Here is a 72,089-nt window from a genome sequence, read left to right as displayed (position 1 = left end):
AAATTTTACAGTGTCGTTAAAGATTCGGGTCACCGATACACAGCGACAATCGATCAAAATCTAGGTTACCTAAGTAACTGACGAATGAGCTTGGCTTTTTAGAGAGAGAAGCTCTGAAGGTAGAGAAAAGGGAAAGAAAAAATAATAAAAAAAAAAAAAACAAGCCTTCTATAGAACCACCATAATGATACCATTTTGGGCATCTAACTTGCGTCCGACCCGCACAAGATTTGTATATTATTTTTTATGATATTATTATTATTATTATTATTATTATTCTTGTTATTTTATATTATTACTAGTAATAATTCTTTTAGAAACAAATAATTAATTAATTAATTATTTTTATTTTTATTTTTGTTTTTGTTTTTGCTTTTGCTTTTTGAAATTTATTTATGGAATCTCCTAATAGTTTCGTGGATTCCACAAAATTTAAATCCATAAAAATGCTCCAATAAATTTATAGGATTCATGGATTTATTTGAAAAAAAAAATTATTTTTTATTTTTCTTAAAACTAATTTATGAAATTTCTCAATAGTTTGGTGGATTCCATAAATTTACTTGAAAAGATTTTTTTATTTTTTTGTCTTTTATTTTTTTATTCTTTGCTTCTTCTGTTTTCTAAAAAGAAAAGATTTTTTTATTATTTTTTTAAAATATTGAGTTACTAAATACGATTAAATAAATAAAAACTAGTAAAATTAAATAAAATAAAAACTCAAAATAAAATGAAATCGAAAAATAAAATGAAAATGAAAAAAGGAAAACTGCAATTCAAGTCGAGTCAGAGTGTGGGTTGGCGCGCGGGTTAGAGAGTTAGCACGCAGATCCTAATTGTCCAAAATGACACCGTTTTGGGCTGCTATAAAAAACACTCCTTAGCATTTTGCTTTAGAAGCCTCTACCATCTCTCTTTCTAGACCTCATTTTCTCTACCTTCTCTCTAGGATAACGAAGAATACCCACTGGAAACTTCAATTGAAAACTAAAAAACTCATTAGTTTATGGAAAAGTCACCAAAAAAATTAACCAAAAACTAAAAAACTCACCGGTTTCTAAAAAACTGGTTAGAATGTTACCAAAAAACTCAACCTTTCGCCAACAACTTTATTGAAAAATTCATGTTCTTCCCACAAAACCAAATTTTTCCAAACAAATCTTAGATTTTCTAGATTTGCCCAAATTTCCTCATAAACTCCCCAAAATTCTAATCCGAATCCCAGAAACCTAAATCTAACCTAGAAACTTCAAATTGAACCCAAAATTCTAAAATCAAAATCGTAAAAATTCTTTACTGCCAAACTTTTCCAAAACACCAACTCTCCTAAAAATTAACTATTTCCTCCAAAAATCAACTGTTTTTAAAACCCACTGTTCTTTCCAAAATCCACCCCCACTTTTTAAAATCAACTGTATCGTCTCTAAAATCCACCCTTGTCCATTCTTCTGTAATGTTAGTTCAATTTATAGGCATCTTTAGAGCAAATTTTTAAGAAACGGACAAAATCAATCCTAGGCTTGAATCTCGGGATTGGGTTCTACCTAAGCATAATCTTAGGATTCTGATTTGGTCTCAATTGAATTTGTCAGTTATTCAGACTTGATTCAGCATTAAAAACATTTGACTATGGGATTGGATTTAAATTTTCATTTCCTCAATTTTCACCAAAGATAAAAGAAAAAAAGAAGAAGAAAGAACGTAAAATAATAAAATAATAATAATATAATGATAATAATATAATAATAATAATATAATAAAAATAAAAATAATATAACACTATACCATAAACTATACTATAATAAAATAGTATACTATACTATAGTAGTAGTAGGAGGAAGAGGAAGAGGAGTAGTAGTAATAATAATAATAATAATAATAATGAAAATTGACCTTAGACACATATGGGTGTCTATAACTACCCTTTTTTGCATATCTTTGTCAAATAGGAATGATGCAAAAACCTAGACACCCACTCCATTCCAAGAGTCAAATCAATGAATAGAAATGATCGAGACTAAGCCGCAAGTCAAGAAATGATTGAAGTCAAAAGTCAAAAAGATGATCTAGACTAAGCTGAGATCGAATGAGCAATACAAAATGGTGAGTCTAAAGATGAAGCGACCAGGACCAAGTCAAGGTCAAAGATGAATGATCAAGATGAAACAATAAGTCAAGAAAGTGATCTGGACCAAGTCAAGATCGAATGGCTAGGACAAAATCATGAGTATAAAGATAAAGTGACCAAGGTTGAGTCAAGGTCAAAGATGATTGATCAAGATGAAATCATGAGTTAAAAAAATAATTTGGATCGAGTCGAGATCGAATGACTGGGATGATGCCACGAGTTTGAAAGTAACCAAGATCGAGTCAAGATTGTAGATGAATGACCGAGACGATGCAACAAGTCTAAAAAATGATTTGGACCAAACTGATATTGGATGATTAGGATGATGTCGTGAGTTTAAAAGTGACTAAGACCGAGTCAAGGTCATAAATAAATGACCAAGATGATGCTGCCAGTCTGAAAGTGACTAAGACTAAGTCAAAGTCGTAAATGAATAATCAAAATGATACCATGAGTTAGGAAAATGATCTGGATTGAGCTAAGATCGAATGATTGGGATGATGTCGTGAGTCTGAAAGTGACCAAGACTGAGTCGAGATCGCAGATGAATGATCGAGATGATTTCGTGAGTCTGAAAGTGACCAAGATCGAGTCAAGATCATAGATGAATGATCAAGATGATGTCGTGAGTCAAAAAAATAATCTGGATTGAGTCAAAATCGGATGACTAGGATGATGTCACGACTCTGAAAGCGATCAAGACCAAGTCAAGGTAATAGATGAATAACCGAGATAATGTCATAAGTTTGAAAATGACCAAAATCAAGTCAAGATTGTAAATGAATGACCAAGATGATGCCACGAGTCTGAAAACGACTAAGACCAAGTCGATGTCAAAGATAAATGACTAGGACGATGCTGCAAGTCTAAAGGTAACTAAGATAAAGTCAAGGTCGTAGAGGAATGACTAAGACAATATTACGAGTCTAAAAGCGACCAAGACTAAGTCAATGTCAATGATGAATGACCAAGATGATACCATAAGTTTGAAAGTAACCAAGACCAAGTTCAGGTCATAGATGAATGACTAGGATGATGCCATGAGTCTAAAAGAAACCCAGACTAAGTCGAAGTCATAAATGAATAACTAGGATGATGCCATGAGTTTGAAAGTGACCAAGATCAAGTCAAAGTTGAAGATTAATGACCGAAATGATGTCACGAGTTTGAAAGCAACTAAGACCGAGTTAAGGTCATAGATAAATGATCGAGCTAATGTCGTGAGTCTAAAAGTGACTAAAAATCAATCGAGGTCATAAATGAATGATTAAAACGATACTGCGAGTGTAAAAGTGACTAAGATCGAGTCAAGGTTGAAGATGTATGATCGAGATAATGCCATGGCTCTAAAAGTGACTATGACCAAGTTGGAGTCATAGATAAATGATCGAGATAATGTTGTAAGTCTGAAAACGACCAAGACTAAGTCGAAGTTGTAGATGAATGATCGAGACAATATTGCGAGTCTAAAAATGACTAAAACTAAGTCGAGGTCATAGATGAATAAGTGGAATGATGTTATGAGTCTAAAAATGATCTGAACTAAGCTGAAATCGGATGATTGGGATGATGCCATGAGTCTAAAAGTAACTAAGATCAAGTCAAGATCGAAGATGAATGACTAGGACGATGCCATAAGTTTAAAAGTGACTAAAATCGAGTCGAGGTCATAGATAAATGACTAGGATGATGCCATGAGTCTGAAAGCAACTAAGATCAAGTTAAGGTCAAAGATGAATGACTGAGACGATGCCACAAATCTGAAAATGACTAAAACTAAGTCGAGATCATAGATAAATAACTGGGATGATGCCATGAGTAAAGGAAATGATCTGGATTGAGTCGAGATATGATGACTAGGATGATGCCACAAGTTTGAAAGTAATCAAGATTGAGTCGAAGTCATAGATGAATGATCAAAATGATGTCGTGAGTCTAAAAATGACCAAGATAGAGTCAAAGACATAGATGAATGATCGGGACAATGCCGTGAGTTAGGGAAATGATCTAAACTGAGTTAAGATCGGATGATTGGAATGATGTCGCAAGTTTAAAAGTGACCAAGATTGAGTCAAGGTCATAGATGAATGACTGGGACAATGCCATAAGTTTGAATGTAACCAAGATCAAGTCGAGGTCATAGATGAATGACTGAGATGATGCCACGAGTCTAAAAGTGATCAAGATTGAGTCAAGGTCAAAGATGAGTAACTGAGACAATTTTGCAAGTCTAAAAATAACTAAGACCAAGTCAAAGTTATTGATGAATGACCGAAATAATGTCACGAGTCTGAAAGTGATCAAGATCGAGTTAAGGTTGAAGATGAATGACTAAAATGAAATCGTGAGTCGGGAAAATGATTTGTACTAAGTCAAGATAAAAAAAATGAGTGATAAATGATCATGCTATGATATAAATGCATGTTTTGTCCTAGATACAAGTGCAAACATAATGTATGTAGCGTTAATGTCATGAAATTTTAATTGTGGTGACAAGATTCTCAATATTCCACCAGTTCTTCTTAGCTTCTTGGTATTAATGATCTTAAAGCAAATTTTATCAATTGTTTTATGTCTTTCTTTTCATCTGATCATGATTCACTAGCTATATCAACTAATCTATTATTGAATTCATCACCAAGCCATCTTATTTGCCCCTTATAAAGCATTTTCTCATGCGTTTTTCATTTATCTCATCTTGGATTTCTTTCAAAAGAATGAAAAACTCTCTATGAAAAATGTCATTCACTTATTTACCACCATTTAAATCAACGACAAACATGATACATTTTTTTGGTTCATTCAGGGAATGCTCATTTGGTGAAGGACAAGAAAAATGGATTTTTATTATTGAAAGAACAAAAGGTATGATCAAGAACAACTCAAAGGGTGAATAAAGACAAAATGCTGTGATTCATTCAAATAGGACATTAACATCTAAAATAATGATTGTTCAAACAATTTTGAACTTAAACTTAGAATTTTTTTCAAAAACATGATTCCATAAATATCATCATCATTCCTATGACCCTCATATGGAGTTTTGTTCCTTAGTTTTCATCTTTACTTAAACTGTCCTTTCAGGTTTTTAGTTTAAGTATTTTTTTTCCTCTTTTGTCTCTTTTTTTATATTTTTTTTACCCTTTTTTTGTTTGCTTTTTTCTTTTTTTTCGCACACCTTTTTCTCATTTTTTTTCATTTCTTTTTTCCTTTTATTGATCAATGACACTTTGATCAAAGCTTCAAACAATCGAATGACGAACCTACCCCAATTCAATTCATGATTTTTTAAATCAAGTATCCATATTCGATCAAAATGAACTTTTAAGGGACGTAACATAGGCTAGGGTAAAGGTTGCCAAAGAAATGAATAAAACAGGCTTAAATTGTATTTGTGGGGTAATCAGACAAATGATCATTTCTTCATATGGAGCACATTAATGTTTTGCTCCCATAATTATTTTCTCTCTTTTTTTCTTTTTTTTTTTTTTTGGTGGAGCACATTGGCATTTTACCCTATCAATTTTATTTCTTTTTTCTTTTTTTTTAATTGAGCACAAAAGGGCTTCGCCCTAAAAGATGAACAAGTTTCTCAAACTTTGCCTCTTTGTGTATGGTGATCCTTGGTTAAAGTTTTTCAAAAGAATTTGTAAAGCTCTTAGTACAAAGCTATGTAGCTCATAGGAATAGGGTCAAATATAGGCTTTTTCTAGTTTCATGATTCCTATACACTACTTATTAGAGTATTTTGACGAACAAAGAGCCTAGTTGTGGATGGATAAGAAAGTCATGGAGTTGATTGGTAAACTGTAGTAAAAGCATAACTTGTAGGAGAATGATATATAGGGTGGATTGGCTGAGGGTAGTTTTTGGATTGCTGCTTGTCGAAACTCATAGCTTGAGTCTTACTTTCTTTTTTTCTTGGGTATCTTTTTAGCAACAGAAGACTCTCTTTCTTTTAGTTTACCATTCTTGATTGCATTTTTTATGATCTCCTTTAAAATCACCATATTGATAAAATTTTTTGTCATGTTCCTTATCATCTTCTCATAGTATGGGATTTTAGAATACTTACAAATAGCACTATCATTTTTATTTTTTATTTTTGGGCATACTCCTTGAAAGATTTAGATTTTTTTTCCATACTTTGTAACAAAAAATGATTATGAGCCATGTCTATAATGTGGCGGTATTGGTTTATGAAAGATCTAGTCAAATCTTTTATGATTTTATATGAGTCCTATCCAACTGGACATACCATCTTGCAGCAAACCTAGTCAAGTTGTCTTGAAACATATGTATGAGTAACTTTTCATTACTGGCATGAGCTGTCATCTTATGATAATACATTATGATATGTGTAATGGAGCACTTGGTATCGTCATATTTCTCAAATTCTAGTACTTTGAATTTTGGAGGAATCACAACATCTAAAACCAAACAAACTTTGGTAGCATCTATGGATCCATAGAAATCAATGCCTTTTATAGTCTACAATCTTTCCTTAATCATGCTTATAGCTTGATCAATCTTAGAGTTTTCTGAGAACACAACCATCAACAACTTCACTTCTTCTTTGGTTTCATTCATTTTGGGAATTTAGATGGGCTTATCTACCTTTTCAACGAAGATAGGATTGGTATAGCTTTGAACATTCCCTTGATTGTAATTTGAAAATGTGATTTGTTGTTGTTGAAAGCTTGGAATGGTTTAGGCCTGATGTAGAGCAAAACCTAGAGGATACAGTAGTTTAATATCTTTATGTACAATGTCTTTTTCTACTATTTTCCCTCTATTTATCTTTTCTAAAGCTTTGAGGATCTTGCTTAGCTTCTTCTCAATTACTTCTAGGCTTTTCTAATCTCTCAAGCCAGTCCACATTATCTTGCTCTATCTTTCTGGCTCTAGCTCAAGTGTAGTACTAGTGTGAGCCAATACTAGTGTGAGCCATCCTTGAACTTTGATTTCCTATAATGTATAAATTTAAAGATGTCCATGGAACTTTCAAATTATATATGAGAATGAGTATTAAAATAAAATACATGAATGTAATAAGGAAAATTTACCATATAGCAATTATTATCAAAGAAAATCTTTATTTAATTAAAAGTTATTTTCAACTAAATCTAATATTACATCCATGAAAGGTCTAGAACTACTGGGAAAAGAAACCCATGGCTCATCGATATTGGCTTTGCACTTTGTTAAAGAAATTTACCAATTTCTAACTATGTACTGCTACTGGTGGCACCCTTACTTTCCATTTTTCAATCATTTATACCATATCTTTGGCTTTGTAAATAACCATAATGATTCGGTCAAGTAGGGAGTTCAACTGGTTATGTTTTTACACATATGCTTCCTTTACTTGCTCACATTCTTTGGTCATGGCCTTTATTTGCACTTTAATTCCTATAACTACTCCATTTAGCATCTGGATATCCTTTTGTTTTTCAAAAAGCATTGCATCCTTTTCTTGTAGTTTGCTTGCAAATGTCTATTTTCTGGTAACAGTTGGGCCAATTCCTTATTAGTGGATGACTTTCTTGTATTAAGGTCAATGCATAAATTCCTCTATCCATCCTTCTTCTTGCTTTAGTGTTTGGACTTTCATTTTTAGCCTTTTGTTTGCAAGCTTCAACTCTTCAGAATCTCTTTTTAGGCCAGTAGAGGATTTGCCTAGGCTTTCCATGGATGTAATTAAGATTTTCTTTGTTAAAAATATTTCATGGCAAATAATCCTTATAATAATGTGAATACATGATAAAAGAAAAGGGTTAGTAAAAAAATACATAAATACAGAGATCAACATACAGGGTTAGTAAAAATATACAAAAAGATAATATATAGGCTTATAAATAGAATAAACATCTAATCATGGGCCCTATTTAAGATTTTCTAACACAAAAAAGAGGCATGGTTTTACCTATAGTTAGGTTCTTAAAGTTAACTACATGTGGTGTAGATAAATTCTAAAAGGTTTTCAAATTGTTCCTTACATCATCATCCATTACAAACTAGTAAGGCACCCCAATCTTCACCCATCATAGGCTACAAACAGAAAAGGTTCAATTTAAGTAGAAGTGTTTCGCAGGTACATATGGAGACATGAGATCTTATGAGGGCATAGGTACTTCACTCCCTCCTAAAGGTAGAGCTCGAGTGGAGAGCTTTATGTTATGTTTATGTAAATAAATGACAGATATATATATGATAAATAAATGAATAACTAACAAATATAAGCAATGAAAAATAAATAGGAAAGAAAAAAAATCCCAAATTTATTAGGCAAAGCTTGGATAATAAGAAATCATTTACTGGCTTGACTCTCGATATCCCAAGTGGAGTCGCTAAACTGTCATAACGTATAGATCTATGTACCTATAGCTAGACATAGATTAGAGAAGTCACCACCAATCCTTTTGGTTTAGGTGTGATTGGTCACCTGATCAAATTTGTCATATTCAAATATGAGTACCAAGATTAAGTTAGGTACTTTAAATAGTATATTATGATCTATGAAACCAAAGTTTAGGTTTGAAAGTACGATTACGTGTGAAAAAAGTTATAGCACCCATCCAAATGATTGTACAATTTGATCTCAAATTATCCAAGCCTTGAACATATTTATATTTTACCAAAATATTTAATATTGAAAATTAGTCTTAAAATTGTCCAAAAAGTTTGGTAACAATTTAAGATAATTCTCTCACCTTAGAAGTATTCATAGAGATTAGGGTCTCACTTTGAAGAGGCTCTATCGTCAGATTTATTAAAGTATTTCATTCAAGAAAAATTAGCAAGTCTCCCAATAGTTTGGTAAGACTTACTTTAAGGCAAATCTCCCAATAATTTTGGTGAGATTTTGTTTAAAAAAGGTTTGTAAAAATTTATCTTTATTATTATTATTATTATTTTAGAAAGTTCATTAAGTCACCCAATAGTTTGGTAGGACTTAATTTAAAAAGCAATCCTTCAATAGTTTAGAGGATAGAAATTATTTTTATTTTTATTTTTGCTTTTGTTTTTTGAAATTTATTTATGAAATTTCCCAATAGTTTGGTGGATTCCACAAAATTTAAATCTATAAAAATCCTTCAATAATTTGGTATGATTTATGGATTTATTTGAAAATTTTTTCTTTTATTTTTTATTTTTCTTAAAATTGATTTATGAAATTTTTCAATAGTTTGGTAGATTCCATATATTTACTTGAAAAGATTTTTTATTTTTTTATCCTTTATTTTTTTATTATTTGCTTCTTTTGGTTTTTAGAAAAAAAAAATTTTTTACTTTTTTTTTTAAATATAGAATTACTGAAAACAATTAAATAAATAAAAACTAATAAAATTAAATAAAAATTGCAAATAAAATAAAAACTCAAAATAAATAAAAAATAAAATGAAATCAAAAAATAAAATGGAAATGGAAAAAGAAAAACCTGTAATTTAGGTTGGGTCAGAGCGCGGGTTAGTGCATAGGTCAACGAGTTAGCGCACTGATCTTGGTTGTCCAAAATGACACCGTTTTGGGCTGCTATAAAAGGCACTCCTCAACATTTTTGCTTCAAAAGCCTCGACCTTCTCTTTTTCTAAACCCCATTTTCTCTACCTTCTCTCTAGAATAACCAAGAACACCCACTGGAAACTTCAATAGAAAAGTGGAAAACTCACAAATTTCTTCAAAAGTCACCAAACAATTCAACCAAAAACTAAAGAACCCATCAATTTTTGGAAAACTAGATGGAATGTTGTTGGAAAATTCAACCTTTCGCCGAAAAACTTCGTTGAAAATTTTATGTTCTTCCCAAAAACTCATATTTTTCTAGAAAAATCTTAGATTTTTCAGATTTGCCTAGATTTACCCAAATTTCCTTAAAAACTCCCCATAATTCTAATCCAAACCTCAGAAACCAAAATCTAACCCAGAAACTTCAAATCAAACCTAAAATTCCAAAATCAAAATCCCAAAAGTTCTTTACTGCCAAAATTTTCTAGAGCACCAACTCTCTAAAAAATCAACCATTTTTTCAAAAAATCAACCGTGTCTTCAAAATCCATTGTTCCTTCCAAAATCCACCTTCTTTTTTAAAATCAATTGTATCCCCTCTAAAATCCACCCTTTTCTGTTCTTCTGTAATGTTAGTTCAATTTAAAGGCATCCTTAGGGTAAATTTTTAGGAAATTGACAAATCAATCCTAGAGTTGAATCCTGAGATTAGGTTCTCCCGAAGTATAATCCTAGGATTTTGATTTGGTCCCAATTGAATTTGTTAGTTATTCAGACTTGATTTAGCATTAAAAACATTTTACTATGGGATTGGATTCAAATTTCTATTTCCCTGATTCTCACCAAAAATCGAAAAGGAAAAGAAAGAAGAAATAATAAAATAATAAAATCAAAATAATATAATGATGATGATGATGATGATAATAATAATAATATAACACTATACAATAAACTATACTGTAATAAAATAGTATACTATACTATAATAGTAGTAGTAATAATAATAATAATACCAGAAATTGACCCCGAACACAGATGAGCGTCTACAATCAATAAAAAATAATTTTATTTAGGATATTGTTAGAAAGTTGAGATGATCCTAAAGTTTGTTAGGATTTTGCCTAAAAGTTGGGACAATCCTAAAATCTGTTCAATAAATTTCGGAAACTCACTAAAGTCAAAATATTTCTAAAATCCTTTTTAAAATAAATAAATAAATACAACATCTTATGATGAGATTTTGAGAATTTTGTAAATGGTTATTTTCTTGAAATATTTTTTAAATAAAGATTTTTTATAAATTCTACCAAAGTGCTAGAGAATTTATAGAATTTGGAATAAGAATAATAATACTAACTTCACAACAAAAAAATGTCTTTCATGAATAAAATTTAAGAAATTAAATTTAAATATAAAAAAGATCAGATCATCAAAATTAAAGGATTACACATGTTTAATTGGTATCGTTCCTTGAATGGACGACATGAGAGTGCTAATGTCACGGACCTAATGAGGAGTCTTGAATCTCACATCGAATATAAAAGGAAGGTCACTGGGGTATATAAGGGTTCACACCATCTCTTCCTTGTGAGGCGCCTTTTGTAAGATAAAACCATAAGGCCAAGGGGGCCAAAGCGGACAATACCTCACAAGGGTGTGAACCATGGCAGTTAGGCTAATCTGGGACGTCGAATGAGTGGATGCCCAGGTTTCAAAACTGCACTGGTCGGAGCTTAAGTCTCGACCCATGACAAGTGGTATCAGAGCCAACCCTAAACCGTTCGATCCATGCCAAGCCCCTCGAGGGAGGTAGGTAGGGTGGTCAGCCTCCATGACGAGGGCGTCACAAGGTTGGGTGGGAGAGAATGTCACAAACCTAATGATGAGTCATAAATCCCATATCGAATATAAAATGAGGGTCATTGGGGTATAAAAGGGTTCACACCATCTTTTCCTTATGAGGCACCTTTTGTAGGATAAAACCGTGAGGTCAAGGGGCCAGAGCCGACAATACCTCACAAAGGTGTGAACCGTGGCAGTCAAGCTGATCTGGGACGTCAGATGAGTGGATGTCCATGTCCTAGAGCACGCGGGTCAAAGCTTAAGTCTCAACCCATGACAACTGGTATCAGGCCAACCCTAAACCATTCGATCTACGCCAAGCGCCTCAAAGAAGATAGATAGGGTGGCCAACCTTCGTGATGAGGGCGTCACGATATTGGGTGGGAGAGAATGTCACAAACCTAAGAAAGAGTCATGAATCCCATATCGAATATAAAAGGAAGGTCACTGGGGTATATAAGGGTTCACACCATCTCTTCTTTGTGAGATACCTTTTGTAGGACAAAACCGTGAGACCAAATGAGCCAAAGCAGATAATACCTCACAAGGGTGTGAACCGTAACAGTTAGGCTGATCTGAGATGCCAGATGAGTGGATGCTCGAGTTTTGAAGTCGTACAGATTGAAGCTTAAGTCTCGACTCGTGACACTAGTATCTTCCTCACTCATAACCATACTCCTAGACCTAACTGTAATTTTGTAGACTTAAACTTCTTTTAGTAAATCTTAATTAATTTTAAAATTTTTATTAAAACATGATATTTTAAGTGGCCAATCACACCCTATATATATATGTAAGATTGGTAGCAACTCTGAAAATTTTCTCCAAGTCTAGTGATCGAGTCCCCCATGGACAAAAAATCATTGATAGCTTGGCAACTCCACTAGGGACACTTAAGAGTCAAGCCAAAAATTAAACATGCATCATCCAAATTTTGATTTTACTATCTTTTCGATATTTAATTTTAATTTCTATCTCATCTTAAGATAAAAATAAAGGGGAAAAAAGTAAAAATTTGATAGATTCATCTAGTTTTATTATGTTATTTTATTTGTCTTATATTGTTGCTAATTATATTGTTGATTTTATTTTGATTAATAATTGTTACATTCCCTCACACATATGCACATTTGCATTCATGTATGAGTTTTATACTCAGACTCCCAAATCTATCCTTTTTTAGAAGGGAGTAGAGTACTTACGCTTTCGTGAGATTATAATGCCTCTGCTTAGGCTAGCGAAATACTTTCACTCAAGTTGAACCTTTTCCATCAGTAGCCTGTTATGAGTGAAGATTAGGGCCCTTACTAGTCCAGAGTGGATGACAGTGAGGATTAATTGAAAAACCTTTATAGCCTGTGTTAATTACCAAACCTTGCATATAGTGAACTTTAAAAAACCAACCTTAGATAAAGTCGTACCGCTTTCATAGATTATAACCCAAATTAGGACATAAAAAAGAATATTTATTTTAATATGATTACTAACCTTAATCTATTTCACTTTCTATTTGTTTCATGATCATGCATCATCATAAACACTTGTATATAGGATGTGCTTGTCAATGCGCTAATGCTAGTAAAAAACTTTTTGGTCTTGCTATGAAAACACCATCATGATGTTTTCAATTTTGAAGCCCATTGTGTATGAAGAGACTAATGTGGTGATAACTCTATCATTAGAAGCCCAAAGGAAAAAGGGAAACTATCTAAAAGAATTTGAACAAGAAATTTTGCTTGAAGAAATCAAACTGGGGCTTCAACAAAATGACATTTCTGAGTTGGTTGAGATATGGCGCCTTGTAACAACACTTAGGAAGATGATTTTCTAGGAAAAATACAGGTATATTGCTTCATTCCTTGAAGTGTCTATGAAAAATTAGTTGATAAAAGCTCTAGTTCAGTTTTGAGACCCTGTATATTGATGTTTCATATTCAATGAGATAGATATGACCCCAATGATCGAAATTAAACTACATTGTTATGGTTGCATATTCACAATCTAGATAAAATCTATTAACGAGATCAAAAACTTTGATCTCGAAAGAAACTTGCTTGTATGATAAAAGTCCTCACTCAAAATGTGAACTCATATATCCAAACAAAAGGCAAAAGTGATTGTATCTTGTAGGGAATCTTACATGATTACATCATCAAACACTTAAAGGATGAAGAGGCATAAGAATGATAGCTTTGGCAATATATGGCCTAATCATTTCCTGAAGGTCTTGGGGTACATTAAGTTATCAATAATTGACTTCCTTGAATAGGTGGATGATAAAATCAAACATGTTCTTCCTATATTTGCAAAAACTTTTAAATCATTGAATCATTATCGAAAAAGGGGAAGACACTTCTTAGGGTGTGCACAGTTACTCTACATTTAGACAAACAGTCATTTTCAGTATTCTGTGGGTAAATTTCATTCTACTTATAGTAATAAAAGTAGTCCAATTGAAGAATGCTTCAATGTTGAGTGGCTAGAATCAAAGACCAAAGAATAGTGGGTATTGACTTTGTAAAATCTCACTAGTACTCAAGTTTTATGGAGAGTTCCATGGATGCCATGAGAAGCCATGTTGTACAAATGAAACAAGCCATGGGTTCCACTCCAGTAATGGTTCACCGACAATTAGGATTTGAGTAATTCGTTTCGATGACTCATGGGCTTTAGGAATTAGAATTCTTTTTTGAGGAGCTAAAATTTTTTAGAAAAGTGAAAAAGATTATCAAAGAATGGAAAAAACCAAAAGAATGGATCGTGGGGGGTATATGGACAAAGCCACACCTAAATATTCGATATGGAGAAGTCAACGTATCATAAGCAAAGTTAGTCTCAAAGAAGAGAGACCATGCCACCAAGAAGATGCCTATTATGAAAAGATCCCTAAAGACATGAAGATTATGAAATGTAAATTTGAAGAAAAAAAATATGAGAGCTTGAAAAAAAGAAGCTTCAGCATGAGATTAATGAGTGGAAAGATAAGACTGATAAAAGTGAAGCAAAATCTTGAAAGCTTACAAAAAAACAAGAAGAAATTTCTAAAAGTTGGCATAGGCCCGTCACTTCAATAACCACAAAGCTTGAAAAATTAAAAAAAAACATAAAACAACTCCAGCCCAATTTGTTGTCTAGGAAAAAAGAGCTTAGTCAGTCTGTGAAAGAAAAGAAGTTACTATAAGTCTTGTAGATTACTTGAAATGGTAAATGTACTATCGACATGAAGCCATTCAAGTTTTGAAAGAGGAACGAGATCAATTTGAACATAAAGTATAGTATTAGAAAGAAAAATGTCAGTTGAAGGAATCTTAGGCTGCTCGCCTAGTAGAATAGATAAGAGAAGTCAACTTCAAAGTAAGAGACATGGCCCAATCAGCTAAACAAGTAAAGAAAAAAGTTTACTTAGGACAGCACAGCCAATGCTTGACCAATTTTTTAGATAGTGCTTATTAGTAGTAAAAGCATATAGAGCGCTTCTTTTAAAAATTTTAATATTATAATAAAAGAAGTATTCAGTAAGAATAATGTGACATTATGATATGGTAGTTCAAGTTTAGACTTAAAATCTTTTACAAATATTGGATATATAACAAGCACATCATTTATATTCATGCATTCATGCGTCATATGTGTCTTATTTAGAAAATGTATCATGACTAAAAGAAAGAGGCCTTGAAATAACAAATCTTAAAGTGTTTCTCTTAACTCAATCAGGTGAAAGGATAGTTAGGCCATTAGAAAACATAAATTAGATCATTCATCATCGTTACAACACTCGCTCATAAGTCAGAATCATGGAAAACGAGCAAGCATCTAGAATGAAAATGATCGAAAAAGCTTAATTTAATATGTATGAGCAAATGATTAGGTTTCAACAAGAGTTGATAGAACAAATGACTAGGTCTTAAGAAGAGACTAAAAAAAAATGGCTTCAATGATGGACATGATAAGAAAAATGACTAAGGGAAAATGGATAGCTAAACTGACCACTAAAAAAGAGCCTCAAGCCCAAGAAAATACCAATGATAGGGAAGATCCATTGTATCCATTAGGGTTTACCCCACCCTATGCTCAAATCGCTCATCAAGTGCATCCACAAATGACATAGCCTAAAAGGTAGCCACATGCTCAGTTTAATTTACCTCATTTCACGGTTTAACCACATAGTCAATGACACATGGTCTAAACATTGGGGTAAGTCATGTTGAGCCCATTATGGTCTTAGATTTAGATGACCTAAAAGAACAGGAGAGACTAAAGAAAGGCACGTCTAAACAATTTGAAAATATAAAGGCATAGCATAAATTAGATCTCTTAGAACAAAGGCTACGAGCTGTTGAAAGTGTGCATATTTTTTGCACAATTGATGCAAGTGTAGTTTGGTTCCAGATTTGGTAATCCTATCAAAGTTCAAAGTACCAAAATTTAAAAAATATGATGGAATCAAATGCCCTCTAGCACATATTACTATGTTCTGTCGAAAAATGACTGGGCATATAAACAATGACAAGTTACTTATCCATTATTTTCAGGATAGTCTTATTGGATTAGCTGCTAGATGGTATATTCAATTAGATAGAAGACGTATTCATTTATGGAAAGATCTGGCCAAAGAATTTATTATTTAATACAAGCATGTCACAAACATGGCTCTAGGTCGACTATCCTTACAAAACATGGAAAAAAAGGTTAAGAAAACTTTAAAGAATATGCCCAGAGATGGTGAGATGTTGTCATCCAAGTTCAACCTCTTTTCACCTAGAAAAAAATGACTATTCTATTCATCAATACCCTTCGAGCCTTATACTAGGACAAGCTTATCGATTATGCCACGAAAAACTTTGCTGATATGGTAATTACGAGTCAGATAATAGAAAATACCATTAAAAATGGAAAAAACAAATGGGGTGATGTTTTTGGATCAAAGAAAGAAAGACCACTCAAGAAGAAAGAAGCATAAATGCAAGCTATCACCATTGAAAAACCAAAATCAAGACCTTTTACCCTATATCACTTATATCCTATATACTAACCTTCTTAGCCAACCATTTTCAATATTTCCCAAAATCCATACCATTACCAACCATTGCAAACCTAGACACCTACTTTCTAAACAAATGTTCATCCCCAAGCACCTTTACCACGACCTTCTTCTTAGTCAAACACCATAGATTTTAATCGAAGGAAACCCTAAAATAATCGAAAGCAACAATGATTTGATCTAATTTATATGTCTTACATGAAATTGTTAAATTTTTTAAAAACACTTGATGGCTCGATAACCAATAGAGCCTTTAAAACCTCTATGTTCGAAGTGGTATAATCTTGAAGCTTTCCGTGACTATTATTATGGGATTTAGGGCCACTCTTTAGAAAATTGTACAGCTTTCAAATGTAAGGTGCAAAGCTTGATTGATAATGAAAATTTGAATTTCACAACTAAAGCTAAACTAAGTGTGGAGGCCAATCCGTTACCTAATTATGGTAGGGGATCAATAAATGCTTTAAGTAGCAAAATAAATTAGAATATTAAAAGAGAAGTAAGCAAGATCAGAACCCCTATGAATCAAATATTTGCCACCTTAGTGAAAGCCAATATGATTTACCCTATACCTAAAAACTAAGATAATGGAAATTACACATACAATCCTAATCAAATTTAAGAATTCTACATAGAGATGGTTAGTTATTCGCTTTAAAATTATGAAGCATTTAGATAGGAATTACAGAGGTTGATGGATTCTTTCCTAGTTGAATTTTATGAAGAATACAAAAAAAATTTAGTGAATATTGTGATGGGAGATTCATCTAAAAGCAAGCCTTATCGAATGAATTTTGAGCCTATTACCATCTTTTATAAAGAAAAACTGAGTGTTAAGCTTGATAAGCCAATTTATATAAATTTTGAGCCCATCATCTTTTATGATGAAAAATTAATTGCTAAAATTGATGAACCAATTTGTACAACTATGTCAAAAATGACAATTGAGGTCTCTAGCCTTTTCTCATACAAATCTAATAAGGCAATCCTTGGAAATATAATTATAATATTATATCACAAGGTTTGGATAATGTTTACCTTCAATGTGGCTCACATGATGTAAGCGCAACAAACATAACTGATGTAGGAGGCATAACTCAAAGTAAGCGATTGTACAGCCAAGAAGTACTTGAGAAAGCATGAAAAGAAAAAAAAACAAATAAAGGAAAATCAACTTAAAAAAAGTAGATAGATCATCCAACGATCAAAAGACTCACCCAGCTTCAATTTTAGACCAAGAATGTAACAATTCGATTACAAAAAAAGAGATTTGTGAGTTCTTGAAACTTATTAAGCACAGTGAGTATAGTGTGGTGGAACAATTAAATTGCTTACCAACTTAGATTTTTATACTTTTGTTGTTGCTAAATTTTGAGTCTCATAGAAATGCTTTGCTTAAAGTACTTGATAAGGCTTATGTAGCTCACAATATATCTAGAGAAACTTGATCACATTGTAAGAAATATCATAGTATGGAATTTTATATCATTTAGCAATGATGAGATTCCATTCAGTGGTAGAGGTGATGCTAAAACCTTACATATCTCTACAAAATACAAGGATCAGACACTGGCAAAGGTGCTCATTGATAATTGATCTTCTTTAAATGTCATGCTTACAACCATACTATCTAGATTATCAATTAACATGTCTTACATGAAAATGAGTCACATGATAATGAAAGCTTTTAATGAGACTCATCATGAAGTGATATACGATATCAAGCTGCTAATCTAAATTGGTCTATGTACTTTTGATATAGTCTTTCAAGTTATGAATATCTCTCCTTCCTATAGCTATCTTTTAAAAAGACGATGGATTAATATGGCAGGAGCTGTTCCTTCCAGTTTGCATCAGAAGGTAAAATTCATAATTGATGAAAATGTGGTCATTGTTGCTGGTGAAAAAGATCTATTAATGACTAAACCATCTACTACATTATATGTTGAAGTAATTGAGGAAGCCTGAGAATGTTCTTTCAGATCTTCTGAATTCATTAATGCAACCTATGTAGGTGAAAGATTAAAAGTGCCTATTCCATATCTATCCAAAGCTTTTAGGATGACCTTTAAAGAAAATGGTAGGAAAAGGACAACAAGTATAAGCTAACTTGCAGGGGATGCAACGACCGTGGATGATGCCTAAGAAAGATGATCGATTTAGTCTGAGGTATAAACCAACTCAGAAAAAAAGAATAAAGTTCATAGAGGAAAAAAGAGAAAAAATTTTGGCTCGTTCTCTAGGGTAAGAAGTAAAAACTAAAAGCCTATTTTTTCTCTCCTCTACAAGACTTTCATCTCAACTAGTTATATCTATCCAAATGTAGCAAGAAACATAGAAAAAGGGCTTACACAACCATTAAAAGATATCTTCACTGAATTTTTAATACAAATAGTGGGTGAGTAAAAAAGGAACAAAGATCCCAATTGTCCATGGGTTTATCTTAGTTTTCTTGGTGTAGAATTAAAGAATTGACATGTTGAAGAGCTACTTGTTATTTTTAAATTTTCTTCAAAATAATGTGTTGAACCCAATCTAAATGCATTTGTTAAAAGCATTAAATGTCTTATGTGTGTTTGTTTCCTCATTTTTAATTGAATAATTGACAAGCATAGCACATTTGTCCATTTTCTTTGCCTCTTTCATTTCAAATCCTCACATTACTATACATCCCTTTACATTTCATCCATTTCACTTACTTTTAGATATTCGAATAATGAATGTGAAGATCATCATGACAATATTTTAGGATCTAATTTTAAAAATTCTATTTATATTGGTGAACTCAATGATGAAGAGAATGTGAATGACCATGCAATATCCCTCGAATTATTGAGACTAATAGAACAAGAAGAGCAGCAAATCATGCCTCATCAAGAATCCACTGAAGTTGTTGATTTAGGGGATGAAAAAACTAAAAAAAAGGTTATGATTGGTACTTTAATGTCATCACCAATAAAGCAATAGCTAATAAAGTTACTACATGAATATGTAGATGTATTTACTTGGTCATATCAAGATATGTCGAGACTGGATATTGAAATTATAGTGCATAAGCTACCTCTTAAGCTTGAGTGCAAACTAATTAAACAGAAGTTAAGAAAGATAAAACTTGAAATGTTGTTGAAAATAAAGGAAAAAGTGAAAAAGCAATTTTATGCAGGATTCTTACAAATGGCCAAATATCCTAAATAGGTAGCGAATATAGTTTCAGTACCCAAAAAAGATGGCAAAGTGAGGATGTGTGTTGATTATCGAATCTAAATAAAGCAAGTCTAAAAGATAATTTTTCATTACCTCACATTGACACCTTAGTGGACAATACCATTAAGCACTCTCTATTTTCATTCATGGATGGGTTTTCAGGCTACAATCAAATTAAGATGGCATAAGAAGATATGAAAAAGATTACTTTTATGACATTATGGGGAACATTTTGCTATAAAGTAATGCCCTTTGGTTTGAAAAATGCCAGGGCTACTTATCAAAAAGCCATAGTAACTCTATTCCATGATATAATGCACAAAGAAATAGTGGTGTATGTAGATGGCATGATTGCCAAATCCCGTGAAGAAAAAAATCATATAGCTAATCTTATAAAGTTATTTAAGAGATTAAGAAAGTTTCAACTCAAGTTTAATCCAACTAAATGCACTTTTGGTGCAACCTCAAGAAAATTATTAGGATTTATCATTAGTAAAAGAGGAATCGAGGTGGATCCAGATAAGATACGTCTATCTAAGAGCTACCACTTTTGCGCACGTAAAAAAAAGTAAAGGGATTTTTAAAGAGATTAAATTATATTACTCATTTCATTTTTTAACTTACAACCAAATATGACCCCATATTCAAGATTCTTTGAAAACACAAGTCAGGAGAATAGGATTAAGATTGTCAAACAGCATTTGAAAAAGTTAAAAGACATATCAAACCCATCAATATTAATGCTACCTGTCCCTAAAAGATCTTTTATCTTATATTTAAAAATGCATGAAAAATCAATAGGATATGTTTTAGGGCAACATAATGAAATAAAAAGAAAAGAATAAGCCATTTACTACCTAAGTAAAAAGTTCACTAATTACAAGTCCAAGTATTCACCATTGAAAAAGATGTGCTGTGCACTGGCTTGGACAACTCATCGGTTCTAATAGTACATGTTGTATCATACTACTTGGCTGATTACAAAACTAGATCGAATCAAGTGCATCTTTGAAAAGCTTTCATTATCGAGAAGAAAAACAAGATGGTAGATGTTACTTTCTAAATATGACATTATATATGTGTCCCAAAAGGTAATCAAGAAAGTGCTATTATTGAATTTTTTACAGAATACACTCATGAAGATTATGTGCCTGTGACATTTGATTTTTCAAATGAAGACTTAATATTTACATTGCATATAGATAAAGAAAAGCCTAATAAAGATGTATGAAAGATGTATTTTAATGGTGTATTAAATGCTTTGGGGTATGGTATAGGAGTAATTTTGATATCTCCAAAATGAGATTGCTACCCAATCATTGTAAAATTAAGCTTTGATTACACCAATAATATGACAGGATATGAAGCATGTGTTATGGGTCTTTAAGCTATTTTTGAAAGGAAGGCCCACACATTGAAAGTTTATGGAGACTCTACCTTGGTTATAAATCAATTGCGAGGAGAATGGGAAACTAGAGATTCAAAGTTAGTTCAATATCAAAAGTACATATCAAAATTAATCAAAAATTTTGAGAATAATTGGTTTCATCATTTACTCTGACAAGAGAATTAGATAACTAATGCATTAGCTACATTAGCAGCAATGTTCAAGTTAAACAAAAATACTAAAATCCAACCCATCAAGTTGAGCTTGTGAGAGAAATCAACTCATTGTTTAAATATTGAGGAAGAAGTTGTTAGAAAACTGTTGTATTTTGACATATTATAATATATTAAGTATCAACAATACCTAGAGCACATATCAGAGAATGATAAGAGAACTTTGAAAAGCTAGCAATGGGTTTCTTTTTCGATGGGGAAATTTTATATAAAAGAAGTCAAGACCAAACACTATTAAGATGTACGGATGCTACTAAAGTAAAAAAGTTGCTAGAAGAAATCCATAAAGATGTTTGTGGAACTCATGCAAATGGCTAGATGATGACTAAGCAAATTATGAAAACAGGATACTATTGGTTGACAATAGAAAAAAATTATATCAACTATGCTAAAAAATGCCACAAATGTCAAATTTGTGCAAAAAATATGCAAGTTGCTCCAACATCTTTATATGTTACATCAACACCTTGGCCTTTCTCTTCGTGGGGAATGGACGTGATAGGACCCATTACACCAAAAGCTTTAAATGGACATTGATTCATCTTAGTGGTAATTGATTACTTCACAAAGTAGGTAGAGGTGGCTTTATATGCTAATGTGACAAAAATGGTGGTTTGTGAGTTCATCAAGAAAGATATGTCGATATGGCCTTTCAAAAAGGATCATTTGGATAATGCTTTTAATTTGAATAATAAAATGATGACTAACTTTTATGCTCAATTTAAAATCAAACACCATAAATCAACATCTTATCATTCAAAGATGAAAAAGGCAATTGAAACGGTCAATAAGAACATAAAGAGAATTATTGAAAAGATGACATGTATATAAAGATTGGCATGAAAAGCTACCATTTGCATTACATGCTAATTAAACTTCAACTCGTACATCTACAAGAGTTATACCATTTTCATTGGTATATGGGATAGAGGTAACGTTGCCCATTAAATTTGAAATTTTTTCCTTGCATGTTCTTATGAAAGTTGAGTTAAAAAAAGTTGAGTGTGTTCATGCTCGATATAAATAATTGAATTTCATTGAAGAAAAGAAATTAGTTACATTTTGCCATGGTCAAATATATCAAAGAAAAATAATACGAACTCATGATAAAAAAGTTCACCTATAACAATTTTAAGAAGGAGAATTAGTATTGAAGAGATTCTTCCTAACTAACAGGATCTTCAGGAAAATAGACTTCTAATTAGGAAGGCCTATATGCGGTAAAGAAAGCCTTTTTCTGGGGGGCACTGATCTTGGCAAGAATAGATGGGGATGATCTACCAAATCCAATCAATGTTAATATAATAAAAAAATACTATGTTTAAAAAAAATGAAAAAGCAAAATAAACTGAAAAGATATCTGAGTTGTAAACCTAAAAGGATAATAAAAAAAAAGTATTGAATGGAGTGGGCCAATTCTCAATATGTGCCAAAAGATCTCATTAGTTTTGGGCTAGCTTGGTCCATTACATTTTTGAAAAATCAAAGGGACACCAAATAAGAGTTTTCAAAAAAAAATTCATGATGAATTAGCTCGTGATGATCTGAATGTTCGTTATGTGATTACTTGTTTTCTTTGTTATATCCTTTTGGATAATGCATGAAATATTTATCCCTTTTACTAAAATTAAATACCTTTGTTTATCTTTTTTTTGTCCTTCTCATTGAAAAAAAAATGCAATGTATTGTCATGAAATTCAAAAGATGATAAGTGAGTGACAACAATCATGAAAGACACAAACATTATTTTGAAGAAGATTTAAAATGATAAGCAAAATAGTAAGGAACAAAGGTCAATATAAAAGAAGGCCTATAAGTCATAAAAGTGGTAGACATTAAATATAAGAAATGTGGAAAAAAAATCTTTTTATCTAAACTTAATCAGCTATTGAAATGCATGGAATTCAAGAAAAAAAGAAAGGAAACAAGCATTGAGAAATTTTGAGAATTAAAAAAAATGACAATAAAAAAAACAAATAAAGCAAATGATCTCTTCATTCGCATCATAAGGGTATTTGCATCATGATCATCATTCATTGCATGACATTGCAAAAACATGAACATGTAATTCATGCACTCATGTGACATAATAGATATATGGGTCTAAGACAATCCAAGACTAACAAAAGAAAAGTTAAAAGAAAAAAAGATGTGAACCCTCTATTTAGAGGTATCTTTCAAATACCATTGCCTCTTAGATTTTGAATTTAAAGTTTCATTGCCTCTAGTTAGAGAAGCCTTTTAAATTTAAAGTTTCATTGCCTCTGGTCAGAGAAGCCTTTTGAATTTAAAATTTCATTACCTTTGGTCAAATAAGCCATTTGATGTTTCATTACCTTTAGTTAGAGAAGCCTTTTAAATTTAAAATTTCATTGCCTTTGGTCAAAGAAGCCATTTAAAGTTTCATAGCCTCTAGTCAGAAGAGCTTTTTAATTTTTAGAGCCTCTAGTCAAAGGACTCTATCAAAACTAGGCATGATTTGTAAAATCAAAGGGCATAATTTATAAATCCTCTCATATTTTGAATTTAAAGTTTTATCGCCTCTAGTTAGAGGAGCATTTTGAATTTAAAGTTTCACTACCACTAGTTAAAGAAGCTTTTCAATTTAAAGTTTCATTGCTTATGGTCAAATGAGCCTTTTAAAATTAAAATGTTATTGCCTTTGGTCAAAAGAGTCTTTTGAATTTAAAGTTTCATTACCTCTAGTTAGAAGAGCCTTTTAACAATTAAAGTTTCATTACCTCTAGTTAGAGGAGTCTTTTGAATTTAAAGTTTTGTTGCCTTTAGTCAGATGAGTCTTTTTAAATTTTCAAAAGTTTTCAAGCCTCTATTTAAATAAGCCTTTCAAATTTTCTTTAAAAAAAAACTTTATATTTAATGTTTCGTCTTTTATATGTGTTTGCTTGAACAAAACTGGTATTTTTTTTATCTTTGCTTTATTCCTAAATCTTAGAATAAGCAAAGAAGGCAGCTTTAAGCACCAATTTTGTCTAATTCTATTTTAACTTAAATATAATTCTATATTATTATTATTATTATTATTATTATTATTATTATTATTATTAATTATTAAAAAAAAGCCAAAATAAAAAAAAAATCTGATTTTAACTCTGGCAGCTAAAATTAAGCTGTCAGAGTAATTTTTTCTCCTCTGACATTACCTAATGTTGTAGCATGAAATCTAGCGACCAAACAAGTTTTTCCACAAACCTTAGAAAGACCACAAAAATCCTAGATTTTTTGGGATTTTGATATCTTGCTTAGCTCTATAAATAAAGTCAAGTTTTTGCAAAATGAAAGGATAAAAGAACAATATAGTGTAAAGCTTAAGAAAAAAAAAACACAATGAACCAAGGGAGGGGAGAATAAGAAGAGAAAAAACAAGAGGAAACCTAAGGGTTCTGTTAAAAAAAAAAAGAAACAAGAGACACATAAGCAAAAAAAATACAATCATTCTAGAAGAAGACCCAACAGTAAAGTTAAAAAAATTCAAAAACAAAAAAAATTTCAAAACAAAAATTTTCAATATAGGCTTTTTAAAATTTTTTGGTAAAAATTGCTTTAGAAAATATGTTTAAAATATCAAAAAAATCATTTTAGGAATTTTTTATTTTTTTTTGAAAATTTTTAGGGTCATCAAAAATTGTAAAAATTTGAATTTTCTAGTATCCTTTGATTTTTCTATTAATCAGATTCTGGGAATATCATCGAACTCTAGAAAACTTTAAATTTTTCAGTGTCATTAAAGATTCTAACCACCGGTGCATGGTGGCGACTAGTCAAAATTTGGGTTACCACGACAGCTAGCAAAAATCTGGGTTACCACAACGACCGTAAGAGGAGTTAGATTTTTTAAATAAAAAGGTTCTTGAGGTAGAGAGAAAGAGGGAAAAGAAAAAAAAATAAATAGGCCTTTTATAGGCCCACCAAAATGATGTCGTTTTGGGCGTCTAACCTATGCCCAACTCACGTAAAATTCGCGCATCAACCTACTCACCAACCTGACCTATTTGGTAGGTTTTCCCTTTTCTTTGTCTTTTTCTTTTTATTTTCTATTTTGATTTTATTTATTTTGGGTTGATTTTTATGTTATTTTTAATGATTTTTTTATACTTTTATATATTATTGTTATTATTATTACTATTGTTATTTTATATTATTACTAGTAATAATTCTTTTTGAAATAAATAAATAAAATAAAAAATAAAAAATAAATCAAATATGGACCTAAAAAATATAATATGCAAAAAAATTAATAATAATAATAACTATTTAAGGAAAATAAAATTTTACTGCAAGTAGAAAGGTTATTTAAATTTCACCAAAGTGTTGGGATAATTTAAAAATAATTTTTGCTAAAAAATAAAAATAAAATAAAAGATAAATAAAATAAAAAAGAAATGATAAATTTTTTAAATAAATCTTTTAAATGTAATTTTTAGAGAAAATTAAAAGAGTTCATTTTTCTTTAATTATTGCAGGTAAAAATAATTTTTTGGATTTTACCATAGAGTTGGAATAATCCAAAATTATTTTTACTAGAATAAAAGTTTATGTAAATAATATAATAATAATAATAATAATAATAATAATAATAATTGGTATTTTAAATAAACATTTTTTTAAAAAAATGTAAAAAATTGAAAGAGTTCAATTTTCTTTAATACAAACAAAATATTAATATTTAGATTTCATTGGTAAGTTAAGATAATTTAAATTTTTTTATATAATAAAAATAATTAAAAAAAGAAATAAACAATAAATAATAAAAAATTTTAAATAATCATAATAAAAATTAATTAATTAAATCCCTTAATTATCAATAAAAAATAATTTTATTTAGGATCTTGTCAGAAAGTTAAGATGATCTTAAAGTTTGTTAGGATTTCGCCAAAGAGTCAAGATAATCCTAAAATCTATTCAATAAATTCTGAGAACTCACCAAAGAGTCGAAATGTTCTTAAAATCTTTTTTAAAATAAATAAATAAAATATCTTATAATGAGATTTCGAGAATTTTGTAAATGGTTAATTTTTTCAAAATATTTTTTAAATAAAGATTTTTTATAAATTCTATCAAATTGTTGGAGAATTTATAGAATACGGAATAATAATAATACTAACTTTACAACAAAAAAAAATTGTCTTTCATGAATAAATTTTAGGAAATTAAATTTAAATATGAAAAAGATCATATCATCAAATTTAAAAGATTACACATGTTTAATTGGTACCATTGTTTGAACGAGCGATGTGAGGATGCTAATACCTTTCTCACTCGTAACCGTGCTCTCGGATCTAACTTTAATTTCATATAACTAAACTTCTTCTAGTAAATCTTAATCAATTTTAAGATTTTTATTAAAAGATGATATTTTTGGTGGCCAATCACACCCTACATATATATATATATATATAAAGATTGGTAGCAACTCTGAAAATTTTTTTCAAGTCTAGCGATCGAGTCCCCTATGGATGAAAAATTGTTATGACAGTTCTTGAATGCTATTAGGTTGAAAAATTGCCTACAATGCTTCAAACAACTTGAATCTCCATTTTATTTTTTTATTCTTTAGTTATTTAGTTTACATTTGTCGCCCTTTTTGGTTTTATTTTTAGTTTGTAAATTCGGTTTATTGAGCTTGTTTCTTTAGTTAAGTTACTAGCTATTTTACTTTGTTTTAATATTACGTTCTTATGTTTAAAGGTTCTTTACTTTTAAATTTTTCAACATCTAAGTGCATGTTTAGGGTAGTAATTGACTTTTTTTTTCAATTTCTATTTCTAAATTTTGTTTTGAATTTGTTGAATCTGTTTCTAGCATTTAACCATGTGATTTTAAGCTTTTGAACTCTTTAATTCATGTTAGTGTCAAAATAAGTTGGTTTCATGTCATGCTTATTTACATATAGTTTGCTAAGTGTTTGTTTCATTATCTTCCATATAGGTAGTTAATATTGTGTTATGTTTTAGGTCTATTTATTTTTTATTTTTTTGTCTTTGTTTCTTGAAATTTTAAGTTCAATTGCTCTTAATTTCATGTTACATTAATGTCAAATGCCTCGAGTTTTATGTTATATTCATTTTCATAGAGTTTGCTATGATTATTTATTTGCTTTTTGTCATGTAGATAGGAGTAGTTTTACTTTTTTACCTTGTTGCATAGGTTCGATTGTCAGCCCATAATACTTCCTTTAAATTTCATTTTTATACCTTTGATTTACAATGCAGTTTAAGCCTTTATGTTCTTCAATTCCTTAGTTGCTTGATTTCAATGTCCTTTATTTTTATGTTAATAGTTTAAGAGTTAATTGGTTGCATTAAGTTTAATTTATTTTTTGCCCATGCATTTTATTCCATTTCATTTCATTCTTGTTAGGTTTATGTTAGTTCAATTATCATGTAATTTGGTTTCCATTCAAGCTTTAGTTTATTTATGTCCATACTTTTCCATTTAATGCTATTTACATTATCATGTTAATTAGATTATCTTGCATTTAGTAATTTTCATGATAAATTTCACTTCTTAAATTTTAATTTGTTTACTTTTACTCCCATGTTAGTAGGATAAATTCAGTTTAAAACTTTGCCTTAGGCTGTTAGAAACTTTTCATTTTTGCAACTTTCCTTTTATTAGTAGCTTTTCATTTTTTTGTAAGTTTTATATTTAATTTGCTTAATTTCAGAATTTGTAGTAATTTAGGTTTAACTCATTCAATTAATGTAAGGTTAATTAGTAATTTCTCTAAATTTTCCTTAGAGCCAAATAAAATCTAGATGCCCAATTTCAATAGTTAGCCTTAAGTTAATTACAAATTCAATTTCTGTGGAGATGATACTTTTAACTCACTATCTATATTACTTAACTGGCCATACACTTGCAAAAATTATGCATCACAACTAGTACCAAATGGATGGATTTATTACAAACATTTAATAGTGATATGGAGTACACAAACATGATTTGTTCCCTTAGGAGGTAGGTCTTTGTCAATAAAGATAATTTCATCATACTTGATAGTGATGGTTAGTGTAACCATTGCTTCAATAAGAATGGTGGTAGAAAGGACTTTTTTTTTTACTCAAGGCATCCAAAACAGCTTTTCAATGTTTAAGTGATGACATTAGTAAAACCTAAATGGATACACCGGCTTATGTTATCTTCAACTGAGCTAAGATGGCTTCAATTTATTCTTTTATTATTTTTTCCTAATCCTTCTTGAACCTTCAAAGTATTTGCCAAAGTGATTTGCCTCTAAATGGGTTAGTTTAAAATGGTGACCACTATGGGATAAGTTCATTAGTTTAAAGCACATTTATAGTATGAATTGTTCCTATCCTCCTATAGGATCATAATTTCTATGATAAGGCTAGGCTGGATGATTGTGTTGGTGGATCGAGGATTTCAATTGGTAAGTTTGGTATTTATAATGATGTGTTATGGGTTTTGATGATTTAGGTTAGTGTTTATGGTGAGGATGTTTAGCGGAGGTGTGGTTTTGTAATTGAGAAGTGAATTATTAGTGATGTTAGGTTTAGCTTTATTTACATTAATCAGGTCTTACATGGTGTTCTTTAGGCTAATATAGCCATTGGTATTATGATTGTATGTTTAGTGATATGTGCAATATTTTAAAAGGTTAATGTATAGAGGTAGAGGATTAGCTTGCAAAGGTTGAAGCTTGTTAGATTTTTGGAGTTTGTTAAAGGCTTTGGAGAAAGATATACTCAGGTTGGTGTATTGGTAGGTGTGATTATTTTTTGGGTAGGTTAGGTTGTAGATTTCAAAGATTATGTTCAAACCAATGGTGATTTTTTCACCTGTTCTTTTAAAGAAGGTCTCCTCATGTTCTTACATTTATTAGGGGTATTCATAATTCAGTTGTAACCGAATTAATTTACCAAATTAATTTAATTTGATTAATCGGTCAGCCACTAAATTCATTTTTGTAGGTTAACAAAAATGATTTTAGAAAAATTTTGGTTTTCAATTAATTCAATTTGAAACTAAATTAACCAAAATTTTAATCGAAATATAATATAATCCAAATATAAAATGAAAAGTACATGAAATGAATCATTTAATTTCATAACTTATTAGAGTTTTTAACGTAATATTTTGATATTTGAATATTTTATTGGATAATTTTTTTAGTTTGTTTAAAATATGAGAAATTAAGAGTTTAAAATAAATTTAACTTAAAAGTATTTATTATTCGGTTAACCAAAAAAATTAATTGAATTGACTAAATTAATTCGGTTAATTAATTTTCTAAATTCATAAATTTGATTCGGTTAACTAAAATAAAATAATATAATTTGATTAATTCAATTCTGGATAATTCGGTTCAAAATTAACTAAATTGACTAAATAAACATCCTTAACATTTATATTGGAGTCTAAATGTGTTCAAAAGTGGCTAAAATAAGTCATATAATTAGTCTTAGTAGATAGGCAAAAGATGTTTGATTACCATTTGAACATGGTCTTTCTCTATATGTCTATTTTTCATCACGACAACTCTTCCTCTCTATCAAGCTAGGAACTCAGTGAATGTTTCATTATTCTTTTGTTTGGTGGTTTCAAATCTCTTATGGTTATATGTCATGTTGGGTGTTGTAGGCATACTAACAAGCAAAAGCTTGGGTTATCTTTTCCCAATCCTTTTATTATGGTTTCAAGTTAGTTGTGAAACCAATTAGATGTGACTCTAGATATTCTTTTACTGAGTAGATCAATTCTTTCTTCATATCGACATTTTAAACCTTGTAGTAGGCTAGGGATTGATCCCTTTTATAAGGTGATTGATATCTTTGAATGTAACAACTCTAGATGAACATTCTATTTAAAGAAAGAATCGACCCCTTTTAATTAGGTAATTGATCCCTTATTCAAATCCTATAAATAAAGCTTTGTAATAGGCTAGGGATTGATCTTTTTTAGAAGGGATTAGTCTCTTTGAGTATAATAGCTCTTAAAGAGCTTTATGTTTTTTTTTTTTAAAGAAAAAATAAGCATACATTAATGAAATTTGAGATCAATGCCAACAAATTCTAAGATGCTTATGAGGCATTCCCCTATCCATATCTCATCATCACTATTTTGCAATGCTAGTTTAGCTAACTTGTGAACAACTATATTTGCCCCCTTCGTGACATGTCTCACTTTAAAAAAACCAAACGATTTCCTTTTATGTCTGATATATGCTATGATGTTCCCCATTGCTAAGCAGTTTTCCTTTTTTGATTGGATACCATGTATTAGGCTTCATTTGTTTCGTAAAAAATGACTTCAAAAAAATGATTTTTGCATTTTTAAATGTTTGTTTAGCATAAAACTAACTGGTCAATAGAAAATTACTTATAGGTTAATGGAAAACAAGATCATTTTTTTGGAAATTATCTTACAAATTTGAAAATAGAAAGATATTTTACAGAAAAAAACTATTTATAAATAGAACAATTTATTAATGCTTTTGAGCGAAATTTTACTTATAAATAATATTATATTAATAAATAATATACTATTAATATAATATATTAATAAATAATATACAGAATAACAAGTGGTTTTGTTTTAATTATTTTTTATATTAACATAATATTTTAATATTAAATATTATTATTAAAATATAATTATTAAAATATAATTATTTTTTAATATAAATAATTTTAATAATAAATAATTCCAATATACTTTAATAATAAATAATTTTTAATATTTTAATAGTTATATTAATATTATTTGAAAAAAACAAAATTTTTAAAAAACAACCAAACAACGAAAAATATTTTTCATCAACTCATCCAAATAATTGAAAATCTCTTTCGATTTAGAAAATGCAAATATTTTTCAAAAATCATTTTTTGGAAGTCATTTTCTGTGAATCAAATTGAACCTGCATCACCTTCCAATATTAAGTTAACCAGCCACATATAAGTTGCCATTTCCATCATTTTTTCTGTTATAAGAACTTCAACCATTCCTAGCTCCCGCACGTGATCCACTCTATTTATAGTAGCCCCCATCACATTTCTAGTGTTATCCCATGCTATTACCCCAATACCACCCATGCTTTTTACATTATTGAAAGCTCCATCAAAGTTCATCTTAACAAACCCCATATGCAAAGGCTCCCATGTTGCTTCAGTCACTACTTGATGTTTTATGCTATACTCGTTTACTTACCTGAACTCTTACAAATAGTTTTTAGCAAAATGAACCAGCATCTCTAGTGATCAATTCTCATTTGACTTCATCGCCAAATTTTTACTATGCCACACTGCCCAATTTAGCATTAACCCTGTTACCAACTTGCAAAATCTACATCTTGCTATCTCATTCACCATCCTCTTTCTACATTGTAACTTACCTCTCTCCATTTTGTTAGGAGGTTGACTAAGCTTTAGACGACTTTTGTACTTGGGCACTCCCGTATAGCAAGAACTATTGTTTCCTCTTGTTGACCACATCTTAGGCACATGCTTTATAATTTAATTCCTTGTTTCCACAAAGTGTTATAGGTTGGTAAAAAACCATTATTGAGTTTTCACCCAAAAATTTTGACTTCGCTAAGAATCCTTACATTCCATAACTTCTTCTAAGTCTACCATGTATCTTCTGCTTGCACATTGTCTTTATGCCCATGATTTCTATCACTCATGCCTTGCTTAAAGCTTATCATATGATAGGCATTTCAAACTGAAAAAATTCCATCCTTTGTAAGACTTCAAGTTAAGACATCAACATGGTTATTCGCTCTTAAAGGAATGGAGCATATCAACTCAACTTTATCAATAGGAAACAACATACCCAATAAGTCTATCTTCCACCCATGTAGCTATGTATCGATAAGGTCCGCCATTTTTGCATGTTCACCCATGACTCTTTGAACATTTCTATTTTGTGTAATTAACATGTTGTTTGGAAGCCACTTGTCCTGCAAATGTTAATCTGGCTTCCATCCTCCAATGTTTTAAAAAGGATCAATCTTGTTTATAAGGGGAACAACCGTTCTTAAAAAATCTAACTTCAAAATTTAGGACCATTTCAATGGCTTAAATGCAAGGCTTTTTAAGACCATTATCATAATTACCAATGCATATTTGTTAACATGCAATAATAATATCAACCATATACTTTATAATTCCAAAATTATATTAATATGAAAATGACAAACAATGTTTTAAAAACTAGCAACATAATTAAACATACAACATAAGTGGGAATCACACCACTATAACAAAAAGTTACATGTCTCTATATTGTTCAACAAAAAACTATAAAAGGTGACAACCTAACACACATCTATGTGCTTTTTACTAAAACCTTATCTTTATATCTAATTTCATTCACCAAGCTGGATATTAATTACCTTGACTAGCCCTTCTAGCACTATACTTGGGATTTCCACTAGAAACATTGGTTTGTGGCCACAAAACTAACACTTAAAGATTCAAGCAAAGAATTGCAAATTTTATAATCACTGATGCAACTCTTGATTTTATACCGATGCACCAATGGTGTAAAAAAAATTTTGAGCGAGCCATGGCCTCTATCACTCTCTTTAATTGCGCCCTTGCTCACCAACAATAACAACAAGCAATCATGAAGATCTATAAAATATAGGCTGCAATCTTGAAGATCTATCAAAAACAACATGTAATCTTGAAGATCTATGAACTACAACAAGCATTCTTGAAAAGCCTCTAGCAAATTATGGTCTTGATGTAACACTTTTGGTTTGTTTCCTGCTTAAAAACCAAACATAGTATGAGTAATTAAACATAATTAAGAAAGTAAAACTTGGTAATTTCTTTTTAATTGTTTTTAGTAGCATATTTAGGACAACTTTTATTATGTACAAACTTAAGGCAAAAAGTGCATTTGATAGTCCTTGCATTTTTTTCTCCAACTATTGCTTCTTTGTATTGTTTCCTTCTATTGGTTTTAAGTTTACTTGGCATTCGAGGAAGTAATGAAGGCTCAAGCGGATTAATTTGACCTCTAAACTTAATCATTATGATATCAAAATATAGGATAAATGAACTCATTATCATTATATGTTAATATGAAAGTTTTTTGGAGTAATAATTATGATAATACAGTTGAATATCTCTTGTGAGCTAGGTAAATTACTGCATAAAATATAAATTTTAATAAACAATTATAAAATTTACAAAATTTAATTTAAAAAGAAAATAAATTATTATTATTAAAATCTTTCTTCCAATGCCGGATGATATAAACAGAAATGCACAGCCACACAGGTTAGGACTCGTCCTTAGAAAATGTTGAGGTGGGGGAAATTTGACGCAAATGGTCCACGTTTGGCCCCACAGCAACCCAAAACCCGAATTCCATTCGCTCCATAGTGTCGAGTTTGGGAGCCGGCGGGTGCCTCTTTGTTTTTTTCTCTCTCCCCTTATTCTTTTCTGATTTCTCTCCTAAATTTTCCTCGTCCTCCGCCAAACCCTAACCCTCCAGTCGCTTCGAAAATTCCCATCTTATGTTTGAATCCTCAAAATAATTAAACCAGATCCCCCTAAAATTTGAATGGTCGATTCAATTTCTTGTTTCTTCAGGAAACAGGAAAAATTTCTCCAATTGTTTATTTAAAAATCATCCATGGCTGGTGTCCAAGAAGAAAGTATACAATGATCGAATTATTAGGATTTCGTTTCAATTGCATGGGGTTTACGAAATGCCAGAGCTTCGAAAAGGAGTCTGTAGAGGCCGCGCCACGTTAGCGCAGCAGCAGCAGCAGCAACCACCACAAGAGCAAAAGCAAACGAGGCAGCGGAATCAAGGCCGGAAACGTGCGGCTGCGTCTGCTGCTGCTGAGGGGGGTAGGCCGAGGACGAGATTGGCGGCCAAAAGACTGAAGGAGAAGGATCATTGTCAGGTAGTAGTAGCTGCGACCGCAAGAGAAGATCATAATCATAATCATAATCATCAGGTGATTGTGATATCAGAGAGAGATAGCGATATCGAGAGGAAGGAGGTGGTAAAGGTTGATAAAGAAAAGAAGGGTGCTGTGATGGGGGATGAGAGCGGTGGCTTGAGTGCTAACAAGGCTGCTGGACAGGAAGAGGAGGGAAGTACTGCACCTTTTCCAGAGAGGGTATGCTTGTTGTTTTCCCTTCTTTTTTTTTTTTTTTTTTAATGTTTTCTGAACTGCGTTTGTTTATTATTGAAAGTATTGTGGTTCTTTGGCACTTGCTTGTTGGTTTTTTTTTTATTGTTTCAAGCTTTTATATTTTCAATGATGGCACTCTTTTTTCCCTTTCAGTCTAATTAAACAGTTTTCCTTTTTTTGTGCATTTTCTGTCTGGTGAAAGTGTTGAGAGCCAATTACTTTCTGCTTCTTGTCTAGGTAACACTGTGTTTTTTCGGAAGGAAGGAAATGGAGGGAAGGAATAGGGAATGGAATTCGTTTTCACTTATTCATTTTGATACAATAGATGGAAAATAGAAGGATGGAAAAAAATTGAATAAAATTGTAAATCAAGTGATTAATTTTAGTTGAATGTATGTTATCCTCCCACTTGTTTGAATTTTGAGGGAATGGAATGGTGAAAATCCACCGATTTTCCTTCCTTCTCCTAATTTCCCACTGTCAAACAAGTGAAAAGTTAGAGAGGAAAAATGGAAACCCTTTTCCTTCCACTCCTCTTCTTTCTTTCTTTTCTTTCTTTCTGGTAATCTTTGTTTTCTAATGTTGTAATATCATTTTTTCCTGTTTAGTTTGGTTAATTGAATATATTTTCCTTTTAACTTTGCAAGGTTCAATTTGGGGGATCTCCTGTGTACAAGATAGAGAGAAAGCTTGGTAAAGGTGGATTTGGTCAGGTGTTTGTTGGACGACGTGTTAGTGGTGGAAATGAACGTGCAACTGGTTCTGCAGCCATGGAGGTAAATCATCTTCAGCTATCTTAAGCCAGTTTCATGCCACCTTAATTCTTGATATTAATATTAATTCTGTTACTATTTTGCATTCTTTTAGGTAGCTCTGAAATTTGAGCATAGAAACAGCAAAGGCTGTAATTATGGTCCTCCATATGAATGGCAAGTTTACAAGTAGGTGGCTCTATTTTCCTTCTAGTTTTTTTGGAAAATTTCTAAATTATGACTATATCTAACACAGTTTGTTGAGTTTTTTGTGAACAGTGCTCTTGGTGGTAGCCATGGAGTTCCCAAAGTACACTACAAAGGAAAGCAAGGAGACTATTATGTGATGGTATGATCTGCAGCTTATCTTCTATTTGTTTATCTATCCTAAATCCATGGCTTTACTTCTACTTGTGTATTTTCAGGTTATGGACATGTTAGGGCCAAGCTTATGGGATGTTTGGAACTCTTCAGGGCAAGTGTGAGTGACCTGTCTTCTCCACCTTGTTAACACTTGCCTCCTGTTCCTTCTTTATGGTTTACTTATTCAGAAATGAGAGACAATATAAGCTGACACACTTTATTAAGTCCAAAACCGCTTCATTCTTATATTATAGAATAACAATTGTTTTTAGTTTTGCCCATTGGACACTTCTTGAAGAAACAAAAATTCCCTTACATTTGCCATGTTATTTTTCCACTAGAAACATTTTGAGAGAATATGTTCGTGCTTGGGCTTTCTAAGTTATTTAGTGATTGGAGAGCTTTGTTTTCTCTCTCCTCTAGGGTATCTTTTGGATTGTTTTAAGAAAAACAGACAAAAACCCAACCGTATAAAAACGACCGAAAACCCAATTCTAAAGCACCACGTGCACTCATACACAACTCTAAAAGACCCTAAACCTTAGAATTAATATTTTTTACATTAGATGTTTAATTATCTGGCAGACCCTTAGTTCTTCACTGTTCATTCTATAAAAAAATAGTAAATGAATAAGGAACTGATTGAAGAAGGTACATGCACTCCTCTTATTGCTGTTCCTTTGGTAAGGGTAGACTTGAACGTCTAAGCTTTTGGTTTTCTTGGATTTTCTTTGGGTTTTGGGTGGGATTGAACATATGCTTGTTCCCCATGAACAAATGCTACAATTGTCTTAACCCTTCTGGGCAAATGAAAGTGTATGCAAGTTTTTCTTTTTCCAATTGTATCACTTTCAATTGGTGCCTACTTGGATATAAATTTTTGTTCTCAATTTCACATGCAGGATGTCTGCAGAAATGGTAGCTTGTATAGCTGTTGAGTCCCTATCAATTCTGGAGAAGATGCATGCAAAAGGGTTTGTGATTTTAATTATTTTGAGATACTATGAATGCCAGCTTTCTTAAAAGCTCCATAAATTTATTATATTAGTATCTTTCTTAAATGTTAAATCTATTTTGTTTTCAACTCATTGCTTTTGTTTTGTACTAACTTTTGCTTTGAATGTTGACCCTCTTTGATACCAGTTATGTGCATGGGGATGTTAAGCCTGAGAACTTTTTACTTGGTCAACCATCTACACCACAAGAGAAGAAGTTGTTTCTTGTTGACCTTGGATTAGGCGAGTAAATTTCATTTTATCCCTATGGTATCTCTGCTATGCTTTCATTTTTGATTCTTTTCTTATGTTTTATCTACACGGCATTGCAGCAACAAAGTGGAAAGATGGCAGCAGTGGGCTGCATGTTGATTATGATCAACGTCCTGATATGTTTAGGTTTGTCTGATGTTTGTCTAGTTGGAGATTTTTGTATGGTCAACTCTTTTGCTGATATTATTGTGTTCTGTAATTTTCATATTCAACAGAGGAACCGTTCGATATGCTAGCGTTCATGCGCATTTGGGAAGAACTGCCAGTAGAAGAGATGATCTTGAGTCTCTTGCATATACACTCATATTCCTACATCGAGGTCGATTACCATGGCAGGGCTATCAGGTACAGCTGATATAATTATCAAAGTGAGTTGCTTACCAGAGGCTTGTTTTAGCATTCATCTTCTACATTGTTTTCTTGTTCTTTCTTTTACTTTCCAAATCCAGGGTGACAATAAATCGTTCTTGGTCTGCAAAAAAAAAATGGCTACATCACCTGAAATGCTTTGCTGCTTCTGCCCTCCACCTCTAAAACAATTTCTTGAGATTGTGGTAAATATGAAGTTTGATGATGAGCCCAACTACTCCAAACTAATATCTTTATTTGAGGGTTTGTTAGGACCAAATCCAGCTATAAGACCAATAAACACCGATGGTGCTCAAAAGGTATTTATGTGTACTACTATTTTTTGTCAAGCACGTTGCACGTGGTACTTGTTTTTTATTTTTATTTTAAAACATTAATTATATTTAAAATATAAATATTTCTTAAGTTATAATGTTTTAAGTATAAAAATAAAAAAACTGTAATATAAATGTATAAATTATTCTATACCATTAGGATTAATAAAACTATTTTAATAAAAATCACTAAATGTAATTAGAATTCTTATTACAAATTGGATTAATATTTATGATAAAAATATTTTAATAAGTCATTTAATATGAATTTTTTTTTTACAAATTAGATAAGTTTTATTAATATTTATAACAAGAATATTTGAAATGACAATTTAGAAATATGAGTAAAAGTTTACGTTTTCGTCAATATATTATATTATAGATATTTAAATATATTAAGATTCTCAATGGAGGATTTTGACATTTAATTTTTTTTTTGGGGGGTGGTTAAATTATACTTTTGATTTTCATTTGAGTCAATATTTTGACTTAATTGAAACTTAGAAAGTCAAATCGGTTTTCAATTAACATTATACTTTTTATTTTCAATTCTATTCTATTAAAAAGTGTAAATTATAAAAATTATAATTTTTATTATTGTTTATAATAAAAATTATTCTTTTTTGGGAGGGCCAAGGCTCCCCCATGGCTACCACTACCATCTGCTGTTAACAGATTAATAATAATCATGAAAATTTGGTAGATTATTTATCAAGTAGGCCAAAAACGAGGTAGGTTGAACACTGAAGAAGAAGATGGTCAACCCAAGAAGAAGGTTCGACTTGGAGTTCCTGCTACACAGTGGATTTCTGTCTACAATGCAAGACTTCCAATGAAGCAGAGGTATTTTGGAGTAGTTTTCCGTCTTCATAGCTTATTTTCATTGCATGCTTTTCCATTTTAATTAAAGACGGTTAAAACATATATGCCATTTTGCCTTAAACTGCTTTTGTTCCTGAATTGTTGTTGCATATCTTTTATGTATTTAGTTGGTCAGTAGATAGAAAATGATGTTGGCCTTTAAAATAGCTTTGGAAGTTCATGCATCTGTCTTCGGAGGGTTGTGACAATCAGAATTAAATGATTTTTTAAGATTATAACTATATACTTACCGAAGCCTATTGATGGATAAAGTTTTTATTTTGCAAATCAAAGAGACTTTTTTTGTACTTATCTGAGGCTTTCAATGTTCGTAATTAGGGGATTTTACTGATTCTCAAATTAAAGCTTTGTGAAAAGGACAAAAGAAAGCGGGTAAAAAGCTTTAAAAAAATGAAAACTGATGTTTACTGTAATCTTTTATAAGATGCTGGGTCATTTATCCTGAAAATGACTTTACTCATACCATTATGATTTTGATTCTAGATTTTTCTTGTCTTCTAAAATGCACCTCGATATGGCCCCTTGTTATTTTAGACATGGTTGTTACTTTGGTTGCATGCTTTTTTGCTTCCAAAAGCAAAAGTCCAAAAGCAAAAGCAAAATTATTTTTGGAATGATTAAAATTTATTTTTTTATGCTTTGCAAAATGCATGATTTACTTTCAAAAGGAAGGCTTTTGATTGTGTTACATTTTATGGATTAGCTTATTTCTCATTTTAGCAACTTTTGAAGAAGCAAAAAGCAAAAGGAAAGTAGCGAAGGCAACATCCAATAGAATCTTAAGTAAATATATTTGAATTAGTTTGGACTCTCATTATGCTATTGATTTATCCTGTGATACCAACCTTTTAACATGTGGTAAAAAGCTACGTGCTGCACATTTTTTGGTGGTCCTCTAGATGAAACACCTCTTAGGTCCATTTCTTGTAGCTGTTTCCTTCGCTTTGGTTGGAGTATGATCAGCATGTAGACCATAATGAGGGGAAAAAATTGTTCATATATACTAGCCTTCTTTGCTTGATGTTTCAATTTAACTATTTGGTTATCATGCAATTAGGTACCATTACAATGTGGCTGATGCAAGGTTGGCTCAACATGTGGAGAAAGGAATGGCAGATGGTCTACTGATAAGCTGTGTGGCATCTTGTACCAATCTTTGGGCATTAATTATGGATGCTGGAACTGGCTTCACAAGCCAAGTTTATGAGCTTTCACCTTCCTTCTTACACAAGGTGACCTCCTATTGCATATTGTTATTTTTGCTAGTTTCTCTCCCTATTGTAACCAAAGTATTTATGTTAAAGGACTTATCTTCCAAATATGCAGGAGTGGATCATGGATCAGTGGGAGAAGAACTATTACATTAGTTCTATTGCTGGTTCTAACAGTGGAAGCTCCCTTGTTGTTATGTCCAAAGGTTAGTTTCATATTCTGCTTTATCTAAATTGTGTGATGAAATTTTTTGGTTTTAATGGAATAAACAAATAAACACTAAAACCAAAAGCTCTTTAGATGGGTAGGGGTGGGGAGAAGAGTATTTGAGGATTTAGTTGATGATGAATTCTTTTCTTTGACAGATACTCCCTATTTATTATGACCTTTTTTTCAGCAATTTAATCAACCTATGCACAAAATACTTAAGCATATCTAGATTCCAAATCCTGATAAACTGTGCTGCCAAATTAAGATATCTTCCTCCATACCCTTTGAAAGATTCTTGCATGGAATACCAAGACTTTTTTGGTTGCATGGATTAGTTGATGTCAAATATATATGAGGTTCTGTTCAAGTTATGGATGGCTGTGACTTTTGCTGTTCATTGAACATGTCATAAGGACCAATTCTCTGAATTCTAGTTTGGTTTCTTATGTTCTCTACTTTCTCTCGTAGGAATTAAATCCTATAGGTTTAGGACTTACCCAGAAACTGAGGAAATCAACTAGATGAGAACCGAATTTTTCTGTATGGTTCCCATTCTCATGGCGCTGGTGCAATTGGGTAATTGAAGCAACTCTTGATAGAATAGAAAGATGCATCCTGATACAAAACCTGTTCATTATCTACAACTTAGCTCCAAATCTTTTTACAGACAACCTGAATGGCACTACTCTTGAGTATGCATAAGCAGACATGTTAGTTTTTATCAAAATTTGTACGTCTAGAGGATTAATAAGATCTGAGCAAACATCTGGTTTTTTTCATTTACTATTTTGGCTCAAGATTTCTGAATCATGATAATCTTTTTAGGCACCCAATACACTCAACAATCTTATAAAGTGAGTGACTCCTTCCCCTTTAAGTGGATAAACAAAAAGTGGAGAGAGGGTTTTTATGTCACCTCAATGGCAACTGCTGGGAGCCGATGGGGTGTTGTTATGTCTCGCAATGCAGGCTTCAGTGATCAGGTTAGATCTCAGTTGCAATACAATTATTTCTGCTGTCTTTTAGAAGAGTGGATTCTCTATGGCAATGGCAACTTGATGACTATTGGTCAGTGGTTTCTTTCTTTGTTTGGATTCATGTTGAACTGGAAGTCAATAATAGTGTCTTCAATTTTGTTTCATTAGCAATCATCGTCTTTATTTTCTGATCTGATTGTAATGTTTATCAATTTATCTTTTATTGAAATTATTTTAGTTGGTTTATAACATTTTTACTATGGAAAGGAATTTGTTATGTAAAATTGAAAATGTTATTTGTATGATATTAGGAAATCATAATAGAACATAGTGACAATTAAAAAAAAAAAATTTAGGTGCAAAATAAAAAGTAAAAAATATAAAAAAAATGTCATATTTACGACCCATTTTGTATTATAAATTTGCTAGTATTCAACAAAAGATTATTTTTTTAGAACAATTAACTCAATTGGCAACACCCCTAATCAATAGTGCCATGACTATTATGAGTGATAATAGATAATGTTAGAACATTTCTTTTGCAGCTTCACACGTGAAACTCTGAGGCAGGTCTCCAAAAAATATAATTAAAAAAAGTTTATTATTTTATAGATGATTTTCTATGTAATAAATTGCGATTGGTAAGTCAAAAATAAAAGCAATGATTAGAGTTGACTACATCTCTACTAGAAAGTTATTCAAGTAGAACCTAAGTTATCATAAAAATTTATTGGAAATAAAATATTAATGTGATAAATGCATTTTAGTCTTAATGGGTTCACATCACTTAAGCCTGGAATGTTTTTTTTTTTTTTTTTTTTTTTGAATTCTCTCCATCCCATCTTATTTACTATTGTTGACTTATGCTGTAGGTTGTGGAACTTGATTTTCTCTATCCAAGTGAGGGTATCCACAGACGTTGGGATAGTGGTTATAGAATCACATCAACAGCTGCAACTCCTGATCAAGCTGCTCTAATCTTGAGCATACCTAAGCGCAAACCTGGTGATGAAACTCAAGAAACTCTACGCACATCTCAATTTCCCAGCACACATGTTAAGGTAATGGTTCTGTTGCCTCTGTAATACTTATGTACATAAGACTTGTTATGCTCTACAAGTTTATGAAGTTAATATATTTTTTTGGCCAATGAGTAGGTAATATTTATAAATGACAAAGATCAGATTTGGTATCCATCTCTTCCAATCATATCCCCATAAACTGAAAACTTATGTTTGTAGTACCATATAAGTTAGTTTTAGGGTGTCTTGCAAGATTATTCATGTTTTTTATTTTCTTTTTCTCCTTTTTGCATTCAGTTAATTGTACTTTTGGTATCTAAACTTTGGAAAAATATACAAATTGGTATCTAAAAAACTTAAACATACAATTTGCACCATAAGCTTTTAAATAATGTACAATTTGCTTCCTAGACTTTCAAATTATGTATCATATTAACTCAAATTCTGATCTCACTAACCATATCAGCTTATATATGTTATATTTTAACAACTATTACTATGTATTCACCACACATATCATCGTCATTTTTTTTTGTTCAATATAAATACTTTTTACTTGAACCTTAAAAAACGTCTAGAACCAGTTAATCATTTTTTATCGCATGATATCCACATGAATATTTCTCTTTTATTTAATAAATAATATGCATGTAACAAAATTATACTGGTTAAATATCATATAAATAAGTTAACAGGATCAAAATATAAATTAAAATGATACATTATTTTAAAGTTCATGATGCAAATTGTATACTTTCTTTTCAATTTGTATATTTTTTCAAAGTTTAAATACCAAAAGTGTAATTAACTCTTTTGCATTTAATCTTGTTATACTTATTTTTCCTAGTGGGAAATATTTCTAGTAGTTGATGAGTTGCAATCTATATGAACATATTAATTCTTATTATGTTTAAATCTATATGATGATTTATAAATTTATATGTGTGTGTATATCTAGATATATATATATATATATATATATATATTTCATGTGTGTTGTTTTTTATGTGTAGGAAAAATGGGCAAAAAATCTCTATCTTGCCTGTCTGTGCTATGGAAGGACTGTATCCTGAAATCATTAGTCAGTGGTGGCATTCTTTGTGAGGAAAAAATCCCCTACCTTATTATCTCAATCTGTTTTGTGTGGATGTACCATGTTAAATGTAAAGACTGGATAGGAATTTCACCCTCAGCGTGGCAGGTGCAATGGAATTTGTCTTGCTTTATAATGTTGTATCATACATGTATCTTAACGAATATTTGTTGGCTTTCAGTTAGAATGTTTGCTCACAAGGTTGAGGTCAGTTGCCCAACTTGTCATCATTCTCAATTTTGATTTATCTCATACTGGCCAACCTGCAACAACGCCTAATCGCAATGGTTTCAGCTGCTGCCATCCAAAGTTTTTAGTGCCAATTGCCTAAATACACATTCCCTACGGTTGACTCCAAAAATTCCCAAATCCTCGCAGGATTAAGTTTTGTAATTTTCACCTTCCTCGCTGTGAGTTGTGATTAATCTTAAATGCTTTTTCTTTAAAAAAAAAAAATATTATGAGGCTTAATGGCCAATGTTCAAAGTAGACTATTTAATTTTGTAGAGTGGTATAGAACATGTCATTAGCTCTAGAATTACACTACATAATTTAAAGCAAGTCATCTTCAAAAGTTTCAATATGGGACCAAAATCTGTCTGCTTGTTCCCACCAATCATCCTTGGAAGTATTAAGGATGATTGTTCATAAATCATCCCTAGTAGTGGAAGATTGAAAAACGAAAATCTTTTCAAATTATCAAATGAAATTACAAGTTTTAAACTACAAAATAAAATAAAAAAATCTTTTGTTAATTAATAAAAATAAATGAAATCAAGCGAAAATTTTCAACAAAAAAAAAGTGAATATGCATTTTCTCCAAAAAAAAGATCATTATAATTTTATAACTTAAAAAAATTATAAAAACGTAAAGAAAAAAAAAACTAGTATTAAATATTTTTTACATGTTTAAAAAAAACTGTAATTTATAATTTCATTTAAAAATCCCAATGAACTTGAGATAGTCAAATGTGCCAAACAGCTTACTTTACTTTTTGCCAACAAAAAAAAAAAGAATTGTTCCACAAATTAGGTAAAAGACTGACTATATCTTGTAATTTTTTCTCTTTTAAGTGACGCCTCTAATAATTTCTAATGAATTGGATTGAAAGCCTTCACTTGTAAATTGTTAATTCCACCAATGAATCTACGAAAATTTTTGGAACCAACAATTGTTGGTTTAAAATTAAAAAAGAAAGAAAGAAAGAAAGAGAGTTTTAAGAAAATTGAACTTCAATTCATCACAATGCCAAAATCCATGGAAATCAAAACAAACAAAATAGAGAAACTAATAAAAAAAAAACAAAACAAAACAAAAACAAAAACAAAAAGAGAGCGCTGAAATTGAACCATGGGGAATGAAATTTTGAAGGCTTCAGTTGAGTGTAGTAGGAAAAGGAGGCAATCGCAGCACTGCTTCCTCTGTTTCATTGGGGTCCGATCTCAGTATCTGCCAACGATAAAACCAAATATTTTCAGAAACCCACAAAAAAGGAAGTGTTGAAATTTGATTATAACAAAACAATTATTTTGATGCAAAGAAAGAGAGAAGAGGAATGGTCACCGGGTCTTGAAGGGCGGGCTTGGTGTCGTCTTTTGTAGGTCTGAAAGGGGGCTTTTCAGTCTTCAGCTGGGTTTGGCTTCGGATGTTGTCGCTGGGTTTCATTGGAATCTCTGCAGCTTTCATTTTTTTCGCCTTTCAGAGGTAATATTAACTTACGGAGTTATATTTGTCTTTTTATGCTCTTATAGTCGTCACACTACATAGTGATGAATTTTGGCTACTTAAAGCGGTACCGTTAATTTCTTTTCAATTTGAAAAATGCTGATCCTTGAACCAAATACTTCCGAATTTTTTTTTTTTTTTACAATCTCAAATTATTTAATGATAATAAAAAAATTAATTAAATGCTTAATTTAAAATATAATACTTCTTTCATGCTAAAATATTTGTTATATGTTGATTTTCATGGAGTTCAAAAAAAATTTAAAATTTTAATATATTTAATACAAAATTTTAATTTTTTTTATAAAATTAAAATTTCATGTTTTTAATGTTAAAAAAATATAAAAAATATATATATAATAAGAATTTTAGATGTTTAAAAAATATATATAATTTTCGAATATAAAAAAAATGAACAAAAAAAAAGGAAAAGAGAGTATTTGAGTTTTTTTTTTTTAATTAAAGATACATTTTTAATTTAATTCAATATAAAATTAAATATTTTTTTATTGTTAAAAAAAAAGACTTCATAATGAGTGTATAATGCACATGTTATTAAGTCTAATTTTTATTAAATTAAGCCATTAAATTCTTTTCTTAATAAAAAAATTAATTCCTTCAAAATTTAACGAGAAAAAAAAGAAAAAATTGTAAAGGAATGGAATAGCCCTTAAATTCAAATGATCACAAAAAAAATAATAATACCAATTGAAAAGGAAAATCTAACAAACAAAAAGGCACAGGGAAAAACGAAATTGAGAAAAGGTGAGGGAGATGGGCTAGAGAATTTTTTTGGCAATTTGATTCGAACCCCAATAATAAAACCCTGAAATAAATGAAAAAAAAATTTGAAATTTAATTCATCTCCTTGTGCCGAATCAATGCTTTGCAACTTCAATTGCTTAAACTTGTTGATAAAACCATCAGCTTTGGCATCCACCTCTATAGCTTTAGCTTCACTTCCCTCACACTAGCTGTCTAATCAGGAGTACTACCTGTTTTTGCCTTTTTTCTTGTTTTGGTTAGGCTTTCCGTTCGAAATTATGATAGGCAAAACAAGGTCTGCGTTTCCAAAAAATGAGCAAAACAGCTAGAAAATCACTCCTCAGCCACTCTCGAAGATCGCCCAAAAAAAGCTCTTGAAGCAACAGAAATCACTAACGAAAGCGCTCATTTTCTTTGATTTCTTCTTAATCTTGCTTTCATATTCACAAATCCATTATCCAATTTAATTTCTTTACCCAATTTTCTTTCCAACTATTTTTTCTTTGATCAATCGTTATTATTATTATTATTATTATTATTATTATTATTATTATTATTTTGCGAAAACCTGAGGGATATTTTTTTTAATAAGTTAATTTTTATTCATCCAAAAAGATAACAGAGTTTGCTACAAAAAATTTAAAAATCATAATGAATAAAAAAAAAATACAAACAAATCAACCTGTAGAATTGGTAGATGTATTAATAGAATTGGTAGATGTTTCATCAAGATCCCAATTACGACAAACAAGAATATTAATAGAATTGGTAGACGTACGGTGAGTACCATGCAGCCTGTATTGTGTTGCGTCCTTCACAAACTGTAAAATGGAGCCATTGCGGCGATTATGTTGACAAAAAACTCTTTTGTTTCTTTCCTTCCACACACCAAAAATAAACCCATTCCAACTTATTTTTGAGGAAAATCGGCAGGAGGGATTTACTTTTGAAATTAGTTTTGGTCCAGTTGAACCTTATGCGATATTTGATTCATGAGTTTTAGGATTCTTTCAAGGAATCTTACTCTTAGAAATGTTATTTTTATATCTGGTTTATGGAATATAGGATTCCTCCATTGCATCCGGAATTTAACATTTCCAACTATGTAAAAAAAAAAAAAAAAAAAGGAAACAGTCAGTAATCAGAAACCATCCTTTCTTTATGGTTTTCTTAGAGTTCTATTAGAATGCAAAATTTGTCTTACTTTTACTCTTAATAATTAGTATTTAGGGTCTATTATACTGCTTAATATCATAGAAAGTGCATCTTAAACCAAAGCTCCATCTGACACGCACAGAGGCATTCAAAGTCTCAATGTTTGACACCTAGTATCATGCATAGGAAAATATCATTTTACATAAAATAAAAATTAAATAAATTTTTAAAATTTTTTTTGTTGAATTTTTTATAATTAATTTTAGTTTATTTGATAAAGTGACGAAGAACTCGGAGGCTTTAACAAGGAAAAAAACAAAAAGGGAATGAATCTGTTTACAATAATATTAACTTCTTAATATTTTTCTTAGAAAATAGAGGAATGAAGAAATATTTTTGAAACCATAAGGATCGAATATTCAAAGAAATAGAGTAACGTAGCCACTTCAAAATTATCACAGAGCAACAAAAATGATTGAGTACAAATAACATAAGAATTAATAAAGAAAATCTTCCATCATATATATATTTGTAAGAAAAATCTAGAAATAAATAGATTGTTCAGTCCTCCAAGTCAAGGTAAAATGTGTCATATTTAACAGTCTAAGACAGTTGGTTGCAAGTCACGCATTCGAGATAACCCAAACAAATTACCACCAGCAGAATCTTTTTGTCAAAAAAAAATAAATCTAACTGATTGAACCAATATATATATATCTTACTATTATAGGCTTCAAATTCTTCTTTCTTGCAAGAAAATTTTCGGAGAGTGAAATTGGGAAAACATATTAATATTTGTCAGAGAATTTTTTCAATTTAAGGTTTAACCCTCCATCATATATATATATATATATATATATATATATATATCTTTACCACTATAGGCTTAAAAATTCTTTTTTCCTAGGAGCAAATTTTCAGAGACCGAAACTGGAAAAACATTGTAATATTTGTCAGAGAAAATTTCATCAATTTGAGGTTTAATCGACTTTTTTTCACCAAAAATAATAGATAATTATTACAAGATATAGCTATTATATGTTAAATAATATATAACGTTTGAAAAAGTAAATGTTGTCGAATATCATAATAGATGTAGTTTGAAAAAGTAAACGTCATCTATCATTATAATGGATAACATATGAAAAAGTAAACATCATATGTTAATAAAAAGTATAAAATTTACATGTTAAATTTATCTATATAATAAATGATGTTTGAGAAAATACAAACCCATCACCTAAGCAAGTGATTGTTGGATTAAAAGTGGAAAACATGATCGAAGCCAACTAAGAAAGGCCTAAACTTGAAGGAAAATAAAAGCGAAAGAGTTCCAGAAAAAGCATTAATAATGCATGATATAACACTTATACTTATCCATTGCATTCCCGGTAGCACCATCAAACTAGTGGTTTTTAATAATGGTATATATCAGCAGTAATGTATTTTTTAAACATGTTTTAAGTGTTTCTATTAGATTTAAAATTTAGAATTAATGTAGGATGTATTAGTGTAAAAGAATGATATTTGGAAGTTGACTAATTATAGACTCTTTATATGAGAATTCAAAAAATTTGTCTGTTAGACATGTTATTTCATTTCAAAGGTAGTATTCTTTATCCCATTCAAGTGTGTTCATAGAGAGACATTTCAAACGTTACAGGAAAATAAAAATTTGGTGATATTTTTTTAACGACATTTTCTAACAAGTATTGCTAATTACTATGCCTTTATAAACTTAGTAATGTTTTTTTGCAAACACCTCTAAATAAATATTTAGTGACGTTTATAGCAAAAATATCATTAGTTTGAAATATTTAATGGTGTTTTCAGCAAAAAATTGTTACTAAAATTTAACGGCTTTTCTATTAAAAATGCCGTAAAATAATTTTTTAAAAATTGATTAAAATTTTAAAAGTAAAATTTTCTTATAATTTAGCCCATACTGAAGCGCATTGTTTGAATCTATTAGTGGTGTTCTTTTTTAAAAGAAAAAAAAAAAAGCCTCTAATTTGCAAAAATGAGTGGTGTTTGATTCTACAAGTGCCGCTAATAAGCCCCAAATATCTGAAATACACCAATCTCCAATTTTGCCCCCGAAAAAACTGAGTTTTCCCTCCTCCATTCATTTTCATTTTCCTTTTACTAGATTTCTTCTATAGTACTGTAAGTTAGTTTCATCAGATTTTATAGTTTTTGTTTTTTGTATTAATGCTGTTGCTAGATTTCCATTTCTGCCCATTTGGATTTATTTTCCCCCTCCATTCCCACAGTTTAAATGTCACCATGGATTTTTCTTTTCAAATCTCCCCTTCCCTTCCCACGGTTTAATTTTCCCCTCCCTCAATCTCTCCATTTCACCAATCTAAATGGAATGCAAAGAAAAAATAAGAGCAAAGATTTTGTTCTTCAAATTGAAAACCCCAGAATTTGGCAGATTTTTCTTTTTGGATTTTGACGGTGAAATCAATAGGAAAATACGTTATGTTGGTAATATGTTTTTACTTCTAGTTTTAAGTTGTTGAGTCTCTATATAGCTTCTAATGTTATCCTACTTTGTCTTGTTATTTTCAAATATGCTTTATAGGATGGCAAGAGCAAAATTATTTATTCCTCTTCTCTGTTGTTTAATTCACTTAGACGTTTACTGCTTGTACTGCCAAGACCACCCCATTGAATTAATTTTGCCGCCCCAAACATTGCCCAACAGAGATGTGGCACTGATTCATTTGTGCCACTTCTTCCTCTCCTTGTATTCTCTTTGATGCTTTGCATTTAATGTATGTACCATGCTTTTATGGTATTGTTTGTCTGTTGGCTAACAAAATAAACCCATATGTATGTCTCAAGTGGGCACTCAATGTTGGGTGTATCATTTTATCAAAAATGACTTGAATTATTTGAAAGAGCAATATTTTTGCATGAGTTTACTTTGTCTCTATCAATCATGTTGTGGAATCTTGGACAAAGATGTTTTGCCTTAGAATCTAGAAATTGGGCTTCATTTAGTGAGGCAATTTCCACATATACTGTCCTTTTAAAGCAAATAGTACTCATGTCTACCACTTATAAGTTATATGCTGCATTAAATGGTGAATTTTGTATATTCTTAGCTGCCAGATGAACCTAGAATTTGCTTTATTTATTATATTTATTTAGACATGAAATTGCTTATAAAGCTGTATCAGGCAGAGTTTTTTCTTTTCATTTTCCATTAAATGAAAACTTTTTCCATTTTTGCAATTGTGTTTTATGCTTCTGGATTACAAGATCACTTGAAATTGGTTCAGGAATACGCTCTCGAAGGCCTCCACGACACTTCCATTATCTTCTTCGATGGTGTTCTTGCTCAGATCAACAAGTAAGTTTTTATTATTTATTACTTTTCTACTAGAAGATGTTCATTTTAATGGGTATTTATTCAAGGAATTGAGTTTGAATTTTACTTTTAAATAAATTAAAAAAAAAAAGATAAATGAAAAATGAGAATTGTAAGGAGTTCATTGAAAGGCCAAAATTAATTATTGAAATTATGCTTAACAAACAATTTGTTCTCATTATAGGTCAAAAAAAATTTTCATGTGTCTTAGAAAATAAGCAACATTTGTACAAAATACTTTTAATTGAATTTATTGTTATTGTGTTTCAACATTTTTGCCTGTCATAGCATAACATGACTATTCTGGGTTTTCTTCTAGTTTCTGGTGTGATTTAGAACTACTCTCCAAGTCTGTTTTCTGGTTATTGATGCTGGTTTTTTCTAAATAGTATGAACTAGGGAGAGCAAAGAAGTTACTGTGGGAATGAGAGTTTAATTTGATTTGCTTAAGGTTTTATGCATGCGGTTTTTCTACTTCATAAGTTTGTAGCTTTTATCTGAGAGTTTAGTGATTCATATTTGTTAATTATCTATGTTTCTTTAAATATAGGCAATGCAACGTGATGACAAACTGAGTTCTTATTCACGGAGTTCAGTTTTGGCACACTTCCTTTCTGAACAAGTCAAAATTTCTCTTCTAAGATTACTACCTACTTCTATAATTATGTCCTAATGGTCAAATACGCAGTTAGATTCTGCTAGTTTTTTCTAGGGATTAAGTTCTTTCAAGGATGCTTCTACACATGTATTTACCTTTCAAAATTTGTTATTTACTTTTGTTTCACTCCTATCTGAAATGAAACTCAAGTTTTGTGCTTGGCATTGCTTTCATACAGAAAGAGGACGTCCACCATTCAATAATATTGGATCTTCAGAATGGGAATGCTGAGGCTAGGAGACGTCTTATTGTGTATTGTTTGAAGGTACATATTTCGATTTCAATCCAACTTGGAAAACTTCATTGCACAAATGCTTAAAAACAAGGTGCATATCTGACGTGAACATTCATTACTTAATTGGCAAACATTTTAATCATTCAATAGCAGAAAAAGGAATGTTTGTTCATTTTAAAGATTTAGGCAATACATAAGTTTTTAAATGGATGTTGAGTGTGGCCAAAAAAAAAAGGATGTTAAGTTATAAAAATTGGTGATTGTTGGTAAAATATACATATTCTTTTTTCTCAATGTATATGTATTTATGAGACATGTACATATGGGCCTGGGTTTCATAAAATAATTGGTAAACGTGATTTCCAGAGATGTACTATGTATTTATGAGACATGTTCATATGTATTTTATACTTAACCCTTTTCTTGGCTTGAGAAGGTGGGAAAGGAAGGGAGGCCAGTCCTTACGTGATAGTCTAATGCCTATGTCATACATTCATGCTTTGCTTGTTATAGGGAGGCTGTAAAACAAGTATTTGATCAATACTTTGAGGAAGGTAATTTGTCGTAAAGAAATATATATTTATGATTTTGTTTCTTCCTTAATTTTTTGTTATCTATTTAAATTATTTATTCTAGGATATACCAACTTTCCTTTTGCATAAAGGGAAATAGTATTCAATATTATATTAGTTGCATGTTTGAAACATACAAGATGGGATCTTCCTCTGAATTTTCACTTTTAGTAATCGAAAATGGACCTTAGGAAATGGAATGTAATAAAAATAGAGCCCCATGGGTCTCACATGTGGGCCTTGTGCAGAATTTAAAATTTCATCCAACCTTGATTTGCTAGTCCATCCAACCTTGATTTGCTAGTCCTTTAGGACAACGGTTTTTTTTTTTTTTTTTTTTTTTTTCTATGGATGACAAGTTGCTTTTAGCTTTACTAACATTATCTTGGAGCTTTTATATTAGATTTTTAAATGAATAAATTTACCATTAAGATTAGATTTTTAAAAGTTGTAAATTTAAAATGATTTAGATTTGTAATTGTTATTTTTAAATAAATTAAAATAAAAAACAATTTAACTCTATCATTTTACTATGGCCTTTTAAATTCCGAACAATCTCTAAAATGTGGTCAATCTAATCAATTTTTAATTATTAAAAATTAGATTCCATTTTTTTATGTTACATAAATTTAAGACTACTCATAATGTTAATCAATTTGGTAAAGAAAAAAAATTTTTATTCAATTTATTCGTCAAAATACTGTTCAATAATAAAATTATAAATGTATTAAATTAATATGAATGAGTGCCTTCTTAAAAATAATTTTATAGGATTACAATAGAATTTACTAGTTTGATAATTTTGTTTTCTTTTGGAGGAAGAAAATAAGGATAATACAAAATTGATTTAATGAAATATAGAATTGAACTTCATTTTTCAAGTCAAGAGTCCTTATTATTACGTAAAAAGAAGATTTTTTTCTTTTATTTTTTGATTTGCTTTTTTTTTTCTTTTTAAGTCTTGAGTAGGTACATTTCTCATTTGGTTGTTGAAGTGTTGGAAATTTAAGATATATATAGACAACAATATTATCTTTAAGCTTACCATACCAATTAATTAATTAACACACCAACATTATCTTTTTGTCTCAGATAAGTGATCAATACGAGTTCTTTTTGCAACTTAATCTAGATTTGGAGAATTGCAAGTATTTATCGCTTGAGGTAGACATAAGTGTGCACAACCTTTATATTCTTCATAGTTATTTGCTCAGTTTTCCAAATTCCAAATTCTAAATTTCAAATTTCGTACTTGGTCAGTTTAAACATATACTTTTTTTAAAGATTTGGGAATAATCTTTTTGTTTTCATTTCATATTTTGCCATGTTAAATGCCTGATATAGATGCGCCAACTCATTTCTTTATATCATGTAGAATATATAAAAAATTTAAATAACTTGTTTGGTGATATTGACTTGTTATTATTTTTGGTTTTAGGGTTAGTTTAATTCATTATGTTAGAGTTCATTTTTATATAATTAATTATATAACTTTGGTTTGATAATATATCAAGTATTAAGTGGATTAGAGTTGGATGTAAAAGTTAAAATTAAGTCAAGAGTATCGAGATGGAGTAAAATTTTTTTTTAATTTTGCATTTTTAATTTTGCATTTGAGAATGCAAGATAAGATAATATGATATTATGCTCATGTTTGAGGTGTACTAATATCAATTGGCAAATCCATAAAGTTGTTTTGAAACATTTAGTTTGTATTAGATTTCTCTGGGGATATGTTACTTGGTATTTTCATAAAAAGTCTATACTGTCAAAGCCATTGACTAGAGTTTATTCAACTTCAATGGGTTTCCAACAACAACATGATCCTATTAGATAAGGTAACATGGAAGCCATGTTGTATGATGCTTTCAACATTCATAACCACTATTTTCAGAATCCATATTTCCAAAATGATGGATATAATGAGTTAAATGTTGAAATGAATGAATTTGGTAAACATGGGATAGGTGTAGGTGATCAACAACTTAGTGGAGAAGCATCAAACTTTTATAGGTTACTTGAGGATATGAATGAAGAACTTTATGAAGGATATAAGCATTCAAGGTTGTCTTTCTATGTGTGTATTTTTCACTTGAAATGTTTGTGTAGATGGTTGGGAAACTCTTTGACTTTTTTATTGAAATTTATTTAAAAAATGTTTCCTTTTGCAAAAATTCTTAAATCTTATAAAAATTCAAAAAGATGATTAAGGATTTAGGTCTTGGATATGAGAAAATTCATAATTATCCCAATGATTGCATGTTATATTGGGGTGATAAAAAGATCAACAATTTTGTCATGTGTGTGGTAATTCTCATTGGGTAAATACAAATCTCGAAGAAAGGTTAAATGTGGATGATGATGAAGTCCATGTTAAAAAAAAAAGCTTGTAAAAGTTTTATGATATTTTTCATTAATATTGATACTTTAATGACTCTTCATGTCTTTCAAAACTACGGATTCTATGAGGTGGCATCATGACGAGCAAATGGGTGATGGATCATTGAGGCATTTGGCTGATTCTTTGGCATCAAAATCATTTTACTTTAGATTTTGACATTGCTTTTGATCATCGAAATATTATACTTGGAGTAACATCTAATAGATTTAATTCATTCAAAGTGATGAGTACTTCTTATAGCACTTGGCCAATTGTATTAATTTATTACAATTTGCCACCATGGATTGTCATGAAGCAATAGTCATTTATCTTATCTATGATAATTTTGAAGTAAAAAGGTTCGAGAAATGATATAGACATCTACTTGTAACCTCTAATTGAAGAGCTAAAATTTTTATGAAAAAGAGTTGAGACTTATGATGCTTTAAAAAAAGAGAACTTCAATATACATGCTGTCTTTTTATGGACTATCAACAATTTTTTGGCTTATGCAAATTCATTTAGTTGAAGCACCAACGATCATTGTGCTTGTCCATGTTGTGCTTTGCTGACATGTTCAAAGTGGTTATATAATAGTAAAAAGTTTAATTATATGGTACATCATCGATGATTAGATGATAATCATCAATTTAGATTCCAAAAACATCTTTTTGATGGAACTGAAGAGTTAAAGAAAACACTTTTACCAATTATTGGGTCTAATATCTTGTCAAAGTTAAAAGATATCAATTTCATTTATAAAAAAATAATTCAATAAAAAAAAAGAGTGAAGAGGATCTTTGAAGGGGTCTGACCTCATATTCTTCAAATTGGCGATGCTAATACTCAAGTTAGTGATGTTGATATTCAAAAAGATAAGAGGAAAAATGAAGAAGATGACCCCAATGAGTCTGAGTTATGAAAAAAAAAACATCTTTTTTGAATTACCATATTGAGAATATAATTTATTACATCATAACCTTGATGTGATACACATAGAAAAGAATGTTTGAGAAAATTTTATTAGGACAATTCTCAATCTGAATAAAAGATTAAAGCATGATTTAACGAGTCAGCTTGACTAGTTGACATGTGGATTCGCCCTGACCTTTATGCAAAATTGCTTCCTAATAGCAATCTCGATTGGCTTTTACTTGTTTTGGGATGCCTAAATGTGAGAAAAATGTGTTTTGCAAGGTTTTGAAAAATATGAAAGTCTCATATGGCTATGTGTCAAATATATTGAGATGTTTGAATCTGAAATAGTGAAGACTTTCTTCATTGAAGTCACATGAATACTACATCTTGATGTAAGACTTCTTATTGTTTTATGTTCATCAATATCAAAACAAGTCACTTCAGTGGTAATTGAAATGAGTACATATTTAATGCTTTTTATGGGAAAGTTCTAAATGTAGAAGAGCTTGACAAACTTTAAGATCATGTAGCGATTACTTTATGCCATTTAGAAATGGTTTTCCCTCCAAACTTCTTCACAATTTGATGCACTTGGTTATCCATCTTTCATATAAAGCAAAAGTCAGTGAATCAATTTATTATCGATGGATGTATCCTATCAAAAGGTATTATTTGTTAATAGCTTGATTAAGTTGTTAATGTTTATGATACCATTCTAGTTAAAAAGTTATTTAACAAATGTTTTATGCCTTAGGTTTTTAGGTAGGTTCAAGTTTTATTGTCATAACAAACACTATCCGAAAGGTTCTATTACTGAAAGATATTTAGTAGAATAATGTATGACAATTTGTTCTCAATGTTTGGAAGATGTTAAAACGAGATTTAATATACTATTGAGAAATCGTGGTATGTAGCATACTAACTTTGCCAACACTTATCTTTTTGAAAGTTTTGGATAGCCAATAGGCAAAGCTGAAGTGGTGTAGTTAGATGATAAATCTTGGGCATAGGCACATTGATATGTTCTTTTTCATCATGACTTAATTGAATTATTTCACACGTAAGTTTTTGTGTGAGGAAATCATTCATTCTATTAAGCATAATTTATAAACTTTACTTCTTATTGTTAATATTTTATTTTGATGCATGTAGTGAGTATAGAAACAATTTGAGAGCTTATGCAAATTATCAACGATCAAACCTTCGAAAGCTTGATAAATTGTTCATTGAAAATTTTCATGAATGGTTACAAGAAACTGTAAGTAATGCCCTACTTCCAATTTTGAAATTTGTATATAAGATGCTTATGGTATAAATAAAATTAGTAACCTAAGCATTCTATGTAGAATTCTTATAATGGGAAGTATGGCATTCCTTACAATTGCTCTTAACCATTCATGAAAGTTTTCGATGAATAACTTATCAAGCTCTTGAGGGTTTGATCATTGATAATGTGCACAAGCTTTAAATTATTTCTATACTCACTACATGCATTAAGATAAACTATTAACAATAAGAAAAATACAATAAATTATGCTTAATAAAATGAATAATTTCCTCACAAGAAAACTTACGTGTGAAACGATTCAATTGAGTCATAATGGAAAAGAACATATCGATGTGCTTGTGCCCAAGATTTATCATCTAAATCCACTACCTCAGTTATGTCTATTGTTGTCCAAAACTTTAAAAAAAATTAGTGTAGGCAAAGTTAGTATGCTGCATACCAACATTTATTGATGGTTTATTAAATCTCATTTCAACATTTTCTAAATAAGGAGAACAAAATGTCATACACTCTTCTGCTAAATATCCTTCAACAATGAAACCTTCTAGATAACATTGGTTGCGACAAATAAGACTTTAACCTCCCCAAAAACTTAAGGCATAAAACATTTGTCATATATCTTTTTAACTAGGTCAACACTAATAGTTAATCAAACTATTAACAAATAATACGTTTCGATATGATACATCCATAGATAATAAACCAGTCCACCAATTTTTGCTTTATATGAAGGGTGGATAACTAAATGCATCATAATAGTGAAGAAGTTTGGAGAAAAAATCTTTTTTAAATGGCATAAAGTAATCGTAGCTTGATCTTGAAGTTTGTCAAGCTCTTTCACATTCAGAACTTTCTCATAGAGAGCTTTCAATATGTTACTCAATTCAATTACCGTTGAAGTGACTTGCTTTGATATTGATGAACGTAAAGTAAGGGGAAGTAAGTTCTGCATCAAAATGTGATAATCATATGACTTCAATGAAGAAAATTTGTTCTTTCATATTCAAACATTTCGATATATTTGACGTATAGCCATTTAAGATTTTCACATTTTTTAAAACCTTGCAAAATACATCTTTTTTAGCTTTAAACATCACAAAACAAGCAGAAGGCAATCGAGATTTGTCATTAAGAAGCAACTTCAAATGAAGATTAGGCCGAATCTTCATGTAAACTAACTCAAGCTAACTCTTTAATTCATCTTTTGATCTTTTATTTACATTGAGTACTGTTTCGATAAAATTTTTACAAACATTCTCCTTTATGTGAATCATATCAAGGTTACGATGTAATAAATTATATTCCCAATAAGGTAACTCAAAAAAGATATTTCTTTTTTTTCGTAACTCAAACTCATTAGGATCATCTTTTTCATCTTTCTCTTTATCACTTTGAACATCAAGATCACCAACTTGAGTATCAATATCACCAACTTAAGTAATAGGAGGTTGGACACCTTCAAAGATCTTTTTCACTCTTTTCCTTGATTGAGCCATTTTTTCATAAGTGAAATTGATATCTTTTAACTTTGACTAGATATTAGACCCACTAATTGATAAGTGCACTCTCCTCAACTCTTCAATTCCACTAAAGAGATATTTTTGGAATTTAAATCGATGATTATCATCTAACCATCGATGATGTGCTATATAACTGAACTTTTTACCTTTATGTAACCAATTCAAACATGTCTTTGTAGCACAACATGAACAAGCATAACGACCTTTTGTGCTTTAACTAAATAAATTCGCATAAGCAGAAAACTGATTAATAATCCATAATAAAGCAACACACATATTGAAGTTATCTTTTTTTAATGCATCATAGGTCTCAACTATTTCCCATAATTGCTTTAACTCTTCAATAAAAGGTTGCAAGTAGATGTCTATATCATTATCCGAACTTTTTTCTTCGAAAATTATCATAGATAAGATAAATGATTATTGCTTCATGGTAATCCATGGTGACAAATTTTATAGAAATAATACAACTATAAGAAGTACTCATTACTTTAAATGGGTTGAATCTATCAAATGCTAGTTCAAGCATAATATTTCGAAGATCAGAAGCAAAGTTTGAAAACATAAAATAAAATGGTTTCTATGCCAAAGAAATCAGCATGATGCCTCAATGAGCCATCGTTCGTCCACTCGTCATGATATTACTTTATAGATTACAATTTTAGAAGACATAAAGAGTCATTGAAGTCTTGGTATTAATGAAAAATATCATAAAACCTTTATGGGCTTTTTTTTTACATAGATTTTATTATCATCCTCATTTAACCTTTCATTGAGATCTATGTTCAACCAATGAGAATTACCACACACATGACAAGATTCTTGATTTTTTTCTATTACCCCAATACAACATGCAATCATTGGGACAAATATGGATTTTCTCATATCCAAGACCTAAATCCTTAATCATCTTCTTTAAATCCTTACAAGATTCAAGGATTTTTACAAAAAGAAACATTTCTTTCATAAACTCCAATAATAAAGTTAAAAGAATTTTTCGTCCATCCACATAAGCATTTCAAGTGAAAAAAATGCACATAGAAAGATAACTTTGAATGCTTTGATCCCTCATAAGTTCTTCATTCATATCCTCAAGCAACCTATAAAACTTTGATGCTTCTTTACTAGGTTATTGGTCACTTACACCAATCTTATGTATACCAAATTCATTCATTTCAATATCTGACTTATTAAATCCATCATTTTGGGGAGACAGATTATGAAAATATTGGTTATGAATGTTAAAAGCATCTTGCAATATGCTTTCAATGTCATCTTGGCTAATAGGATCATGTTGGTATTGGGGAGCCCTTGAAGTTGAAAGAACTCTAGTCGATGACCTTGATAGTACAGACTCTCGATGAAAATGTCAATTAACATATCTCGAGATAAATCCAATATAAATTAAATGTTTCAAAACAACTTCACGCATTTGTCAATCGATATTAGCACACCTTAAATATGGGCATAATATCATATTATCTTCACTTGCATTTTCAAATGCAAAATTAAGAAAAATTTTCACTCAATCTCAATACTCTCGACTTAATCTTGACTTTTGCATCCAACTCTTATCCATTTAGTACTTGCTACATTATTAGACCAAATTTATATAATTAAATTATATGAAAACGAATTATAACATACTTAATTATACTAAGTATTAAACTAAAAATAATAATAAGACAATATAAAAAAAACCTATTACAATGCAAAAATAAATAAAAAAATCTATTACGTGTCGTGCATTGATATCATATTTTTTTAAATAATGCCAAAAAAGAACAGAGATAACATCAACAAAAAATTTATGCAAATTTTAATAAAATATTCATACATCTAAAAACCTACAGTGTAACAAATAAGGATTAAATATGTGGCAAATGCTTTGCCTTGCAGTATTTACAAATGATATAGATGTCTTTTTTTGGTTCTTTATCTTTTGTTGTTGATGGTTTTCATGCACAACGAATCATTTCAAGCAAAATTAAGTCATTTAATCAAACACCATAATCTGAAAAAACAAACAAAATAATTACCAAAATGAGATGAGAAAATTTTAGGTAACAATAAAGTCTGGCCAAAATATATTCATCAAAAAATCTGTTCAAATAAACTTATTTATATTAGGCTTAGTTATTATAATAACAAAACAAATAAAAAATTACAGAGCTCCATTGAAACATCAAACATCCGTAACATAAAAATTACACATTTTATATATCATTCTAATAATTCTAATAATTATTAGAATAAGCAATTGAAAATTCATTCTAATAATTTTCATTCGATCCAAAATTAATTATTAAAAAAAAGATAGACAAAGTCACAATATTGGCTAGATCATATTAAATTGTAATATCAATTTTAGTATAATATATTTTTATATTTTTAATATTTATAATCTTTAGTGGTGTTTTATTTTATAAACATCGCTAAATACAGATATTTCATAACAAATATTTCATAGTTTTCATAGTAGATTTGGTACAAAATTTCATACCAATATCCGTGCTAAGCTGCTGGCTCGGGCAATGATATAAAAGGAGGAAGAAACTGAAGAAAGTAAGCACAAAACAAAGTTGATAATGATAGCTTGGGCAATGATATAAAAGAAAAAAAGATAAGAAAGACCAATAGCAAAAAGAAATTAATAAAAGAACAGAAAAAAAATGAACAGAAGTTAGGTGTGCTAATGTTGAGTATGCTTTGAAATCTCTAAAAGTTTGAATTTTTGTGAAAAGATGAAATGCACAAGGATTTTGGTCAAATGGAAGTAGCTGAAAACATTAACACCACATTTATTATTGATATAACTAAAGGTGAGTTGTTAAGGCATAAGAAATTGTATGTATGTTGAAATCCTTTAGATTGAGCTACACAATCAAATTCTTTTACTAGTTGCTTATGAAAACACTGCCTATGGAAATCTTTTATTACCCATATTAGTAATGCTAAAAATTTACAGACAAGACCAAGGATTTAAGTTATATGGAATAAGAATGCTAACATGAAATTTATTCATGTTCTGTTAACAATCTCACAGTACAGTCTATTGATAATGTTCAAAGCATATAATTGTCAGGAAAAAAATCAACCATCTATTGGACCTAAAATGGAAAAGAGGATATAGTAGAGAAATTAAACGAAAGAAATTGCAAATCATTACCTGCTCATTGATAAGAATTAAGCTCAACATAGGCCTACTAAGACTCCAGTGGTTGCCACAATCCTCAAATAAAACTATCTCTAATAGGGTCATTAATATCTGAATAGAAGAATATAAAGTAATTGGACTATCTAAAAAGAAAGTTTAGGAGAGAAACTAACCAATTTTGATTAAGACAACAAGCAACAAATGCTTTTAGAACCCTTTTGAAGCAAGCTAATAAAAATTGAAACCCTTATGAAGCAAGCTAATAAAAATCGAAACCCAATTTACAAAAATGAAAAACGTTATTAAAAAAGATTATAATAAAAAAGACGAAATTTGGGAGAAATCATTCATCGTATAACCTTTAGGAAGCAAGCTAATAAAAATCAAAACCCAATTTAGTTAAACCACATTGATATCAAATCCAAAAAATGACATTTCAGAACACATCTAAATGCAATAGGAATCATTCTCTGCTAAGGAAGAAGTTGGCAACACTAAACTTATAAAGTAATGGAAGGAAACTAAAGAAAAGGCCTTACCAATGAGGGAAATCGATGAAAAGAAAAGTCTTAATAGCAGAGAATGAGAGGCCAAATGGTGTAAGACACTAAGGTTCAACCCACCGGCTGAGAATGAAATCGAAAAAAAATGTTCAATGCTGTCATAACGGTTTTATGTTCACCCGATGAATTTGAAAATGAAAATAAAAAAGAGACGCCACCAATCTTTTTTAGCTATGTGCGATTGGCCACCTATTAAAATTTATCATTTTAATAAGATTTTAAAACTAATTAAAATTTATTAAAAAGATAATTTTATGGTCCACGAAACAGTTTGTGTTCGGGAGCCAGTTACACGTGGGGAAGGATTAGCATCCCTACAACACCCGTTTAAAAAGGTACTGATTAACTATGTGTTATCCATTGATTTTGGTAAAAATAATCTTATTTTCGGTGTTTAAAAATAATTTTTTTGATTTTTTTCATTTGTTGAAAAATTTTTTTAGTGCTTAAATTTTATTCGAGAAAAATAAATTAGAACCTTTTTATCGAAATAATTCTTAAAATGTTTCAGTACATTGGTAACATTAGAAGTATATTTTCTCACCTAGAGATTTCTTAGGCATCACTTCTTGGAATACCTTAGAATCCAATCCTTGAAGGCTCAAATTTACTTTTCGTAAAAAAACTATGTCATACATGCAATGCAAAATATTACAATGTTGATGCACACATTTTATTCTCTTTTTTTAGAAATTTTATTAATTTTTTCATTTAAAACTTTGAAAAAAAGGGAATTTTTATTATATTGAAGATTTTCTATAAATATTCCAATACACTGATAATATTTAAAAAATTATATTCTCACCTAGGGATTTCTTAAAGCATTTTTACTCGAAATACTTTTAGAATCTCATCATCAGATACAATTTCCTTTTTTCCTCATTTTTATTACTTATTCTTAATTTAGTAGTTAATTTATTTACTATTTTATAACAAAAGAAATTTTTTTAATAAATACTCTAATACACTGGCAGTATTTAAAAAAATTTTATCACCTAGATATCTCATAGATATCACTAGTCGGAGTACCTTTGAATCTCATTGTTAGATAAAAATTTTCTTTTCTTATATATTTTTTTATTAATTTTGTATTATTAGGAAGTTTATTTTTATTTTTTTATTTTTTTAAAGTCTATTTTAAAATTAACAAAATTATAAAAATTTTAACTACATATTTCATCATTTAATCTAACAAATATAAAAATTTTAATATGCATAAATATTAATAAAATAATATATATATAAAAAAAAATTTTTTTTACCTAAATCGGACTGGTTAACGGTTCGGTGAATGCGGGTCCAATCGATTCGACGGTTTAGTTTGATTTTGTTGGTTCAGCGGTTTGACTCCGGTTTAGTGGTTTGGGGTTGGTTTGATTTGGTATGGCCCGATTCATTTGGGTTAATCAAAGGCTAAAGAGAAACGGGTCGTCGGGTTAGGTGCACGGACCCCAGGTCGGGTAGTGGGCTAATGCACGGATCCTATTGGATTAAAACAACGTCGTTTGGTCCTTTAATGAAAAGACGTCATTTTGGCTTTCAGACTTCTATAAAAGCAAAAAAAATTTTTCCTTCCATTTTTTCTTCTTCTTTCTGTCTCTCTACCTTTCTTCCCTTCAGAAGGCTTCTCTCTCTAGACCATTCGATCGACCGTTAGCGACCGTGTCAGTTGCCGGTCATTGTTCGTTAGTCATCATCGTCGGTATAAAAAAATCTCAAAATATACTAAAATATTCTCATCGACGTGCTCTTTCTGGATTCGATCTCATTTTCACTAGAAACGGCCCCGATCGATGTAGATAAAGGCTTAAAGTTTTGGTTTCCCTTTTCTCTCTTTTTTTTTATTTTTTTTATAAACCGAAACTGACCTTTTGGTTTTTGTTGCAAGGATTTGGCGTTGATGGTTCCTTCCTATGGGGAGGACTATGTGTTTTTTTTTTTTTTGGTTTTTTTTTACAGAAAGAAAAAATATTTTTTTTTGTCGAGTCCTTCCTTGATGGTGTTTTTACAACTCTATTTATAGAGCAAAAAGAAGATCAAAATCCTAAAAAATCTAAGATTTGATTGTCTATGATTAGGGTAGCCACCGACTGTTAGAATGGCTGTCGGTGGCTGCCAGAGCAGTTGGTAACTTACAAGCGGCTGTTAAAGTCACTGCCAAAAAAAGAAAGAAAAAAAAAGAGAAAAAAAAGAAAAGAAAGATAAATAAATAAATAAATAATAAAATAATAATAATAATATGGTATCACAGCTGTCTCTCTTTGCCTATTTTTGATAATCAGGAATAAGGCAAATATCAGAAATAGGCAAAGACAAACAGACAACCATTTTATTCGAAAAGAAAAAACATTGAGCATAAAACCCTTTTTTTTTTAATTTAAAAAGTTTCTCTAGTCAAAGACTCAACAACTTTAAAATTCATCATTTTAAGAAAGCTCCTCTAAGCAGATGTTTAACAACTTTAAAATTTAACATCTTGAAAGAGCTCCTCTAAGCAGAGGCTTAACAACTTTAAAAATTCATCTTGAAAGAGCTCCTCTAAGCAACGGCTCAACAACTTTAAAAATTCATCTTAAAAAAGCTCTTCTAAGCAAAGGCTCAACAACTTTAAAATTCATTAACTTTGAAAAGCTCCTCTAAGTAAAGGCTCAACAACTTTAAAATTAAACTATTAAAAAATAACTTCGAATATTACCATAAAAGGGGACTTAATCTCAGATATCACCATTGAGAAAATGTTAATGACTTCGGATATCACCACAAAAAAAATGCAAATAATTTTTTAACACTTGGATATCACCACCAAGAAGATGTGAATGACTTCGGATACCATCATCAAAGAAACTCGGATATAGTCATTGAAAAAATGTAATTCAAGCTTTAACACATAGATATCACCACAGAGAATATGCAAATGACTTCGGATATCACCATTGATAAAATGTAATTCAAACCTCGACACTCGGATATCACCACCAAAAATATGCAATTCAAACTTTGACACTTAGATATCACCACCGAAAATATGCAAATGACTTCGGATATTGTTACCGAGAAAATATAATTCAAACTTGGACACTCGGATATCACCATCGAGAAAAGGCAAACAATTTCGGATATCGCCATCGAGAAAATGCAATTCGAACCTTGACACTCAGATATCACCACCGAAAAAATGCAAATGACTTCGAACATCACCACTGAGAAAATGTAATTCAAACTTTGACATTTGGATATCACCACCAAGAAGATGTAATTCAAACCTTGACACTCAGATATCACCACTGATAAGATGTAATCCAAACCTTGACACTCGGATATCACCACCAAGAAAATGTAAATGATTTTTTTAAATGTACAGATATCACCATCGAAAAAATACAAGTGTAAATGCAAACTTTAAACTCAGATATCATCATCGAGTAATTTTGAAAATGTCTTGGATATCACCATCAAAAAAATGAAATTCATACTTTAATACTCGGATACATCACCGAGAACTTTGAAAACAATTTATCACAATATTTTTCTTGAACATTGCCAATTTCACTAAATTAACAACTTTTTTGCTAGCTAGATTGGTCTTAAAGCTCTCATCTTATGCCATCTCATTGAAATTCTTGAAAATTTTTTATCTTTTGAATATGTTTTTGCCCCCATTTTTTTTCTTTTTTAATGTTTCCAAAATTGGTGAACACCATTATGAGGCAAAAGAAATGCAAATGTCTTTTCTTAAAATGATGATGCAAATCTCTTTTTTTAAAAAGATATACATGAAATGTGTTTTCTAAAAATACTAATGCATACTTTCCTATCAATGTAGGACAAGCTAATGATGCAAATGCAAAGTCAAAAAATTCAAATGCTCAAAATTTTCTTTTCTTAAAAAAACCAAGTCAATATACACACTTGCCCAAAGTCTTCTTTCCTTAAATTTTCCAAAGTTCTTTTTCTTTCAACCCAAGTCTTTCATCTCAATTCCAAATCCTTTCTTTACTGCTCATTTTTCACCAATTTTGCTTTTTTTCTTTATAATTTAGATTTTTCAACTTTTTTTTTCCATTTTTCATATTCAAATCAAACATGCATATGACCAATTCGAACTTGATGAAAAGAAATTAAAGACAATGAGCCATCGAACTATAGTAAAACTTAATTGATTAAACATAAAAGCATTTATCATAGTTCCCCTTATTTTCCTCAAAGTTTTTTTTTTTAATTTTATTTTCCTTTCCTAAAAACATTTTATTTTAATGATAAAATTCTCACCAAAAAAAAATTTACCTTAGTCAACCTTTACAAAACAATGTGACTCTTAAGACTTTAAAAAAATGATGATCATTATTATGTACAAACATGTCTAAATAGACTGGCAATTTCATATTCTCAAATAGCTTGGATGATTAATTGTCATAAAAACTGAATTTTTATCCAGGCTCAACAATAAATTCTTTTGGAAGGTTTTTTTGTGGTTAGATCAAATTTGACACCCTTTGTAGTATCACAATGTGATATTTTAATAAATGTCAAGATCAGTGGTGGTAAATTTAAGATCATATTGGGAAAGGCTAAGATTTTCTATCTCAATCATTGGTTGCAATGAGTTTTCATGTTGCAATCTCATTCTTGCTCTAAACTGCCCTTTTTTTTTTTTGGGTTTTCACCCTAAAGCTTTATTCTTCCATTTTTTTGTTTTTTTTCTTGATTTCATCGTGCATTCAAGTACTCTTATGAAAAAGAAAATGGACAAAAGCAAAGTTGGTCATGAAAGATTTTACAAGAACCAAACTCTTCAGATCAAGTATCCATGCTTGATCGAAATGGACTTTTTCAAGGTATATAACATAGGCTAAGATTCAAGGCTTTGAAGAAATGGATAAATAGGCCCAAAACATGTGTTTGAAGGTGATCGAACCAAGGATCATTTCATACCATGTGAAGAACCTTCTTTTGGACATTCATTCTTTTTATTTCTTCAGTCGTAACATCCAATCATCTTTTTTTTTCTTTCTCTTTCTTCTCTTTTTTTGCTTTCACTTTCACTTTTTCTTGCATATTTCAACATTTGCATAAATATGTTCTAACATTCAATTTGTCTGACATTTGCTTCTACAACTTAAGGTATTCTTCCTTTGTTGTCAAAGCATGACTTCATTAAATAGATCTTTCTTTATGTCAGGTGATCCTTGATCATGGTTCATTTAGAAAGAATTCACTAGGCTCAAAGGGATAGCAAATGGATAATTTTTTATTTGTGAAAAGATGAAAAAAAGATGGCCATTTGTTATCTCAAGCCTGGTCACTTATATTGAAGAGTGATTCCTTAAAAAATCAAAATTTTATTTTTATCACCTCTTTTTTATCATTTTTTTCTTTTTTTTTTTGGATCGTTTAAATATCTAAAGTGCACGATGTAACCATCAACATTTTTTTTTTCATTTTTTCTTCACAACTCATATGACAATCAATCTTTGTCCTATCTTAGTAAGTCAACAGGGTTTATGCGACAATGAAAATCATGTTGAAAGGGTCTATTTAGGTTTCGATTGTGCACATCATCACCAAATTGAATAGTGGCATGAACTGGAAAATTTTAGGGTGATTGGAAATCATTCTTTTCTGTCAACATGCCCTTAAATAAAAAGGTGCATTTGTATATTTATGGCTATCTAGATGACTTTTTGTTTGAAGCATAGTCTTGACACCTATCAACTCACCAACATCTAGATAAAAAAAAAGCAGAATATTAGTCTGATGTTTAAGGAACTCAAAAGGTTTTTCCAAATTGATCCTTTCATTGTTCGTTGCCTTGACGAGAGGTATCACAAAGTTAAAACTTGTATCCTTTGGAGCATTAAGGTTTTTCAAGTGATTTTGGGAAATGAAAATGACACGAGAATATTTTATTCAAGTAGATTCATAATAACTGCTATCAATTTTTTTGAGACTTTTATTATAAAGAGAAAAGATTTTTTTTTTTATTTTTTAAAAACTTGAGCAAAAAAAAAAACAAAAGACTCTCTCAATTAGCATTCAAATTTAACTTTCATACAAGTCAAAAAGTTCATACGTATGTCTGATACAGAAGTGAAAAAGAAAACAAAAGTGACACACTTTTTGAATCAATCACCTCTTTGTAACACCCAATGAGCCATCATTTTTTTCAGAAAACCCATAAAACCATTCTTCAATTCTCCATCTATCCATTGATCCAAATTATTCATATCAATGCTTTAATACCCCTGGTTCACCTCTTCTCCAATATATCAAGAACTAAATGATCACCATTAGTTTTAAATTTTATTTTTTCAGCTTTTGATGAGATCTCTAACCTTATATTTCAGTGTGGGACAATTTTTTGTCGAGTGACCCTAATTTCCACTATGGTAATCGTATTTTGCATTAGAATCATATCATTTTGGGTAAGGAGGTTGAAGGGGTTCAAGATGCATAAGCTCTAAAAGTTGATTCTGGATAAGTTAGGATAACAATTCTGTGTAAGATATGAGAATAAGATCGAAAGTGATTCTTTCTTTAGTATTTCTTAGGGCTTTCGGACCACTACTTGGATTGAATCTCCATTATAATTTGGTAGGTATAGCGAGATGGTTGTACAAATAGCTGGGTGTCTAAAAAGATGGCTGGCAATAAGATGGATAAGTTGATTATTGTACTGGCTGATACAGTTGACAAACATAAGGAATGGATGTAACATTGTTTATGGAAGGGTAATGGGTTTGGTACACTAGTGTAGGGTATGAGGTGAAACTTTCAAATTGTTACCCCACATAGTTCACTACTTGGGCTTCATTTTTTTTTCTTTTTGGGGGCTTTACCTTTCTTTGCTCCACTTGTCTCTCTTGCATCGAACTTGCCATTTTTTATGGTATTTTTAATAATCTCACCAGATATCACCATGTTTGTAAAGTTTTTTATTACATTACCTATCAGTCTTTCATAGTACGATGTTTTCAGAGTGTTCACAAACAAGATAATTATTTCTTTCTCAGTGAAAGGAGATTGTACTTGTGTAGCCATATCTCTCTATCTCTGTGCATACTTTTGAAGCTTTTTGTTACTTTTTTTCCATGTTTTATAGAACAAACAATCTGAAGCTAGATCCATGACACATCGATATTGTGTAAGGAATGCTCTTGTGAACTCTTGTCAAGAATGAATATGAGTCTTGTCTAGTTGAACATATCATCTGGCTGTAGATCCTATAAGGCTGTCCTGAAATGCATACATCAATAGCTTTTTGTCATGAGCATGTGTCACCATCTTATAATAATACATGGTGACATGAGTCATTGAACATTTTGTGCTATCATATTTTTCAAACTTAAAGACCTTGAATTTAAGCGAAATGATCACGTCTAGGACCAAACAAAGCTCAGTTGCATCTGTAGAGCCATAAAAATTCTTTTCTTTTACGATCCTAAGTCTTTCTTCTAATAACTTCATCTTCTGTTGGGTACTGGTATCTTTCACTTTCTCAGATATCTTTCTTCCTAGCTTTTTCCTCTCTTTAGGATCATCCAAATTAGAAACCAAAATTGGCTCAGGTGGTTTTTCCATTATAACAAGATTAGTATTATATATAGTTTTTCGAGGGTTAACCAATTAATTCCAGAGAGACGTGTAGTGATGGTGATCAAGCTTTCTCAAGTCAAGTATAACACAAGTAAAGAAGTACCAGCACTCTCAAATTAATGATAAAATTGGACCTCCAACAGTCGTGTGGTCCATCGATTGAGTGTTGAACTATTAATTCCAATTATTATGGTTTAAATTTTAATAATCTCAAGTACTAAAAATAAAAAAAATGATGAAATTAAACCCACTTCAACTCATAAATTAAGCATTTGCATTGATATTTTTGGTTCTCAAATCTTTAGTAGCAATATTGAGGAAAAAAAAAAGAAGCTAGTCTCAAGTTCACTATTAATGTTTGAGATCAATATTTTTGTTGTACTCAAGGAGAAAGATGCGACTATGGAAGTTTTTTTCTATATTTTTCGAAATTGTTATGCTTTTGCTACAAGCCAATTTGATAAAAAAAATTATCAGAAAAGTGAATGGTATGGCAGATGTCATGGCAAAAGCGACTGGATAGGAAGAAGTTTTTTGATTGCATGATGGTGATTTCTCTTCTTTATAGTAAACTTTTATTATTAGCACAAAATATAAATACATTAAACTTAGCATCTATATAACTCTATAGAAAAAGAATCCCTGCAGGGACATGAAGATGCCATGTGTCTTTTTTTTTTTTCCTTTTATAGTTGGTTTTTTGGTTGTTCTATCTTTTACTGCGTTGAAGGGTAAAACAATTTCTTTAACACATGTTGTCTTTGCTATTTCTATTTTTGACAAGTGTTTGTGCTGTCTATTTTTTAAGCTTCTTTTTGTTGCATGTCTTTGTATTCGAAGTAGACCTCTTCTGACGTGTAAGGTAACCTTTTTTTTTAATGAGTTTTTGCTTTCGTTTTTCTTTGGTTTTTAGTTTTTTTTTTTTTGAGCTGTTTTTAGGTACGATTTTTTTCTCTTTTATTCTGTCATTGAATATGGATTTCTGTTTTCTTTTGAGTTTCATTTTCAATATTTTTGTTTTACACATTGTTATTTTCTTTAATGGAGTTTCATTGTTGAATGGGCTTTTCAATTTTTTGGTTGAAAGTTTTGCATATTATTGTAAATGTGTTTTTTTGCAAGATTTTAATTTTGCGTGTCGTCATGTTGGATGAAAATGAGTTTTTGTTATTTTAATTAGTTCTTTTCTTTACTTTGGACATTTTTGTATGAATTTAAATAGTCAAGAAATTGACTGTTGGGTTTTGATGTTATTAGGACTTGTTCAAAGTTGTAGCAAGAAGTATACATGTTTGATATGTACTATTTAAAACTCTTCATTTCGAATGTGATGTTGTTGAACATTGTGGGTATACTTAAAATGTTTGGTTTATTGTTCTATTTGTAATGTGATTTATGTGTATGGTTAATGGAGAATAGTTATTTATAATCAAAGAATCAAATTTAGGAAGTTCAAGATAGTTTAGGAAAGGTGTTGTATTTATAGAATTAGTGGGTAGATAAAGATTAGTTATTAGGTTTACTGAGTTCATTATTGTTAATTGAAATAATTATGAGTAACAAGTTCGTATTTCATGGATTTACATGATTTATCCTAATCAATTATAGAATTACAAGAATTTGAAATTAAAAAAGAGAATTGAAGGGTCTTGTCTAAGTTAGAATTCCTCCTCTGTGGATTTATAGGACATTCCTATGATCGAGGACAATGTTTCAAATAAATATTAAGATGTTGACTTATTTTTATTTTATTTTTACTGATTCCTCTCAATGAAATACGCCATGTTGCATGCAATCTTATGTGTTTTTAATTTTTAATATTACTGTTTGCAACAATCAATATGTTATTTGTAAAACGGAAATAGAGTGTGATAGCATAATATTAAAGGTGTATATGTTCATTTTTCACTCTGGAAAGCGGCTAAGCATATTTGTTCCATTTTGCTATAAAGGCACAGTTTAAAAAATAATTAGTTCATTTGAACCAGTGTTATTTTTATCATCCATCCATTAACTGGACTAAATGCAATTTCTAATTTGAGTGCTCAATTGTAATAAAATTACTCAGTATAAAACTATATGAATTGACTACGTATAAATAGAATGCACGGTTCTTAAGATTTTGCTTGCGTCTTGGAATTTTAGATGTTCTTACATTAGGGTCATGCTATAGTTTGTAGTTTTTTCTCCTGTACTTACGAGATGCATTTTGCATTAATTTTTTATTTGGTTAAATTTCTCAAGCTCATACATTTTTGAATCATTAACCCTCCTTCATATTATCGGATGCCCTTGGTTCGGTGTGCCTATATTATGTTTCACTTTTTACAGGACAATGCAGTGGAACTTTTCAGAAAAGCCTACAAAATCTTGAGTGCAGACTCCGAGCAGGAAATTTTCCACATCGTTGGGGTGGATTTTTTTATTTACTGAGATGGGATTGCCATCTAAGTTTCTTTATTTCACAGTTACACATTTGGGACTTTTCCGTGCATACAACTCTATATTTTGTGCATGAGAGACAGATTTCTCGAACACTGTCAACGCCAATCAGATTGGGAAGTAAGAGGTAGTTTTTCTTTTTTAAATGAGATATTGGTTTAGATCGACTCATTTGTTTGATTCTGTCCAATCTCCCTTCAAGATGTCATTCTTAGGCTTTTAAAACCCATTCTTTTAACTATTGGGTTTGTCTGCATGCCTTGCTTCTAAAAAAAAAGTTCAACATTTAAGAATTTGGTTGTGCTTGCCTAACCACTCAAGCTTATAGAATCTTTGACTATATACACTATTTTCATGTTTTACCTATTATAATTATTCTTCAGTATAATATTTTGGTGAAATTCACCTCCCATATGATTATTACAAATAGAACCAATTCACAAACATTGCTCTTTATCTTATCTTTTATACTCCGATGTTCAGCTAAACCACCTGGTTTCCATCATATGGGATATATCCAGAAATGAATACTGTAAGAATCCTTTATTCAGATGATTAAGATTACACAAGATTAATTTTGGTTTTGAGATAAGATCTTGACATTTGAGTTTCCTTCTGGAGAGTTCCATGTTTCTTTATGCCTATAAGGGATGTTCTGGCTCCAACATTTGTTTTGCACTCCTTTTCCTTTTGATTGATTCTTTTTTATGGTACAATTTAAGGTCATGAAAGAGAAGAGGCCTCTCACATAGGTGAACACATTTGTTCTAGGGATAGAAGTTGCAGCTGAAACT

General features: G+C 30.4%; 3 protein-coding genes across 5 annotated transcripts; 2 read left to right on the top strand and 1 right to left on the bottom strand.

The window, feature by feature from the left end:
• Positions 1-33,728: 33,728 nt before the first annotated feature.
• LOC111301816 (casein kinase 1-like protein HD16) lies at positions 33,729-43,174 on the top strand. The gene is made up of 16 exons (XM_022897798.2): positions 33,729-34,467; positions 35,130-35,258; positions 35,350-35,423; positions 35,514-35,583; positions 35,660-35,715; positions 36,500-36,571; positions 36,741-36,835; positions 36,925-36,991; positions 37,081-37,210; positions 37,315-37,533; positions 38,252-38,391; positions 39,488-39,662; positions 39,757-39,847; positions 40,678-40,835; positions 41,702-41,890; positions 42,865-43,174. Exons 1-16 carry the CDS (start codon positions 34,048-34,050, stop codon positions 42,922-42,924), a joined length of 2,145 nt encoding a protein of 714 aa, XP_022753533.2. The 5' UTR covers positions 33,729-34,047; the 3' UTR covers positions 42,925-43,174.
• A 985-nt stretch (positions 43,175-44,159) lies between these two features.
• Positions 44,160-44,702, bottom strand: LOC149514711 (uncharacterized). Its single transcript, XM_089744615.1, has 2 exons — positions 44,509-44,702; positions 44,160-44,394 (listed from the first exon to the last, which is right to left on the bottom strand). The coding sequence occupies exons 1-2, from the start codon at positions 44,629-44,631 to the stop codon at positions 44,320-44,322; spliced, it is 198 nt and encodes a 65-aa protein (XP_089600741.1). The 5' UTR covers positions 44,632-44,702; the 3' UTR covers positions 44,160-44,319.
• Positions 44,703-48,575: 3,873 nt separating this feature from the next.
• LOC149514710 (uncharacterized) lies at positions 48,576-71,598 on the top strand. 3 transcript variants are annotated; one of them, XR_016327972.1, is made up of 4 exons: positions 48,576-48,756; positions 49,881-49,951; positions 50,806-50,892; positions 51,299-51,520. XR_016327972.1 is itself a non-coding variant. In XM_089744292.1 (4 exons), the coding sequence occupies exons 1-4, from the start codon at positions 48,960-48,962 to the stop codon at positions 71,284-71,286; spliced, it is 381 nt and encodes a 126-aa protein (XP_089600418.1). In that variant the 5' UTR covers positions 48,779-48,959; the 3' UTR covers positions 71,287-71,598. The 3 variants fall into 3 exon arrangements, 2 of the variants coding, with proteins under 2 accessions (XP_089600418.1, XP_089600419.1); XM_089744292.1 differs by lacking the exons at positions 48,576-48,756; positions 51,299-51,520 and adding exons at positions 48,779-49,080; positions 71,185-71,598; XM_089744293.1 differs by lacking the exon at positions 48,576-48,756 and adding an exon at positions 48,779-49,080.
• Positions 71,599-72,089: the final 491 nt, after the last annotated feature.

The sequence above is a fragment of the Durio zibethinus genome, chromosome 15 (genome assembly GCF_047325235.1).
Source record: "Durio zibethinus cultivar Kanyao isolate XHJ-2024 chromosome 15, ASM4732523v1, whole genome shotgun sequence".
In the NCBI taxonomy this organism is placed as follows: domain Eukaryota; kingdom Viridiplantae; phylum Streptophyta; class Magnoliopsida; order Malvales; family Malvaceae; genus Durio; species Durio zibethinus.
This window is presented reverse-complemented; position numbering and strand designations above follow the sequence as displayed.

Excerpts from the sequence above, each read along its gene's own strand:
- LOC111301816 (XM_022897798.2), top strand. The coding sequence starts at position 34,048 with ATGCCAGAGCTTCGAAAAGGAGTCTGTAGAGGCCGCGCCACGTTAGCG. Across the intron at positions 35,259-35,349 it reads CTGGTTCTGCAGCCATGGAG|GTAGCTCTGAAATTTGAGCA; the intron begins GTAAATCATCTT and ends GCATTCTTTTAG. Across the intron at positions 37,211-37,314 it reads TACCATGGCAGGGCTATCAG|GGTGACAATAAATCGTTCTT; the intron begins GTACAGCTGATA and ends TTCCAAATCCAG.
- LOC149514710 (XM_089744292.1), top strand. The coding sequence starts at position 48,960 with ATGGAATGCAAAGAAAAAATAAGAGCAAAGATTTTGTTCTTCAAATTG. Across the intron at positions 49,081-49,880 it reads TAGGAAAATACGTTATGTTG|GAATACGCTCTCGAAGGCCT; the intron begins GTAATATGTTTT and ends AAATTGGTTCAG. Across the intron at positions 49,952-50,805 it reads GTTCTTGCTCAGATCAACAA|AAAGAGGACGTCCACCATTC; the intron begins GTAAGTTTTTAT and ends GCTTTCATACAG.
- LOC149514711 (XM_089744615.1), bottom strand. The coding sequence starts at position 44,631 with ATGAAAGCTGCAGAGATTCCAATGAAACCCAGCGACAACATCCGAAGC. Across the intron at positions 44,395-44,508 it reads AGCCCGCCCTTCAAGACCCG|ATACTGAGATCGGACCCCAA; the intron begins GTGACCATTCCT and ends TATCGTTGGCAG.